Here is a 72,089-nt window from a genome sequence, read left to right on the forward strand (position 1 = left end):
TTGAAGTTTCAGTTGTCAAAATATCTATGAAAGAACAGGCGCTCTCTATTCTCCATTGACATAAATGGAGTGGCGGCACGTCCATAGGACCACTCCTTTATTTACTTGGTGGGCTCAGGGACCCAGTGAGGGTTGTGATTAATGGGAATCCAGGAGTTTGAACCCCTAGATCCCTAGATAATTTACTTCTCGGTGGAAATGTTGGGATCTTATTTCCAAATAATGGTCATCTAAGGTTCTAAAAAAACATATTCACCTCACAGTTGTTGTATCAAAATTTTACTTTTTGGAACTAAAGGGGCTCTCTGGCCAATATGTAAAAAAAAATAAAAAAATGGCAGAGCAATATAAATGGAATGCCTAGGGTACTTTCACGCTAGCGGTTTTCTTTTCCGGCACTGAGTTCCGTCCTAGGGGCTCTATACTGATCAGTTTTATCCCCATGCATTCTGAATAGAGAGCAATCCGTTCAGGGTGCATCAGGATGTCTTCAGTTCAGTCTTTTTGCCTTTTCAGGACGGATATAATACCGCAGCATGCTGAGGTTTTATCTCCGTCCAAAATTCCGGAACAGGCATTTTTTCCCATTGAAATGAATTAATGCCGGATGCGGCCCCGAGTGTTCCGTCAAAACTCATCCGTTCAGGAGGCATCAGTTCAGTGTTTTTGACTGTTCAGAACGGAGATAATACTGCAGCATATTACGGTTTTATCTCCGGCCAGAAAAAACTGAACACTTGCCTGAATGCCGGATCCGGCATTTTTTTTTCCATAGGAATGTATTAGTGCCGGTTCCGTCCTTCCAGTCTGCGCATGCGCAAACCGAAAGAAAGGTGAAAAAAATAAATGCCGGATCCGTTTTGCCAGATGACACTGGAAAGACAGATCTGGCATTTCAATGCATTTTTGAGACTGATCAGGATCCTGATTAGTCTTACAAATGCCATCAGTTAACATATGTTTTGCCGGATCACTCTGCCGCAAGTGTGAAAGTAGCCTTACAAGGTTATCTCCATTTTCTAATCCCATTCCCCCTCCCTCCCCCATCTCATATCCCAACATGATGCATATTTAACAATAGCTCGATGACTGCTCCTCTGTGGCCCCCCTTTCACTGAAGGAACCCATCTGCCCAACGTCCCCCTTAACTGAGCCTCCAGGTACCAAGCACTGTGTTTGAAGGGTTTCATCATTTCCCCTATTTCCGTATTGGTCAAGGAGCGACCCGCAAACTTCCTCTGTCTGGAGAAAAATCGGCCAGTGGCTTTTTCCGTATCTAACTTGTCCATATAAAGTAAACGCTTCCTAGTGCCCAATGCCATTTCTATGGTCGGGACGGAGGGCTGCAACACGTCTCAAAATGCACTTCTCAAGGGCTCCTGCCATGCAAATTGCGGACCCATTCACGGAGATGCTTCCGTGGTGTTTCTGTCAGTGCCTCCGCACCGCAAAAAAAATAGATCATGTTCTATTTTTTTTTTACGATGCGGATGGTTCACAGACCCATTCAAGTTGAATGGGTCTCGATCCGTCCCGACCACCGTGCATTGGGGACCGCAAATTGAACGGAACGGCCGTGTGCATGAGCCCTGGGTCTGTGAAAAACACGCACGCCATCCGTATTTCACGGATCATTAGGAGGAGATGCTTTGAAAACTATTTTTCAGCTGCACAATGTCCGCTAAATACGGACCCTTCTCGTTGGCGTCACCGATTTGCGTACAGACATGGACGTGTGAGGGTCGTATTGTTTTTTTTTTATGTTGTCTTATTCGCCACAGTGTGAATGTACCCAATGGCAGTGGAGGAGTCCCGGACTCTTCTCCTCACCACTTGGTCATATTACTTTACAGACGGATTTGCTATGGGTGGGTTTGGGACCCACGGCCCCAGCTGCAGAACAGGCTCCTTCTTCCCAGACACGTTCTCCTACAGGACAGCCCTGTCTGTGCTGCCGTCTTCCGTCACTAGTTTTACACGGTCCGGTGTTTACTTCCGCTCAGCGTCACCCTTTATTCCGTCCCCCATGCCTTACGGCACGTCCACTTCCGGCGTAGCGTCAGCCGCGCGCCCAGCCCGCAGGAGGGGGAAGCTATTAAAGCTCGGACACTTCCGGGACTGCCAGTGGCTGCTGACGGATATGGCGGAGAACGGTTGTGAGGTGGTGAACGGGTCCGTCGGGTCGGTGTGTCGGAGGTGTACGGCGGCGGTGGTGACGGCGCCCGGGGAGAGGGGGAGCGCGCCGGGCGGAGTGTCCAAGTGGGTCCGGCTAAACGTCGGCGGAACGTGTTTTCTGACCACACGGCAAACTCTGTGCAGAGACCCGAAGTCCTTCCTGTACCGGCTATGTCAGGCGGACCCCGACCTGGACTCGGATAAGGTACACGGGCTGGGGGGTACTACAAGCCTCAGACCTGCTGGGTGTGATGAGAGATCCGCTGAGGGGGTGCGGGGTATAGGGCTGTACACCATGGAGTGGACCCCCAGCCTTCATCCCTGATGTCAGACTGCAGACCACCTTGTGCTGTAGTGACTGCTGGCTCCCATGCTGTGGGGTGCTGCCCTTACCTAGCAGTCACTTTCCTAGAAATGCTGATTTATTTTTGAGAACTTCTTGGGGTGTCAGTCCTTGCCTTGTTTTCCTAGTAGCCTTGTGCAGAATCATGGGCGGCAGCTGCTTTAGGGCTCAACAACTAAGGGGCACCATCTCCTTTAGGACAGGAGGCACAGAGCGTGGGTGACTATGGTTGATGGGAGATTAAGTGTGGCTCCGTTGTAAGGGTTACCCCTATGTTGTGCCTTGTCTGTGAAGCGTACAGAGTTATTCTTGTGGGTGACGTCATTATGTATATTTATTCCTGTGCTACTTTTTATCGTTTGGTGTGTGCTATCCCTGTGACGTGACTGTGTGCGGTGTCTTATCATGACCACTGTGTACATTATCCCTTTGTGGTAATTTCAATGTCTGTGCCGTCCATGCCGGGTGCGCATTTGGTAGCTTTAAATTAAAGCTGTCGTGTTTTGAACCTGCTCCCTGAAGGCATGACATGATGGCCTGGGGCCCTATTGCAATGTGTTTTTGAGATATAGATATCTGTCTACATGTTTATTTTTTACTTGTTACATCCCTACACAAAATTTTGATTTGGAAAGGTCCTCTAGTCAACTGAAGACTTGAAAGTCTATCTAGAAAGTAGGTCCTTGTCTCACCCATAGAGATCCACGTTCTGAGCCGAGCAGCTTTTTGGTGGGGTCTTCACGGGTGGCACAGGAGGAGGCTAAAAAATGCGTTTCCTTCATTCGCCTGAGCTCATCAGGTGAGAGCGGAGCTGGCCGGGTGCCAGGCATGTGTAGGACATCAGCGCAGCCTCCGTGCATCGCTTAGGCGCTTCAGGGTTATGGTTCAGGACAGTAAAGCCTCCAGTGTTTTGGTCAGTGATTGTGAGCCAAAACCAGGAGCGGAGCCTCCAGACCTCAGGGAGAGATCTGCACCTGTTCTGTGTTTAGAGCCGCACTGGGTTTTGGCTCACAATCAATGATGGTAAACACAGACTGTGTGAATGAGGCTTAGCTTGTATTCTGTAGCCTGACCCGCACCAGCTAAAAGCTATGACTGCTTTGGCGTTCTGCTGACTGGCCCTGTAGGTGTCTACCTGTGTATAGGCATGGTAGAGAGAGGCACCTAGGGCTGCATTTTGACTTGCATCACGCATATAGATGTCGCTCATGGTTGGTGGTGAATGTGGCTGCCATGAAGCATCCTAGACTCCTCATTGAAACGCTTTATCACAGGGCTGTAGTTACCGGATCTGGGAGCTGTAGTTCTGGTGCCCGAACTACTCTGAAACAGCTGATGGGAGAGGGGGGGTTCTGGGTATGGGATCCCCCCCTCCCCATATCCTGGACAACCTCTTTGGTTCTCACATATGTCTGTTTTGCGGTCAGCCCGTGTGCGTTCTGCAGTTCTTACTCCCATCAGTAGACACGGCTATTCTCAGCAAAATGGGCAAGTATAGGAAGTGTCATCCGTGAGGCCAAATTCTATAACATCGGTCTGCCGTCCATGTTTGTTTTATGTGGCTGTGTGCATGAGGCCTTAAAGGATATGCCACCAGTGTTGGATAGGTTTGTGGGTCCCACCTATCTCCAGAATGAGACCCCCAAAGTGTAGAGCAGCTTCAGATCTGTGGCTGCCCTCCATTCATTTCTGTGGGACATCTGGAAAAGACCAAGCACATGGTTCGCTCTCCAATTTTAGGGCCCATTGTGGAGGTAGGTGCGGGTCCTTCCTGTGAGACCTACCCCTATCTTTGTTTGTATATCCTAGTAAAAAAGCAATCAGTCCAAGATGACCCAAACCTTTTAAAGGGGTTGTGCACCTTTTAGGTCAGTTGGGTGGGATTTTGGCAGACCTGCAAAGGGTCTGACAACTTCCCGGCACTGTCTGTTCATTTTCTCTGCTGTTCCGCTGCGCTCCCAGGATGTAAATTTCCATTTCGACGCAGATGCAGCCAATTGCTAGCCGCAACAATGACCTGTCCGCCTTGTCAAGTGACCATTTGACATTGCGCAAGGGGCAGGTCACCAGTGCAGCAGAGTCGAAACTGACGTTCACATCCTGGGAACACAGAGGAGCAGCCGAGACGGGGGAGAGAAGGAGCTGAGAAGCAGGTAAGTATTCTTCCCGTCACATGGGGATTGCCACCCGCTCCCTCAAAGCTCAACTGAGAAGGGGAAGGAGTGTTAAGTTTAAAGGGTTTGAGTCTGACACCCAGAACCCTTGCCGATCAACAGTTTGAGAAGGTGCCAGCGCTCCTGTGAGCATGTCCTCCATGCTTAGCAAGCACAGCGCTGTAAATTGCATAGCTGCTATGCTTGGTATGGCATTGAAGTGAATGGGGCTGAGCTGTGCCTAGGCCACATGACTGATGCCTAAGGAAAGCAGCGAGAAGGCCTCGTCACTACTGCAATAGCCGCTGCCTTCTCGAACAGCTGATCGGTGGGGGTCCGACACTAATCAGATACTGATGACCAATCCAGAGGATAGGTCGTTTGTATTAAAATCTCAGAAAACCCCTTCTTTAAAGGGAACCTGTCGCCTGGATTTTGTGTATGGAGCTGAGGACATGGGTTGCTAGATGGCCGCCTGACACATCCGCAATACCCAGTCCCTATAGCTCTGTGTGCTTTTATTGTGTAAAAAAACTATTTGATACATATGCAAATTAACCTGAGATGAGTCCTGTATGTGAGAGGAGTCAGGGACAGGACTCATCTCAGGTTAATTTGCATATGTATTAAATCGTTTTTTACACAATAAAAGCACACAGAGCTATGGGGACTGAGTATTGCGGATGTGCTAGCGGCCATCTAGCAACCCATGTCCTCAGCTCTATACCCAAAATCCCGGTGACAGGTTCCCTTTAAGGCCCCTTTCACACTTGCAGCAGGACGGATCCGGCAGACTGGTCTCCCTGTCGGATCCGTCCTTCCGCTGTTTCGCTGGACCGCCGCTCCGTCCCCATTGACTAATATATTCTATGGGGACGGAGCGGCGGCTCGGCGAAACAGCGGATGGACGGATCCGACAGGGAGACCAGAATGCCGGATCCGTCCTGCCGCAAGTGTGAAAGAGCCCTAAGCGCAGTGATTCTTCCGCTATACAAAGTATCTGATCTTTGTTGTAAATGTTTCAGATTGTGCCCTTCTGCTCAGTGTCGGGTTGTGTTGGATTTTCTGTGTATTTAGCACCGTTCTGGTGGATACAAGTCCTGTCTCCTAAGCTTGTGTAGGAAGAAGCCTTTTTTCCAAAACCCTCTGCTTCCCCCACTCGGCGGCCTTGACGCGGTAACACTCCCGATAACCTCCTTGGTACTGAAGGGAACAAACAAAACTAGTGAAGTAATACGGTGTGTTCAGTAATGTACATGACGTAAATAAGTATAAGGCCTCATACACACAAATCGTGCTCTGTGTTCTCCCCGGTTAGCTCTCAGATCAGCTGCATTCAGTGGCTATGTTCACACCTGCAGAGGTCGCACTACATTTTTTTCCAGAAGAGTAAAAATAACACTCTGACCATTTTTGAGGAGTATTTTTTTACCCGAGGAGTATGAAAGTTGCAGTAATTCAAATACATAATAGGCCTACACTCGCTCACATCTGTGTCTGGAGCCTCTGTTGCAGATTCTGTCAAAAAGACCAGAAAAGTGACAGGAACGGACTCCTTCATAGTCGGCGGAGTCTGTTCAGCTCTGCTCCTGTCAGGCTGGCCTCAGAGCATTTGTCATACATTTAATGTATACAAAAAATGTACATATATTACCAGACTCCTCAGATGCTGTACTGTGGCATCTGTCACCATAGTTTTACTGTGTGGAAAAAAGTATACTTTACCCTAATGTTTTTTTTGCTGGACTTTGCAGGATGAAAAAAAAAACGTAGTACACTGCACATTTTTTTTTTTTTTAACAATGGAACTCTATAGTGATGGATGCCACAGTATGGTATCTGTCTAAGGCGTCCGTTAATGTATACGTTTTTTGTGTACATTGAATGTATGACAAACTCACAGATCCAGTGCCTCCGTTATTTTTGTTCTGCTCCGTCAGAAGAGCAGAGCAACAGAAATAGCAGTGATGTGAACGGGGCCCAAGAGGTGGGTATTTATGCAGGGGAACTGTAACCACCATCATTCCTTCAGAGCTGCAGACATGGATCCTGGCTACATGTGATAATGCGGTGGCCGTGGCGTGTGCCCTGGGTGTGTTTCTTGCTCGGTGACTGGTGTATGTGAGTAATGCACAGGGCAAGATCTGCCGCTAGGACAGTGCCGGCCCGCAGATTTAATAGTAAAAACTACAGGATCTGTCCCATCAAGAAGACCCTTGTCCTGTGCTCGGGACCCTTCTGTATGGTGGGAGAGTTGGTGTAACTAGTTGGGGCAGCGAGAATTTACCATTGACTCAGTGGGATGATGGATAGAATAAAGCATTTACATAGCGTCTGTGTCTGGACCCTCTGGCCGAGCAGAGAAGCCCTGGACTTGGGAAGTGACTGCTCCAGGCTATGATATTTGGCCATTATTTAGAGAGGGCTGCGGAATCGGGGGGGGGGGGGAGGGGAATGAGGAAGACAATCTGCTCTGTGGGGGTTGTAGTCCTGTCGTCCTGCGCAGCCACAGATCTGCCAGAGCCTCTCCTCGTGTCTCCCTGCCTCAAGAAAACTGCCCACGTCTCTACCGCTAGGTGTGACTACTACTATCGGGTCCAGGCATAGCGCACAGTGTCAACTCCCTGCCTCAAGAAAACTGCCCACGTCTCTACCGCTAGGTGTGACTACTACTATCGGGTCCAGGCATAGCGCACAGTGTCAACTCCCTGCCTCAAGAAAACTGCCCACGTCTCTACCGCCAGGTGTGACTACTACTATCGGGTCCAGGCATAGCGCACAGTGTCAACTCCACTGAACCCTGCGTTAAATCCGGCACTGATGGGATTTAGTATCCAGAGGGTTATTAATAGAAATCCCGCGCTCTGCGTCTTGTCACAAAGCTTACTGGCTCAAGTTGTAGGGGAAGGAGAGTGAAAGTGGCTTTACATGGTGAAAACGTGACAGCGCTGTCATACTTGTCATCGCTCCGTAGCTGTAGTCTTCAGCTCCACCGCCACAATGTTTTCGGGTTCCTTGGGCAGCGCGCACCCGACTCTCCTTGCTATAGCAACTCCTGGGAGCCGGCACCTCCTCCTCTCAGCTCCCGCTGGCTTCCCCTGCTGTAGGGGTGATGTATCGCTCCGGCATTTGCCCAAACCAACCAATAGCAAAGCTCCTTGCTGTAAGTAGCTTTGCTATTGGTTATTGCAGGCAGCACCGTTCACAGCGCGCTCTGCTCTGATGAAAGGTGGGGAAAAGTCTAAAGCGTGGACTTTTTCATGGGAGTAAAATGGCCTGAACAGGCGTCTGACGCTTGTACAGGCGTTATTGGGACCTCTGCACACATGGCTAACTTTCAGTGGCCTGTCGAAGACGTGCACTGCCTTGGTCCATTTTCTAGACCAAAGGCTATCATTCATGTCTGTGGGGCCATGAAACCCATGGACAGCACACAGATGCTTTCTAGGCTTAGTCAGTTTTTTTTGCAGACCTTTCTGGAAATCCCTATTTTGTCTGCGCAGCGGGGAACAGTTCAGTGCAAATAGGCCAACCTCCATGACAAACAAACGATGCAGTGTGGACATGGTCACGGATGAAAGACTGGCACCAGCATGTGAACGAGGGTACGGCCACACTGCAACACTTGTAGAGCGACAAGAGGTACAACTACATTGTGGTGATGTCACTGCGTTGTCGCTCAACACTTGGTGTAATGATAGGCAATGGTGTTGCACTGTGACATGGACAGGGATAAAGGGCATCTCCAGTCCATATGTAAAATGTTGGGGTGCAAATGGTTAAATTGATTACCACAGATATCTGCTGTACTGGAAGCAATGTGCAGGTAGGTAGGTATGCATTCACACGACCGCATTTTTGTGTGCCTATTAATTTTAATGGTGCTGCAAAAGATGCAGACAGCACTCCGTGTCCGATACACATCCGTTGCTCCGTAAAATATATAGAGCATGTCCTATTGTCCAGGACAAGAATAGGCAAAATGCGGAACGCACACGGGCGTCTGGTCTGGTCCCACTCTTGTGTTCTTCGTGTTCTCATTTCATTATAGTCTTTTACTCTGGCAAAAAAATAACCCCCCTTATTCCAGCAAAGTGGCTACAAAACTGGTGACGTTCACAGAAGTAATGCATCTGCCAAAACTAGTTAGACCAGGGCCCATCCAGGGAGTGTAACTGCTCTGTGTAGACCTGACTGTGACTCCTGTGGTAGTGCATGCAGGTACAGTACCAGCCAAAAATTCCTACCCTCCGCCTGACCCCACTGTGTGTATCTTACCCGCTCGTAAGTGCTTGGTACCTTAAAGGGGTATTCTGGTTAGATTAAGGAAGCTCCTATTCACAGTATAGGGCAGGCATGGCCAAGCTGCGGCTCTCCAGCTGTTGTAAAACTACAACTCCCACCATGCCCTGCTGCAGGCTGATAGCTGTAGGCAGTCTAAGCATGCTGGGAGTTGTAGTTTTGCAACAGCTGGAGAGCCTCAGGTTGGCCATGCCTGGTATAGGGGATAACTCTTAGATAGGTGGGGGTCCTAGTTTACAAGAACAGGCGCCCCATACCCCCTGCAGCCCCACTGAAATGAACGGAGCAGCTGGTCACACGTGTGGCAGCTCCGTTCATTTCTATGGGTATAGGGTACAGGGTCCCTGTTGTGATTGGCAGGGGTCCCAGCTTTAGACCCCCTCCGATCTATCCTGTGGATAGGGGATTGATCTAACCAGAATAGCCCTTTAAGGCTTCACGCACACAGCCGTATGTGTTTTGTGGTCTTCAAACCACAGATCCGAAAAACGCGGGTGCTGCCGTGTGCATGCCTCCATTTTATTGTTCCGTCCTATCGTGAAAAATGAGCAGGACATACAAATGCAGGGTTGTGTACCGTCTGCGTTTTTCATGGAAATGAATGGGTTTGCGTCTGATCCACCAAAATGAGGATCTGATGCAGACCAAAAATATGGTCGAGGCCAAAGACTTTAGCTTACGTAGGAAGGTTCTATTGTAGTCTAGTGCCAGCAAGGTGGGGGTACTCGCTGCACCCTTACCGAACGATCGATCCTTCACTTACAGGGAATTTAAATGATTGAAGGCATGAATATACTCTCTCCTCTGGCTAGGTCATCAGTATCTGGTGGGGGTCCGACAACCGAGACCACCGCCTATCAACTGAAAAGTGAGCCGGGCAGTAGTCTGTTCCATCAACAGGAGGGATTCGTGTTTCTCGGATACATGACGTTACTTGCAGTTTGTTTAACCAGAAGGTTTAGCAGAATACCATGTAAGCAGAGGGGGCAGGTTGTGGGATCCACGGAGAGCAGTGTAGGGATGATGAGACGCCGCCATGATGGCTTGTCCGGGAATAGGACCCACTTAGAAGATGCATCTAGCAGTGGAAGAGGCTAATGGCTTGTGGGACCAAGTGCACATAAATAATTTATCCCCCTCAATACTTCTCCTGCGCACAACTGCTGCTGGCCGTTACTGCATTAGTGTGTAGGACAGGACCATGACTGTTTCTTTGGTAGTATATGGCGGCACAGACCTGGTCACTGAGCATCTGCTACCATAGAACAGCCCAGTGGGGTGCTGCAGAGTGAAACTTGGTTATGGGTCAGCACATGGTAAAAACAAAAATAAACCTTCTCCCGGCCCTCTGTTCCAGTGCGGAGGGTCCTGCTCCTTCTGCTCCCTAGAGTGGAAACGTTCAGACGGGGTCACATGCATCGCTGTGGCCAACCACTGGCGTGTCCAAAAGTTTACATCGGCAGGGACTGGAACAGTGATGGGCAGCCAGCGTAGGATGCCTGGTTGGCAATGCTCTGGTCCTGAATTTTAGAAGTTTCTTTCATAGACAGTACTGTAGGCCTGCATGCGGGTTCCTCAGGTTGCGGGGGGCCTTGGCGTGAGCTCGGAGACACCTGGATCTTCACAATGAATCAGTGAGGTCTTTTACATGCAGGATGGAAACGTCTGCCCGCATCGGGGAAGTACTCGTTTAGATATGCAAAGCAGACTCTCGTCTTTGCATATTTCCGACATGGGGATCTATTTGGGGACTGTGCGGCTTTGATTGAACATTGAGTAGATTTGGGACTCGTCCTTTTGTGCGAAGGCAAATTGATTCGCAGTGATTTGCCTTTGAAAGGGTTCTGGCTCAAAGCCTAAGAAGTATCTTATGTGACGATCGGGCGCGGTTGCTATATCCAGCGCTGCGTGACCGTGTGCGATGTTATCTCACTAATGTGACCGCTGATATTGTTCACATAATTTTGGTATCTGAGAACCCATATATTACACTCATTCAGTAGTTTGGCCCCTGTACTGCTGCACATACTGTTCTGTATAGTATATACCAACCTGTAGGCATTGTCATATCCTAGGAGCTGATCTTCTGTGGGGTCTGCAGTACTGTAACCTGTGGGTGCAGTGGTCTTCTATTCGGGGCTGAAATAGTGTTTGCTGTATGCCATGTGGTGTGGACCTCTTGGCTCACCGTACAGGCGTATATACGGATCTAAATAGATCCATTCACCCAACTGAGGCCTAAGTCGCGTATTCCGGCCAGGAGGCTGAAATGACCCCAGCAGAGTATAGAAAACAGCTGCAGGGACCTATACACCATATGCCTTGGTATGGCTGTACCGTGCTATAGGTCGGAGCTTGATCCGTGGCTTTATAGGACCGATATCGGGAAATCACAATGTATACCTCCAACCAAAGGGCCGACCACAGTGCCTGACTTTTAGTTATAGAGATTCCCGTCTGGACTTGTCAGCGGCCTCTGCCATAAATGTCTAGTAGGTGATGTTCCCATCTCTGGGACAGCTCCTATGTCAAGAACGTGGCCTTGATTGAAAGGAGAGCATGCTGCACATTCGTGGCCACTTGCCACTATGGGATTTCTGAAAATAGTCAAGTGAGCGCACAATGCCATAGGGGTGGATGGAGGGGTGGCTGTGCATGTGTGGGGCTTGCTCTCCATTCGTTTCAGGGCCCCTTTTCTGGAGGCGAGACCTGCACCTATGGGACATTTATGGCATATCCTATTGTTATGCCACAAAGGTCCTGAATAGGAATACCCCTTTAAAGAGCTTGTCCTGCTGGTAAAAAATAACATTTTAAGTTAAAGCGGTCTACCGCCTACCGCTCCCATACTGACACTTTCTGCTCTCCTGGTCCCTGTGAACAAACAGCCAGTGAATGGCTCAGTAGTCCTTTCCACCCTGCACCGCCACAAGTCAGCTGTTTTTGGGCAACCGCTGCACACCATACGCTGGACTGCATATGTCCGCTGTGTCGATTCTGGCGCCAGCGTAGTGCAGCTTATGTCCCATTTAGGCTCCATTCTCAAATCCGTATGTGTTTTGTGGATCCGCAGAACATGGACCCTGGCAATGTGCGTTCTGCATTTTGCGGACCACATATCGCCGGCACTATAATAGAAAATGCCTAAGAATAGGGCTTTTTTCTTTTTTTTTTTTTTTTTTTCGGGAACGGAATTGCGGACCGGGCAGCACATTGTGTGGCCCCATAGAAATGAATCGGTCCGCAATACGATTCCACAAAATTGCGGACATGTGAATGGCCCCTTAATCAAATGATAGCGGAGCTGCAGTACCTGGACACAGCCACTACACAGTGGATGGTGCTGTCCGCCTCCTGCTTCATCCAGTGTATAGCTTCTGACACCGGTGGGTGCCCAAAAAAGCTGATCGGCGAGGGTGTCAGGCGACCTGAAATTGACGACCTATCCAGAAGACCCCTTTAATTAAACATTAATTATGGGCACAGCTGGTGCATGATACCGGTGTTTGTCAGGCTGCTAGCATTATGATTACTCTCTGTAAGTGTCTGCAGGGTACTCGGGGGAGACGCCACGTCTGGGGAATACTCCATTTATTTAGATGCCCTCAGCAAGATGTTAGCAGCCGCTGAATTAAAATAATGACATGAAAGCATCTGTTCTCCTGGACTAATTTCCTGGCTGGTAATGTGTCGTAAGGTATCTACTGTGCATATGAAGAACACATGACGGCTGCGCGGTGAGATGGGACGAGATATCCAGCCGTCCGTTACATGTGGTTTCCGATCACAGACCAGTCTCAGATCCTCCATTGATAATGTGGCACAAGGCTCGATCAGGGCTGTCTCCTGGATGGCAGTCTCTTTCCGGTCTGTCTCCTGGATGGCCGTCTTTCTGGTCTTGACATGGAGCGTTAAAAAAAAAAAAGTGAAAATAGGTCTTCTCATTGCCTGTCTAGGTCTCTTCAGACCTCATCTGCTTCTGCAAAAGCTGGATGACAGCCAGTATGACCTCTGTTACCCTAAGTTGACACCTGAGCGTTTTACAGCGCGTTCCTACGCGCTGTAAAACGCTCAACAAGGAGAAACCAATGCTTCCCTATGGGAATGGTTCTCACCTGGGCGTTTTACAGCGCGTACGATCGCGTTGTAAAACGCCCGACGCTCAAACAAGTTCTTGAGCTTTTTTTGGGCGTTTGTCGCGCGTTCCCGTACATAGATATTCGGGAACACGCGACAATGTGTGCACGCCTGTCTCTGTGTGCGCGATTGTAAACGCCCGTACAATCGCGCATACAGAGCGCTCGTTTCAGAACGCTCAGGTCTGAACCCAGGGTTAGTGTCAGGTGTCAGCCTGCTGTCCTAAATTACTCCACTGCTGCCATTCTAATGAATGAGATCACCTGACTGCAGGATCAGCCTGGTAGGGTTGACCCTTCTGGTTAAAATATGTTATAAGATTACTTTTTCCCTTATGCAAATTAGGGATTCGGTGTGCCGAGGGGCACAAGGGAGTCCTGTTATGACACTGTTGTGCTTTTCCTCTATTACTCATACTAGAAGTTTTAGTACAGGTAGAACGGGACGGGAGTGTCCCTTCACAGTCTAACATTATCCTGTCAGAGCTGCCAGTGTCAGACTGTGCAGGGACACGCCCCAGACTGGTATCACCCTTCTGGACCTTCATTGCAAACTGTTAGCAATTCATTCATAACTTTTAGTGTACAGATATTACTCTGGCCTCATTCAGACTGGTGATCAGTGGGCTCTATACCATCAGTCTCTGGACAGGGCCACACGTAGACATTGGCTGTACGGGAAGGGCCAGCATTGCCTGCAGGGTCTGTGAGCAGTCTGATGCCGCTTCACCATCTTGCAAATTAAGTTTCCATAAAATTTTACAGAACTTCCTTGTATTCAATATTCAAAGGACTGGGTAACTTGCAGATTTGCATGTTTCTCTATACTTTTCTATTATGTAAATTTTTGCTTTCATACTTTGGTAACTACCGCCTATAGGCGCTGTGACTCGCCAGGTCCCTCACTTTGTATAAGGCTGCGTCTTGACGTTTTCCTCAGACTAATGTCTTATATCTGATCTCTTTCCAGGATGAAACGGGCGCCTATTTAATAGACAGAGACCCCACGTACTTTGGCCCAGTATTGAATTACCTGAGGCACGGGAAGCTAGTCATAAATAAAGACCTAGCAGAAGAAGGTGAGTGCCCGCTCTTGGCTATGACGTTATACAAATGCTGCTCAGTGGGCCCACAGACTGGCATTACATTCAAGCGGTGTTCCCATCTTAGAGCATTATGGTATATCCACCAGATATTTCATGAATGTCTGATAGGTGCAGGTCCCAGAAGTGGGACTCCGCATCCATCTCCAGAGCAAATTCTCACATGACTTAAGTGATTGGCTGCGGCAGTGTCAAACTGGATGTTGACATGGTGGGAGCCCAGCCGAGCATTGCTGGCCTGGAGAAGGATCGGGGAGCCACACAGAGGCAGGATATGCCACAAATGTGTTATAGATGCCGGTTCCACCTCTGGGACCTGTACCTATCTCTAGAATGGTGGAGGGGCCAATGTCCCTATACTGCCACATCCAGACTGTGGGAGGTGTCGGGGTATCCTGTGGATAGGTCCTAAGCGTCCCCTTTAATCACAGTTATATATCCTTATATCCTTCAGTGCATTTTTAGAGTGTAGAACGCCTTGGTAGGGTCAATACTTCCAATGCTTGTTCCTGAAGCAGCGGAACCTGTTTGTGCTGAAGCCTTTCCAAGGCGTGACAGTTTCATGTGACATGACAGCGGAGCTGCATTGCCGACCTGTCACTTCCTCCTATTATCTCCTAACATGAGATCACACGGTGTGACTACACGGTGACGACTGTCAGGATGGCGCACCCACCATTACCAAACACCATTTTGCTTTCGGCTGCTTTAAGCTGGTTTCACACCTGCAGCTGCCTCTACGACAGTGTGTTCCAGCGTAGGACAGCCTGCCGGAGTTGTCAGATCAGGCACTGCCAGATACTGCCACCTGCCTAACCCCATTTACTATAATGGGGTGCGTCAGGTGTTAAATTAGTCTGTTTTTTTTTCAGTGTTTCTGCCTTGGTGCTATTTTTTGAATAGGGCTCATGCGCACGTCCATGATCGGCCTGGGAACACAGTAAGCGGCCCCCCTGAATTTGCTGTCTGATAGTGTTTTTAAGATGCAGTCAGTTTGTATCTTAGTTCAGTACAAGAGATCTGCGATCAGATATGGACTGCATAGACACCCGATACAATCAGTTCAGGGGCACCGCGGTTGGCCCAGGAAATCCGGCAGACACATGGCCCCTGTTTCCCGGCCCGATCCCAATCGTGTGCATGAGCCCTTACCTGTGTATTTTTACTGTTGCACCCACCAGGAGTCTGTCCTTCAGCACAAGGGTGCAGCATCTCTTGATATTTAAGTTTGCATGATCAGTCAAGATTTTCCTCGCTAGACCTTTTTTTTTTTTTTTTTGCTTTTCTTTCTCTCGCAGGTGTCCTGGAAGAAGCGGAGTTCTACAATATCACATCATTAATTAAACTGGTAAAGGACAGAATAAGGGAGCGGGACAGTAAAACCTCACAGGTAAGGCGTGCTGGTGCAAGAATGTCTGCCCATATAGGAATAACCGGAGAGGCCTTCTCCAGTCATCCCTTACAGGGGTTGTCCAGTCTTTACATTTATGGAATGTCACTAGGAAATGCCATCAATGTCAGGCAGGTGCAGGTCTCCCTTTGGGACCTGCTTTTGTTTCCAGAACGAGTCCCCTGTCCCCCTAAGACTTCAGGGGTAGGCAACCTCCCAGCTTTTGTGAAACTACAACTCCCAGTATGCATACTTGCTCTGCTCTTCTAAGAACTCTCATAGCAATGAATGGAGCATGCTGGGAATTGTAGTTTCACAACAGCTGGGAGCCGGAGGTTGCCTACCCCTGCCCTAAGTGAACGGAGAGCACAACATGCATGCTCGGATGCCACTCCATTCACTACTATGGGACTTCGGAAAATAGCGGAGTAAGCGCACTTTGCTGTTTCAGGAAATCCTGTTGCAGTGAGTGGAGAGCAGACTACCATTTATTTCTGAAAATAGCCGAGTCAGTGCACTTTGGCGTCCAGGGACCTATCAGACATTTTCCAGCATTTCTTAGCGATTTCATAAATGTTCATATAAAATCTCAAATAAAAAGATATAAGCTTTTGCTATAGATTTGGGACCTTTACAGCCCTGGTAGCTTGGACTTGGGACAGGCAGGTCCTCTTGTAGGCCACAGCTGGAGGGGTATTCCAGCCAGGAGCAATGCTCTCCGGTTCACATGGTAGCTGATAAATGCTAATTCTGGGACCCTCCGCTGATCACTAGATTGTGGTGGATTCCAAATTCTCTGCCGCCTCCATCGACAAGACCGCTGTTGGGAGCAGTTTGACTGTAGAGGTGGTCGAGCATGTGTCCTGCTGCTCCACGCAAAGTCTATTACACTGATGAAAATAGCAGGAGCGGGTGACTTTGAATGGAGCGGTAAGGTGCGTGCTCAAACAGTGCTTCATTCTAGGGGATGAAGGGTGGGGTTCCAGCAGTCTCCCCTCTCTCCTATCTAGTGAATAGCTGACAACTTGACTGTAATACCCCTTATAAAGAGGTTATAATGTAATAGAAATGGCGCCCCTGTTTGTCCACTGGCAGGTTCTGTTATTGCAACTGTTCGAGTGGTGCTGTTCGAAAGCAGCCAGGTTTTTCTAATCTTAGACCCCCTTTAAGAACTACTACTATGATTTGAGGTGTGTATGATTTCCTCTGTAGCTGCCTGCAGTGTCTTCCCCCATGTGAACGGTGACTGACATTGTCTGTACAGGACTGCAGAGTATTTCAGCATCTGTGGCGCCTGTGAATCAGTTGTAGTCCCTGCGTTACACATTTTAAATCGACAGCAGATTCTTTACCCTTGACTAATTGTTACTCCAGGACTTAGGATCAGCCGGCGATAAGCAGGCTCCATCCAGGAGTTATTCTTAGCTGCCACAGTGACTTTTGTATTTAAGTGTAAGGTCGAGTGGGGATATGGGTCAGTCTCGAGCGAGAGCGTTAGGATAGTGTCAGCGACACCTGCAAGGCCAGCGTGTCAACAGATAGGCTTACACGTGATATCTGCAGACAGTGACGGGAATGGTTTGGAAAAGGCCTCCATTACTCGTTCCTCAATCCTTAGGACACGATGCAGCCTTATTAGACGGGGGGGGGTCATTCCGTGCAGGATTTCCTCAAGCAGTTCTTCATTCTTACTTGGGGACCCCACCCCCATGTATTTCCAAAGTGGTTGTCCTGCATACAATGCATCAGAGTACTCATTCCACCAGGGTTCTGTTCATTTAGTTTGAGTCTTACATTTGCTGTATTTTCTGGGAAAGTTCTTGGCATGTATGCCAAATGGATCCAGGCGAGAGGACTATGTGAGCGCCGGTGCCTTCTGAAACAGCTGATTGTCAGGGGAACTGGGTGTCAGACACCCACTGATCACATACTAATGACCTTTCCTCTGTAAAATATCTCGGAAAACCCGTTTAAAGGGGTTTTACCATCTGACAATGGGGGCATATTGTCAGAACGAAGCAGGGAGCGATGTGACTGGAGGACCCCACGGTCTGTCCACCACCAAGCGCTGCTCCCATAGAAGTGAATGGGTGCAGCCCACGCTCCTATTCACTTCTATGAGGCAGATGGAAATGGCTGAGCCAGCGCTCGGCTATTTTCCGCGGCCCCAAAGAAATGAATGGAGGGCGGCTGCGCATGTGCAGTGCGCCCCTCCGTTCATTTCCCTGCTCCGTTCTCACTTACCACCGCGGGACCTGCACCTATCAGACAATGGGGGCATAACCTAGCGATATGCCCCCATTGTCTGAGATGGGAAAACCCCTTTAAGGTAGCCATACACCTTTAAATGGCCATTGCCAAGTGCTCATTTGGCCAGCAGCTGTTCCGTCCCATCTCCGTAGATGCTCTGTTCAGTAGAAGTGGCTGATTCCCTTCTCTGGTGAGTTCTCACCCTTAAAGTGGCACTGTACTTTCAGTAAACTTTTGATATATCTTAGGGCCTTAAAACTTTGATCGGTTCGGGTCTGAGCACTGAGACCCCTACCGATCTGTAGGATGAGGGGAGAGTAGTGCTCCTCCTTGCTGCACAAGACGGACCCATAGACTTTTGTCTTCCTGTCCTGCAGCGAGGAGAGAACATGCTAAGCAAGTGCTTCTCTCCTGGTTCTGGAGATGGGTGTGGGTCTCAGGCACCAGGCCCCCACTGATCTAAACTTTTGACGTCCCTATGACCTATCAGTACAGCACCCCTTTGAAGAACGCAGCATCTGCATGTTGAAATTCAATATGCCCGATCCCTCACCCCCTGTCATTTTCTGAATGAACTGTGAACCAAACATCTGCATATTAGATTTTTTTATATATATTATTTTTCCCTTCGGTTACAGGCACTGTCTCCAGTGTCTCGTTCCTCTTTCCAGCCCCTTCGCTCTACAGCTTGCGCCTCTGAGAAGCAAACTATTCCAGCGCCTTGACTCGTAGCATCAACAATTTGTTCTACGACTGCTGGCATTTCAATAAACCCAGGGAACGAAAATGCACAAAATGTTCCATAAAAGGCAGTCCTCCGCAGGCCGCAGATACTGGACAACGTTAACAAAGTGCCCTCAGTATATGCTTTATCTCCGCAAGAACAGACAAAACACTCATTGAGCTCAGATCATTGACGTCACCCAGATAATGAACCTCAGATTGAGCCCTGGCCGTTAATTCTGACACCCACATCTGAAGATCCCCACCACTTGGAGGAGGGTCCTTGTGCTGTGGGATGGTTAGGAGGGCAGTCAGATTTACAGGGGGATATTGGCAGCACACAGGGCGAGTGTTACTTGTAGCGTAAGCTCAGGATTCCTTGCCGGGAAAGCTCATAAGTGAATTAGTGCTAAATGAGGCTGAGATCTGCCTGCGAGAGAAGCTCTGGGAATAGTACAAGATGTGGATGTGCCTTTATCCCTTTTAAGAGTAGCCCCTTTAATTATCAATATGCAATACGGGGCCTCATTTATTATAACGGGCCTTGTTGCCTGCACCAGCCAATCACCGTGCCTCTCCTAGTGGGGCCCGTAGCATGTCAACCTGTAATTATGTACAAAAGAGAAATTTCTCAATGTCTAAATGTACATAGTCATCTATTTGTTAATGTAGTCATAGATTTCGTGGAGGAATAATGGAGGAGATTCTAAGAAAAGATGCCCCAGCATGGTGGTTGTAGAGAGGAATATGCATTTACAGTGATGCATCAGGGGAGCCAACCACTTGTACAAGAGGAGAGAAAAATGCTGCCCTCCTTCTAAAAAATGGCGCCACACCTGTCTGCGGTTTGGACCTGGTATTGCAGCTGTGCGTCACTGAAGTGAATAGGCGTGAACTGCAATACCCCACGCCGCCTGTATACATGGGTGGCGCTCTTTGGGAGAAAACTGTTCTAATCCTGTACAGCCCCTCAGGGTGCTGCCACATGTGCGTCTTTTGTTCCCAAAAATGTAGCTCAACGCCACTGCAAAAAAACACATGTCCTGCATTGTAATGTGATCCATAGACTTTCAGGCAACATCTGTGGCTGCATTTTGCAAAAATTTTTTTTTAATGCACCAAGAATTGAAAACCTCTCAAATACCCATAAAAAAACAGAAGTTTAAGACTACCTGCACATGTTGAGGATCAAGCAGTTTATCAGCGTGGATTTTCATGCAGAAAAACCGTAGCGTTATACAGTACCAGAAAAGTAAACGAGATTGGACAAATTTTTTATTTTCCTCCTATAGAAATCCACAGTATGTGTGCTTGTGCGGATTTCACCCTTTGCAATGTCGGGTGTGAGATCGGGGCAAAATCGTAGGTAACGCATTCAGATTTTGATTTGAAAGAAACCGCCTCTGTGCGTTTGTTCCCTTTAGGCCTGACACCCAAGTAAGTTTTAATGCGATGCACTCTTGCGTGTCGTTGTGAGGTCCCGTTCTGACCTCTGCTTCTACATGTTGCCCAGCATTGTACTGATTTTATAATGTGTGACCGACATAATGCTGACTCTCCGGGTAACACAGCATTACAAATCGGTAAAATGCTGTGCTGAGGTCAGAATGCGACCGCGCACCGACACATGTTGCAAGTTTCTTATCGCATTGAACTCGCTCCTGTCTCGCCTTAATGGGCCTTATGAAGAAGCTTCTCATCAATTAAAATTCGAAGTTGGTCGGCACGTCCTAACAAAGTGAAATAAACGTGCAGACGCCCATATGCTGTGACTGCAGCGCAGAGACTAATACCGAGCTGGGGGATCTGTGCTGACGTGTAGGCTTTTGACACCTTTTGATCAAATGGTGTGACCTGCGTCTAAAAATAAGCAGGTTAGGCAGTAGTCTGGCTTTGTGTAGTCTTGAGTCTTGTAGTCTTTAAGGTGGCCATACAATTTTGATTGCTGTCCTCCTGACCGCCCCGTACACATGCATGCTCACACGTTCTCAATGGAGAGAGGTGACTAAGCTGCTGCTCGATATATCTCTGGCAGTGGCTTATCGGACCTATCAAATTTGGCATGCCCAATCATTCTTTGTCCTGAATAATCTATTAGGCCGCCAACATAAATATGAAAGTTGGCCAGCCCCCGCCGAGATACGTTCAGCTGACGCCAATCTAGAGTGTTTGGGCCCCCTTACTGCCATCTCTCCGTTAAAAGGGGGCGGTCCAGACTACAAAGCTGCGCCTGCAAGTTCTAGAGAAGTGGAATTTTTGCTTTGTCTTGAAACAAGTGGGTTTCCTTTTAATAACTGTCCCAATATTACTTTCCCTTTCCAGGTGCCAGTCAAACATGTTTACAGAGTACTTCAATGTCAGGAGGAAGAGCTAACACAAATGGTGTCCACAATGTCAGACGGCTGGAAATTCGAGCAGGTAAACTGGTAGAGATCCTGGGGCCTTGCACGTGGCCTCCAAATGGACCACGTTGGTGAAGTGACCACACAGCCTCGCCATCATGCATGTTCTTGGTAAACTGACTTTGGTGGGGATTGTTCTGAAAGTTGAGGTTTTAAGCGGGGGTCTAACAGGCGACGCCAAATCTTGATTGGTGTCGGTAGCACTGTACGTGAATCTGACAAGTGAGCATTGAGAGCGGGCGTAACCTTGTATGACACATAGATAGCGCTATGCTTTCTGCACACGTTGTCCCACCTAGTTACTGTGCGTTTACTCTGGTTGCAGTTTGTCAGCGTAGGTTCCCTGTATGGATGCGGGCGGGATCATCAGTCAGAGTTTCTGCTCATTGTTTCAAGGGAAGTCAAAGTGGAGGAGTCCAGCCTCCAGACGTGCAGCGGCAAGGTGTGTCCCTTTCTGCACACTGCTCTTTTCCCAAATTTTTTCCTTTTCCGCTCCCCTATGTACACGTGCATGGCCTTGCATAGAGCCCTATGGGAATACTGCCACCAGGGGTGCAATGTCTGTGCCGCTGAACCCACCGACTACCTTTTTTTTTTTTTTTTTATTTATCTTTCTTTTTTTTAGCTTGGATATGGCACCTTCTCACTCAGTCTTATTTCCTTGAGTTCATTCATGTACATTGCCTTTTACTTGGTTATCTTGTTTAAAGTCTAAGGGTAAGGTGTCCTGGCAGGTGTTACCCTTCAGTGCAGGTTTCACCCCTATGCATTGAAGGGGTGAAATCGGTGCTGAAAATCCACATCCTTTCTGCTGCGGATTTTAAAGTCTACATATATTGTACCTTAATTTGCATGTGCATTTGCTGTTCTGAATCTGCACCGCAAGTCTGCAAAAAAGCAATCGTGCCTGAACTTGCCCTCGAAGGGGTGGATTTATCACTTACCACACGGTGGAGAGGAGTTTGAACGGCTCTGCAGTCGAGCATGCATCCTGTTGCTCCATTGAGTGTCTATAGTGCTGGTGGAAACAGCAGAGTACGCTGCTTGGCTGTCTCCAGGAGCTGCTTAGATGTTGGATGGAGAAGCACAGCGCTTGCTTGACGGTCTTTCCCTTGCTGTGGCTGCTGCAGGAGAAATCTCCTCTGCCTGTCAATATCCCATAAACCAGGAAAAAAATCCACTTGGAACGCAGTGCTGTGGAAAATCAATAGACAGAAATGAGATGAAGATCCCTTTGTCTCGGGAGCCGTCGGCCATACAAGCATCGAGCCATACATTTGAATCCAGCCTTTCCTTGTCCAAGTGTCTTTTTAGTAGATGTAGATGAATGACTGTTTATAGTCACCATTGGAGGCCACCAGTAAGTGAAATACTGGCCATGCAATGGAGAAACATCAGCTGAACCCATCCATCTGGTGTATGTGGGATCTCCCGATCGCTCTTCCACAGTGGAAAGAGGGATTGGACATGTTGGATTTTAACGTTCCCGATGCTTTGCTCCTGTGAGAAGCAGCTGCCAGTGTGGGTCTGTCGGGCGGCCTAGGTCAGCCACAACTATACATGTCAATGTGTCAATCCCTTATACATTTAAGCAATCTAATCAAGTGAAATGCGTAATGTTACATTCTTTCTCTAGCGCGCTTCCAGTAACTTCTTAATTGCGGGCGTTCACTTTGTCCATGACTCATTTTATTTCTTTTGCTTCATTTGTTTTCTCTTTAAGCTCGTCAGCATCGGTTCTTCCTACAACTATGGAAATGAAGATCAAGCAGAGTTCTTGTGTGTGGTCTCTAAAGAGTTGCACAATACTCCATATGGCACTACTAGTGAACCTAGTGAAAAGGCAAAGGTAAGATTTATGCCCTGGAAAGGGTGGGGGGTTGCTTCAGAAACAATGACACTTTATCCACGAGCCTGTGTCTGATATTGCAGCTTGGCCTCAATCAAGTGAATACTGCAATACCAGCCATAGACCAGACCCATGCTGTTTCTGGAGAGAAAGCGTCATTTAAAATGTGATATAACTTCTTTAGAAAATATATTTCCTACTCACTAAATTGGCTTAAAGCAATTAGAATAGGTGTCAAAATTACACACTCCAATTGCGAATTAGGGCCTACCATCAAAGGAGTCGATGGCCTATCCTCACAATGGGTCATCAATATCTGATTGGTAGGGGTCTGATGCCGAGCAGCTCAGTCCCATAGAAGTGAGTGAGGTGAACTGTAATATCAGGCACAGCTGCTATCCAGTGGACAGGACTGTGCTTAGTATACTGCGAGGGGGCTGCGGAGATCACCAGAGCTCCAGTGAGTGCCACACTCTTCAAACCGCTGATCGCCAGGTGTGCCTGGAGTTGGACCGCTGCTGATCTCTTATTGATAGCCTATCCTCAGGATAGGTTATCATTTATGAAAATCTTGGAGAACCCCCTTCAAAGCTATTTTCCTTAGGTTGGGCCATCAATATCAGATTGAGGGTCCTTCCAGTGCCCCTAGCTTATTGAAGGCCTGCAGACAAGTGTTGCGGCCTGTTCACCATTTACCAGGCATAGCACAGAGTTGTGTAGTGGCTGTGCCTGGTATTGCAGCTCTCCACTGATCAGTCCTGTTCAAGTAAATTGGACTGGGCTGTCGTGCCAGGCACAGCTACTGCATGGTGTGCAAAGCTGTGCCTGGTAAACGGTCAAAATGTCGCAGCACTTGCCCAGGTACTGCAGCACATTCAATCAGCTGATCGGTGGAGGTGTCGGGAGTCAGATCCCCACTGATGGATATTGATGTCCTAACCCAGGGGTAGGCAACCTCCGGCTCCCAGCTGTTGTGAAACTACAATTCCCAGCATGCTCTATTCATTTCTATGAGAGTTCTTAGAAGAGCAGAGCAAGTATGCATACTGGGAGTTGTAGTTTCACAACAGCTGGGAGCTGGAGGTTGCCTACCCCTGTCCTAACCTAAAGGTAAGCCATCAATATTGGTTCTGAAAATCCCACTAAGACATGGCATTCTCCATTGACTGCATCCACGTGGCAGTTTCCATTTGGGTGCTGATGATACTTGCGTTCAATGTTCCGAGGTGAAGAATAGGCCTTAGAATGAAACTGCCTAAGACATGCATCCAGAATAACCTACATGGCCTCCAGTGTCTTACATGATGCCAGTCGTCATACAGCTTATTGGAAACCCTTCGTACAGAAAGTTGTAGTAGTTGAAGGAGTCGTCCACCCAGAAGATCACCTATGCACTGGATAGGCGATAAATGCTAGACTGCTTGGGTCCAACAACTATAGTGATGTGCTCTGTTATGCCAGCTCCATAGACCTTAAATAAGAGGGGTGGTCGAGCGTGCAGCTCCTGCTGTGCCATTCAAGCTCCTCGTAGCCACGGTCTTGCTGCAGGGGGACAGGAGACCTGGGTTTTGCTCTGGTGATCACTGGGGCTCCCACAGATCGAATGTTCACCACCAATAGTGTATGTGCCTTGGAGAGGTTATCAAACCGGGCCAGATCTGTTGCTTTAATTAATAAACACAACGTCCACCGATCCTGTATGGCTGCCATCTTAATGGTTTGCTTGTATACAAAAAATATACTTTCTTTCCGCAGTCTCCAACACTTATCGTAGAGCTCTTGGCATTGCCTTCTTTCTCTCCTGCTTTCTTCTTTTAGATTACATCAGACACGGGTAGGGCACAGATGCTCACAGAAAACGTCTCTTGCAGACAGCCATATAACAATGGCTTCCATTTTCTTAAAATGGGTGTTCCCATCTGGAACATTTCTGTAGGATACTCCATAAATGGTGGATAGGTGTCAGTCTCACCTCTGGGTTCCTCACCTATTGGAAGAAATGCAATCTAGCCGACCCCCAATTGACCAGTGGTTGATTTCCCATAGTTCATTGGAGAGGCCTGCATGCGATGGGTGAGGGTCACAGAGTGGAGACTCCCGACTTATGACATCATGTTCTGTCAAAAATATCTTAGATGGGAAAAACCACGAAAGGAATTATCCCCACTTCTCAGATGCATCAGGGGAATCTAGCATTACACGCCAGTTATTGAAATGAACTGGTGAAGTGCCAGAGCTGCTCTTGAGTAGGTTCATAGATGGGTGGTCCTGACCTCTATACAACCAAACTGGTTTGTATTTGATACCACTTGAAAGGGTGTTTGCCCCTTCACACATTGTGCATATAACTTAGTGCCATGGTCCAATAGTTGTAATTGATGGAAATAATTTTTAGTTGTGGGACCCAACTGGCGACCTCTCGTGTCATATCTCCTATCAATGCACACACCTTTACATACACATCTGGTTTGGAGACACCCAGGACAGTTCAATAGGAAATCAATTAATCTACAATTCCATTACACTCCTTACTAGCAGAATAGTTCAAGCAGCTGCAATAGCCTTATAGAAGGACGACTGTAGGGTCGCACAGTGGTCCCTGCAGCCAGCCGGAAATCTATATGCTGCTATTTACTAAGCTTAGCCTGCAGCATACTGACTAATGCTGCTGGTTTTTGCTTGCATTCTTTTATGTAAAGGAATTGTAGGGAAACCAGATCTTAAATATACATTACCCTGTGTATGTCTATGCTGAAGGCCATATAGCATGCTTTACATACAGACTGTGCTCAGTGCGTCCCCTGCTTAGTGCATTTGTGCTTGTCTCATTTCTCTTCTTTCGTTTGCACTTACAAGCTGTTTTTGCTCCTTTTCTTTGCACATGCATGCTGCATGCTGGTACAGAGTGAGGACGAAGAGACGGATTACGATATGAATGACTCAGATTAAGTGTTAAGTCACTGGTGAGCGCTAGCTTTCCTGACTCCCCCACTGCTCCTCATCCCTCACCACTCTCCCAGTTTACGTGCCCTTTCTCCTTAGTGAGTTGTTTAGAACCTGAACACATGCTGCACCATGGGAATAAACCGAGGCTCTAGTTCTGCGTTGAATTCACAGGGGACTATATGAAGTTGAATCACTGCTTCATATAATCGCTATGGACTCCTGTCCCACCTAGTCGCCCCCATCGACAATTCAACAGCTGCATCAGATCCTGAGCACTAAGCATATTAAAGGATTGTTTGGCGCCGTCAGTAGCTCACATGTTGGTGAATGTAGTGGGCTTATGGCTGCTGGTCATGCGGGCACTGTGCCCATTCAGTCTAGTACCTGTGATCAGGCAACCCGCATTGTATCAGGCTGACAGACACAATGTAAGCTGCTGGCTGACCCCAAATCTTTTCCATGCGACTAAAGTAAATATCCACCTTTTTTAGGCTCCAAAATTCGGTGCGGTTTATAATTTCTTAAATAAATTTATCTATCATTGTTTCGAGCTTTGTTTTTTTTTTTTTCTGAGCCAGATCTCCTGCATAGACGGGTAATACAATTTCAGTTTCTTTGCTGCCACCACTAGAAGGTGCCTTTGGGTCTTACTGCATACTGTTTTAGCTCCATGTGTAAAACTCCTCTAGTGCCAACTCCAAACTCCAGGCATCCAAAAGATAACATTCTGGCTTCCTGAAGCTGCCACTAGAGGGAGCTGAAGTGCTAATAGCGTACTGGTGTTTGCTAAAATCAATACTAAAGGGGTTTACGGGTTCTCGATATTGAAGACTTATCCTTGGGATAAATCATCAATATTAGGCCTCATGCACACGACCGTTGTGTGCATCCGTGGCCGTTGTGCCGTTTTCCGTTTTTTTTCGCGGACCCATTGACTTTCAATGGGTCAGTGGAAAAATCGGAAAATGCACCGTTTTGCAGCCGAGGCCGTGATCCGTGTATCCTGTCCGTCAAAAAAATATGACCTGTCCTATTTTTTTGACGGACAACGGTTCACGGACCCATTCAAGTCAATGGGTCCGTGAAAGAACACGGATGCACACAAGATTGGCATCCGTGATCCGTGGCCGTAGGTTGCTTTCATACAGACTGATCCGAAGATCCGTCTGCATAAAAGCTTTTTCTGATCTAAGTTTTCACTCCGTGAAAACTCATTTCCGACAGTATATTCTAACACAGAAGCGTTCCCATGGTGATGGGGACGCTTCTAGTTAGAATACACTGCAAACTTGGCACCCGATCTCTTACAGGGGGATATGATAGCACAATTAACCCCTTCAGGTGCGGCATCATATCCCCCTGTAAGAGATCAGGGCTGCCAGGCAGCAGGGGGCAGACCCCCCCCCCCCTCCCCAGTTTGAATATCGTTGGTGGCATAGTGTGCCCCCACCATCGCCCCCCCTCCCTCCCTCTATTGTATTAAATCGTTGGTGGCACAGTGTGCCCCCCCTCCCTCCCTCTATTGTATTAAATCGTTGGTGGCACAGTGTGCCAACCACCATCCCCCCCCCCCCCCCTCTATAGCAGTAACATTGGTGGCAGTGTGCGGTCTCAACAGTAGAAGATTCATACTTACCTGCTTCTTGCTGCTGCGATGTCTGTGTCCGGCCGGGAGCTCCTCCTACTGGTAAGTGACAGTTCTTTAGCCGCACAGACCTTTCACTTACCAGTAGGAGGAGCTCCCGGCCGGACACAGACGTCGCAGCAGCAAGAAGCAGGTAAGTATGAATCTTCTACTGTTGAGACCGCACACTGCCACCAATGTTACTGCTATAGAGGGGGGGGGGGGGGGGGGCGATGGTGGTTGGCACACTGTGCCACCAACGATTTAATACAATAGAGGGAGGGAGGGGGGCCGATGGTGGTTGGCACACTGTGCCACCAACGATTTAATACAATAGAGGGAGGGGGGGGCACACTGTGCCACCAACGATATTCAAACTGGGGAGGGGGGGGGCTGCCCCCTGCTGCCTGGCAGCCCTTATCTCTTACAGGGGAATATGATAGTACAATTAACCCCTTTAGGTGCCGCACTTAAAGGGGTTAATTGTGCTATCATATCCCCCAGTAAGAGATCGGGTGCTGCCAGGCAGCAGGGGGCAGTCTTGTACAAAGTTTGTAGTGTATTCTAACCTGAAGCGTCCCCATCACCATGGGAACGCCTGTGTTAGAATATACTGTCGGATTTGAGGTTCACGAAGTAGCTCATATCCGACAGTATATTCTAACATAGAGGCGTTCCCATGGTGATGGGGACGCTTCAAGTTAAAATATACCATCGGATTGGAGAAAACTCCAATCCGATGGTATAAAAGAACTCCAGACTTTACATTGAAAGTCAATGGGGACGGATCCGTTTGAAATGGCACCATATTGTGTCAACATCAAACGGATCCGTCCCCATTGACTTGCATTGTAATTCAGGACGGATCCGTTTGGCTCCGCACGGCCAGGCGGACACCAAAACGACTTTTTTTTCATGTCCGTGGATCCTCCAAAAATCAAGGAAGACCCACGGACGAAAAAACGATCACGGACCCACGGACCCCGTTTTTGCGGGCCGTGAAAAAAAACTGTCGTGTGCATGAGGCCTTACTTTGATTTAAGGGGGTCTGATTCCTGGCACCCCTGCTCATCAGGCGTTCACTGTAGGCGCCAGAGACAAGACCGCTCCCTCCACTGTGTAGTTGCCGTGCCAAGTTACTGCAGCTCATCCCCTGTTCAAGTAAATGTGAGCTGAGCTGCTACTACAGTGGACGAAGCTTTCAGTTTCCGGCGGCTGCTGCGGACAGCTGATCAGGGGGGGGATCGAGGGTGTCAGAACCCCACCAATCTGATATCGGACTTATCGCGAGGATCAGTCATAAATATCTAGAACCCGGACAGGCCCCTTTTAACATTCTGGCTGCCTTCGGCCACCCATTAAGGGGGCTTATTTCATATTGCTTTTTCCTTAGTCTATGTGCTGCTATATGGAGCATATATCCTAAAAACAAAGCTATAAACATATAAGGAAATTGACAAATTGAGAGCAAAATTTCGGACAGGTTTTGGGAAAGTCTTGTGCTCGAGGAGGGGGGGGGGGGGTCACTAACTTTAAAATAAAAAGAGCAGAGTCCATTTGGCCAGCAGCCTTTTCACTAATGGCTGACAACTCTTATTAAATATAGATGAAGTTTATATGTATTTTTAATTGGCTAATGGGTTTTAATGTGCTTATGTAGGATATTGCTGCCGAATGACAGGAAAAATAACTTTTCAGAAATGTCAATTATATTTATATATCGCATCTCTTGCTGCTGACAAACTCAAACCCTTCTTGCTTAAAGCGAATGTCTTGTTTGTTTGTTTTCTTCAATTGGATCCAAAATTTTGTGACTTGTGTATTACAAGGCTCCCCCACCCACATAGACGATCAAATAGTCATTAAATACTGGCTTTCTGCAGTCACCACTAGAGGGGGCTCACTTCATACTGATTGGATATTAAAGGGATAGTTCAGCCTGCTTATTGGGGGGGGGGGGTGGTTGTTTTGCAGAATAGTATAGCAGATGTCTAATTAAATTTGCTAGAGTGTGTCTTTCCTCTGAACTCTCCCCAGTTCTAGGTTCTTACACTAGCAAAGTGTTCTCCTGTAATCTGTTATACTGTCTGGGGAGTAATTGCTGTTTATACCCTGTACACCTGAGCCATGGAGGAAATCCTGAGCTGGCTAGGATGATGCAGTACAAGGCTTCAAGGATTTTTAATTAGGAATGTGTCAATCTAGTGGCCAATGACTGATCCAGATCATTAGTGCACAAGTCCTTTTACACAGGGCAGCTAGAGCCCCATGTGCCAATCACAATATAAGTCAAGCACTCTCAGAAGTCCCATAGCAGTGAATAGCACAGCCACATCTCCATTCACCTCTATGGAACTAGCTGAGATGGTGTGCTATTTTTTAAACTCCCATAATGATTAGAGGGCCGCCACGCTTGCGCAGTGCACTCTACTTACTTCAGGGGGCCACCTCTGGGCCCAGCACCAATCTGACTTTGATAGCATATTCTAGCTATGTGTCTTCGATGAGACAACCCCTTTAATTTTTTTTATTTTTTTGTACCGTAAATATAAAAAAAAGCAACTTTTGGGGGATTTATTTTTATGGCTTTCACGGTGTGGTATAACTCCATGTCTTGGGCTGGGTAGCAGCTAGAGGTATGGTCTTGTTCGGAAGTTGCTTTAAAACACCAGAATCGCAGCATTAGCTCCACAACTTTAGGAGACATAGCTGTTAGAAATGGGGTTGGGAGTGAAAGCAGCTGCTTTTAATTTCAGTTGCTGTCCCTTCTAACCCTTGTTCTAAAACTTAGACTGTTATCTTTCAAACAGGACCAGGCTCATAGCTGCAATGATGCTGAGATATGAGGGGTTGAATCCTCTTCACCCCGCCATGTCTGTTTTAGTAAATAATTGTATTGTCAGTTCCACTATTCATACTATAAATTTATGGTTTCACTGCCAACTGGCTGGTATTTATTCCCCTTGTCAAAGGGACATGTCCCTGCAGAGTCTGCCATTACCAGCACTGGTTAGATGGTGTCAACTGTGGAGGGACATGCACCCAACTGGTAAAACCCAGTTGTCACTGTATTTATAAACTTCTAGTAGGAAAAATTGAGGAATGACACGGCGCAGATGCTCCAGAATCATTTCATATGATGGCAGACATGTCAGGAGGTGACCAGTTCTTTTTAATCAGAGGAATAATAAATTAATTTCAGAGAACACAAGGGCGCTCATCTTTTTTTTTTTTTTTCTGGTTCTAACTTTGTGGTACCATCTACAGCCCATTGACAAGACTGGATTGAACAGAAAAAAACTTAAAATCTATGGTGGCAATTTTGATTGCATTTTACTCATTTTGGGTTAATCATATTTTTATTAGTCTTTATGAAAAATATTGAGCGGTTCTGTCACAAGGGTTAACTGTTTTTCCAACTGTGTGAGCGGTGCTTTCACTTTCAGCCAGTCATTTAATAACCCTATCTCTAAATTACTAAAAGGTCATAAACACTTTATAGGATTGAGCTCTACTGAGTGTTTATAAGGTCTGAGAGCAGAGATAAGGAGCAATCAGCACCCTGTCTGACAGAAGAGAGGAGATTCAGATCCTGCTACTAGAGCATCTCGGCTCTGTACAGAGAAAATTACTCCATATTTTTAGTAAAGACCATTTGAAAAATAATTTTTTACCTCATAATGGGTACAATGCAATAATTTAAAGAATTGCCAAAGGTGTACATGGCCTTTAAAAAGATCTCAGGCAGCCCCTTAATTGTCTGTAGCTTTGTTAGACCTGTTGTAGTTGTGTATTTTTGTTACCTCATATTGACCCTCTTCTGCCATTCACTTCTATCTGTAATATTGTCTTCCAGATCTTGCAAGAGAGAGGCTCCCGAATGTGAAGTGTCCTGTAAGAAGATATATATATTATATATTTTTTTTATATAATTTTATTCCAAGCAAGCAATGATCTGGCGGAGAATCTCCACTGTAACAAGCCACCATAAAATGTCTGCTTTCCGAGTAGCGTTTCTTGGGCTGTCATGAATAACGTGTACTGTACTTGTGGTGGAAGCTTCAGTGTTTCATTCATGGGGACTTGGTGTTGAAGAACTTTGAAGTGGGTCTGTTCTAATGTATCTCTTCCCTACCCCTGTTTTTATTTTAGTTTACATTATTCTAGGACCTTTTTGTACGTCAGTGGTATTACAGCCGGGGTGACCCTGACCGGAGTCCATCCAACATGTTGCCCTCTAACATCCCTACACTTTGTACTTCAACACTACATATGACCCACTGGTTTTTCCGCCACCTTTAAGTCCTGTCCAAATTTTAGGGAGGCCTTTTTCTCTGGCTGAGACTCTTAGCCAATCACTTCCTCTACCTGGGGTTTGTCAACACACCTATAGGGATCAGCGAATGTCGCATGTTCTCTGCGCTGGTGTATTGTTGCAGAAGGTTTCTTCCGTAGAATCTCTACTTCTTCCTTGGGAAAAATTTGGAAAACAGGTTTTATATAAAAAAAAAATTCTGTGACTGTATTATATTATCTTTCTATCAGACTGCGTCTTGGCATATTGCATGTTCAGCAAGGAATGGATTATAAAACTTATTACAGGAAAATTTTTGAAAGTGTTTCTTTTCTCAAACGGTTTTGAGTACTTAAGTCCGCATCCGAGCGCAGTTTTTGTGGCTCGGTTGCAGACCCATTCACTTCAATGGGGCCGCAAAAGATGCATCCGTTACGTAGCCCTGCAAAAAAAATATAACCTGTCCGATTGTCTTTTTTGCGGACATAAATAGGCATTTCTACAATGGGCCTTTCGTCCTGCAAATTGCGGAAGGCACACGGGTGGCTTCTGTGTTTTGCGCATCCGCAAAAAAAGGAACGGTCCGTGTGCATGAGGCCTCAAGTATATGTTTCAGCCTTATATTTGCCGTATTAAACAGGAAAGCTCATGGTGTAAATGTGAAATGTAATACTAAATGGAGGTCTCAGATTTTGATATTGATGAGCTACCCTCAGGATGGATTATCAGTATCCGATCATTGGCGGTTTGACTCCCAGGACCCCTGTCTCTCAGCTGTTTGAAGAGACTGTGGTGCCCAGGTCTCTTCCCAGGCCAGTGGCATCACGTTAATTGGTCCCATAGACTTAGTGAATGGCTGCAATTTCAAGCATAGTCACTATACAATGGATGGTGTTGTGAGGAGTGTGTGTGTTTTAACCAACCTATGAGCCCCAGGTCTGCATTTAATAAGCCCGCTACATAACCATAAAATCACCTTCATATCTGTAATGGATTTTTGGATTGTACTTTGGGCCTAATGACCATTAGTGGTCTTGGGAAAAGCTTTCTTCTAACCAGTTCCGCCTCATGCCCGTGGAAGCCCTTTCTGTGTGCATTAGAGGGTTTTTATGGTTGTGTTATTGAGACTGTTCACCTGCATCTTTACTTTCTAAATAAGAGTGAAATCCTCAGGGGCTCCTGCTCCCTAGAAACCCTTCACGTGAGTTTCCAGTCTGATCTTAGGATGTCCCATATTATAGGAAGGAGATGGCAATTGTCTACATACACCTGCATGGCACATGTCCTCTGCCACCTCCCAAGGTATAAAAACTTATCCCAAAATTTAATTTAAAGGTGCTGTCCAGCCATGAAAACAATGTTTTAAAAAGGTTTAGAATTTTCTAAAATTGAAGTTGTACTCTGTTCATGTCTTGCAGCAATCGGGGTAAGGGGAGTATGGACTTCATTTGTTTTATAACACGATTTATTTATTTTTTAACAATTTTCTCATGCCTGGACAGCCCCTTTAAAGCCACTGACTTAAAGGAGGTATTCCTATCTAAGACATATTGCTAGGATATGCTTTCAATGTCTGATATGGGTCCCACCTCTGGTACCCGCTCCTATCTTCAGAACAGGACCCTCAACGTGAAGGAGAGCTTACCACGCCTGCGCAGTCATCACTCTGCACCCCAGCTGATCAACTATTTAAAGGGAACCTGTCACCAGTTTTATGGTGTCCTAACGAAGGGCAACATAAATAAGCGACTGATTCTCTTAGCAAAATGCTGGGTCACTTTCTTTAATTGACCCAGTCAATCTGCCAACATCTTGTATTGAAAAGCTCCAGCTGATAATGATGAGTCATGAATATTAATGAGCTCCTGACTCTCCCCGCCCACCTGCTGCTGAGTGACAGTTATTTTCCATATGAATCAGCAGCAGGTGGGCAGGGGAGTGGCTATAGCTCTGAATTAAATATACGCTGGACTCAAATCAGCTCATTAGCATGTGGCATCTTTGTGTGTATATTATGAGGTAACCATCTGTCACAGCAGTAAGTGAATACATCTAAGGCACTTTTAAGGTAGTTAATGTTTGTATATAATTAGTTAGATTATAATCAAATATCCACATGACAGGTTCCCTTTAAAGGGCCTTAAGTTTACTTTGGTCTTCCAACCTGTGTGCCATGTGCCTTGTAGCGGCAGTGTGGGGTATTGCACCTTTGGGACTTGCACTGCCATTACTATATGTACAACGTGCAGGTATACTCAGTTATAAGCATTGAAGACCCTGTGGCCCCTGCAAACAGCTGACTGGTGGGAGTGCAGAGTGTCTCATCCCCACCAATCTGATATTGACGGCCTGTCCTTGAATCAAATGCCTACCCTGTCCGACCTATATTGCGTATGCCAAGATATATTGCCTGCTGGCGTAAGATAATATAAGCCTAGGTATCTCTTCACTAGCCGGTTTTGTAACTCTGCAGCTGTCCGGTTTGTCACTTGTACTTCACATGTTGTAAAGGGCTAATATAATCTTTGAAATTATACTGTATAATAAAAACTAATGAAGTGAAGGGCTAACCTGTAACTACTTTCTTTTAACTGGCATCCAAATACCTGATCTTTTTGCTACATCGCTAAGCACTAGTATCCAGTTGCTGTCACTTGTAGTCCTTTCTGTCTTGTGCTACGTTGGCTGCCCATTTGTGCTAGTGGGGGGGTCAGTTATGGAAACTGGCGCATGGGATAGCGCTGTAACCCCAATCCCAGGGTATGGGGGGCCTATTTCACCTTTGGTGGACTGTAACTTAGCTATTTTATAAATTATACCAGTTTACAGCAATGGCCACCGCTAGGACGCTTGCATGCATTACGTGTCGCATTAATATCCGCACTGAACCCCGACTATATTCTGTGCACATTGTGGGGGGTTTCCGCTCCTTTCGGACCACACCGACAATCTATTAAGTGCAGTTTTCCTTCCAGTTCTTGTCAACTAATTGATTTTGTGAAGTTTTTTTTTTAACTCATTTTATCTAGTGATCTATAGTTCTGTCAGCGAAACTGTTCTGCGGGTGTAATTTGCAGGCATGTCCTGAAAGCCTCTCGCTGTGAACTAATCCTGTTATAAAGTCCAGTGCACTTTATACTCGTCAATAATTCAATGGCTTCTTCAGTGTTGTCACGTTAAATTGTCTGGTTGTAAGCGGCTGTAATCTTCACATAACCTGGGAAATGCTTCAGGACTATTTGAACTAAGCCTCTGCTTTATGGCAGCTTATGTGTTGTAAAATCACTAGGGTTAAAGGGGTGTTCCAGTGAAACGAAAATGGTTGGCAGTGGGTTCAGAGGGGGGCATAGAAACAAACATGTTCTACTTGCCACTGCCGTTCTAAGGCTGTCCAGGTCCTCTCTGGATGAGAGCCATTTCTTTAAAAGGGGATATTTTTTAACCAGAATACCCCATCAGATCGGTGGGGGTCCTACTGCTGGGATCACCACCGATCACGAGAACGGGAGCTCCATACCCGCTGTAGCTTCCCTGAAAAGAATGGAGCGGTCAGCCACTTTAATTTCTATGGGAGTTCAGCAGATGGCACGGCACTCCACTATCTTAATACTGTCCCCTCTGGTCATTTCAGTGGAGCTGCAGAGAGTACGGAGCCCCTGTTGGCTTGATCGGTGGGGGTCCCAGCAGTAGGACACCCATTGAGGTGATAGTTATCTCTTATCCTGTGGATGTTGGATAACTAAAGGGTAACTGTCATATATATATTTTTTTATTTGCTAGTTTATTAGAGCTAAGCATGTATACCTGAGTTAGTCTGACAGTTGCTATGGCTTGTCTGTTTCCAGCTAGGAAGACAGAGGGGTGGTCCTTCACACTGCATGCGGCTTCAGAGTGAGGAGGCGTGTCTCTCAGTAATCCAATCTGATTGGCTGTAGTGTATGGGAAGTGAGGGGAAAGCAGTTTTGGCCTCAGAACTGGCAGAGGAGCCATCTTGAGAAGGTCCTCATATTGTACATGTTTAAACAGCTGTAACTAAGGGAAAAACTGTGGAGAAACTAAAGATTGCTTTATGCATAATGCTGCTGCAGTAATATATGCTAAAATTGATTATTTGATGAAAACATGAGTTGCCCTTTAACTGACTGGAATACCCCTTTAAAGGATATGGACACCTTTGAGCTGATAGGACTGAGAGATGATACTCTGCAAACAGATTTTTAACCTTTTGTATCTCAAAAACAGCTGAGCATTTTTAATAAACCAATTGAAAAAGTAATTTACTCATTGCCCTGAAGGAGGCCATAGCTTTTAAGTGTCGAGACATGTACCAGAGGTAGAGGCAGCATTGGAACGGCAGTGGCAGGGGGATCAATGGAGGAGGTATATTGCTGCCGATTTTTAATTATCTGGAACAGCCATTTAGATGCCTGGCAAGGGCGAGTTCCCTCGTAGCAGCCTAAAAAACAGTTGTGTGGTTTTCTAGGTTGCTGGCTGTGCTGTTTTGCAAGTTAGCCTAGTTTTAGGCTATATCATAGCCGCTTACGTGAGAACTCTCCCTGACTCCCGAAACCTAATAGATGGCTCCTTTTACTTTGTAAGGCCTGATGCATTGGCATCTTGTGCTTTAGTCCTTTTGGCTTCTCATATCTTTTCCCTGGAATTCTGACCACTAACATGGTTTGTTTTTCCTGTATAAAGAAGCATTCCAGGTCCAGTTATGGCTGTGAGGGGGCAGCACAAAACGAGGAATTGTCTTTAATGCATTTTCAATCCCTTTGTCCTGCAGCCATGTTTTCCAATCCTGTACAACCCCTTTAAAGTACTCTTGGCACTGTTGCTCCATTTGACCATCCAGCTGGCACAGCAGGAGTAATTTAGTCGGGGGCGGCAGGGTGTGTGACCATCACTGATCAGATACTGATGCCTTATTCTGGGTGAGAATAGGTCATCGATATGCAAGTCTCAAAATTCTTTAAGTGCTATCTCACCATGAAGAGGGAAGGAAGGTTTCCTGTCCAGGGACCATAACTTAAAAAAAAAACAAGTTTGCTCAACACTATCTTTAATAGGCGGAGGTCCTGCAGCTGAGACAAGAGGATCTTGATACTACTTTTCAGCTTTGCTTACATGGACATGTCTCCTGTAATAATTAATTCCTTCAGGCGTTTACAATGTTTGAAATACCCCAGTGGTAAAGTACTTTGTCTAAAAAAAAAAAATTCTGTCCATTAGGAACGTAGTAAGTGGAGCTATTGATTTGGTCTTGGCATCACAGAGCGCCAACCTCTGTTCTCGAAAGCAGATCAGAGCTCTTGATGGGTCGGAGTGAAAAATTTACAAACTCTTTCAAAGGGGTTAGCTAGGATTAGAAAAGGGCTTGCTCCCGTCAATGTTCTAGCAGTAGGCTGTGCCTGTAATGCATATCAGCACACAATCATATTTTTGGTCTGCTTCCACTTTATAAGGGTACTTTCACACTTGCGTTAAAGTTCCCGGTATTGAGTTCTGTCCTCGGGGCTCAATACTGGGCAAAAAAAAAAAAAACTGATACGTTTTATCCTAATGCATTATAAATGGAGAGCAATCCATTCGGTTCCTCTTACATTTTTTTGGGATGGAGAAAATACCGCAGCATGCTGCAGTTCTCTCTCCGGCCAAAAATCCTTAACACTTGCCGGAACCAGCATTAATTTACATTGAAGTGTATTAGTGCTGGATCTGGCATTAAAGGGGTTCTGTACTTTGTTTTAACTGATTTATCCTCTGGATAGATCATCAGCTACTTATTGGCGGGGGTCTGACATCCAGGACTCCTGCCGATGAACTGTTTGAGAAGGCAGCGGTGCCGCGGCCTTCTTGCTGTTTAGTACTGGCCCACTGATGTCATGACTAGTATCAACTAGTGTGGGCGGGGATAAGCTCTGTTCACTTGTGTGGACCTTAGCCCCGCCCATGCTAGTTGTGATGTCAGTGGGCCGGCGGTAAATGGTGAGAAGGCTGCGGTGCTACTGGAGCCAATCAGAAGCTGATTATCTATCCTCTGGATAGATCATCAGTTAAGGGGGTTCCGCAGTTTGTTTTAAGTGTTCTGGCAAAATGGAGCTGGCTTTTTGGTCTGTGCATGAGCAGACCTTTACAAATGCAAAAAAAAATACCGGATCTGGTTTTCCAGATGACACCAGAGAGACGTGTCCAGTATTGCAATGCATTTGTGTCTGGATTGACGGATCTGACAGGTAGTTCCGGAGATGGCCCTGGCTGCCGAAATCCTCTGCAGCAAGTGTGAAAGTGGCCTCAAAGGATTAATATTTTGACAATGTGTGATCAGTAGGTGTCAATCATTGGCTCCATTCAAGTCTACTGGCTTGTCTGTCTATCCCTGCTACTGCAGTTCCTACATATCCAGTTCGGCCTTGGGATAGAGGATAGACAACCACACATCGATAGCCTATCCTAAAAAAAAAAAATTATATATATCCATGAAGTTACCTGGGAGATGCATGTAAATGATTGTGCAGAATCTGCATGGATACATCTTATGACTCCCCCTGTCATTTTGAGGGTCTTGCACACGATTCATTCAGTCCTATAGTGGCACAGGGGAGATGATACATTTTGGTTGAAATACATGAGGTGATTTCAAATGGTCCTAATCCTTGGCCTATTGACCTTTACAAGGAGCCCGCCTTCCCTTCCATGTATTTAACTTTTGTATATTGTACAGAGTTTCTCAACATTTTATTAGAATGCTGCAAACTCTATATGGGAAATAAAACCTGCTGTCTGAAAGTCTGGTGTCTTATTTCTGCTGGGGGAAAAAAGTGTCATCCACTGTGAAACTTTTGGATCTTTCCCCATCGATGCTGATATGTTAACCGTTCTGCACCCAGGGTGTGTTAGATGTATATTATTGCTTTCATCATCCCAACCCCAGACAATAAATACTTCCTTTCAGTCTCTTCTGTCTTGTGTAAATGGGTTCAGAATACAACACCCTCTGGCCAATGTGGCTTTTTTTTTTTTTTCCTCCTTCTGACCAGATTTTTTTTTTTTTTTATTATTTTTTTTTTATTATTTTTTTTTATTATTATTTTTTTTATTTTTATTTATTTATTTTTTTTAACCTCCTCCCGTCACACTAACGCCGAAAGGCGTCATCTCTGCGGCGCTCCCAGGTCACACTAACGCCAATAGGCGTCATCTCGCGAGACGCGAGATTTCCTGTGAACGCGCGCACACAGGCGCGCGCGCTCACAGGAACGGAAGGTAAGCGAGTGGATCTCCAGCATGCCAGCGGCGATCGTTCGCTGGCAGGCTGGAGATCCGAATTTTTTAACCCCTAACAGGTATATTAGACGCTGTTTTCATAACAGCGTCTAATATACCTCCTACCTGGTCCTCTGGTGGTCCCTTTTGTTAGGATCGACCACCAGAGGACACAGGTAGGTCAGTAAAGTCGCACCAAACACTACACTACACACACACCCCCGTCACTTATTAACCCCTTATAAACCCCTGATCACCCATGATCACCCCATATAAACTCCCTGATCACCCCCCTGTCATTGATCACCCCCCTGTCAGGCTCCGTTCAGACGTCCGTATGATTTTTACGGATCCACGGATACATGGATCGGATCCGCAAAAAGCATACGGACGTCTGAATGGAGCCTTACAGGGGGGTGATCAATGACAGGCGGGTGATCACCTATATACACTCCCTGATCACCCCCTGTCATTGATCACCCCCCTGTCATTGATCACTCCCCTGTAAGGCTCCATTCAGACGTCCGCATGATTTTTACGGATCCATGGATACATGGATCGGATCCGCAAAACACATGCGGACGTCTGAATGGAGCCTTACAGGGGGTGATCAATGACAGGCGGGTGATCACCCATATACACTCCCTGATCACCCCCCTGTCATTGATAACCCCCCTGTAAGGCTCCATTCAGACGTCCGCATGCGTTTTGTGGATCCGATCCATGTATCCATGGATCCGTAAAAAATCATGCGGATGTCTGAATGGAGCCTTACAGGGGGGGTGATCAGTGACAGGGGGGTGATCACCCTGATTACCCTGATCACCCCCTGTCATTGATAACCCCCCTGTAAGGCTCCATTCAGACGTCCGCATGCGTTCTGTAGATCCGATACATGTATCCATGGATCCGTAAAAAATCATGCGGATGTCTGAATGGAGCCTTACAGGGGGGGTGATCAATGACAGGGGGGTGATCAGGGAGTCTATATGGGTGATCCCCCCCCTGTCATTGATCACCCCCCCTGTCATTGATCACCCCCCCCCTGGTAAGGCTCCATTCAGACATTTTTTTTTGGCACAAGTTAGCGGAAATTTTTTGTTTGTTTTTGTTTTTGTTTTTTCTTACTAAGTCTCATATTCCACTAACTTGTGTCAAAAAATAAAATCTCACATGGACGCACCATACCCCTCACGGAATCCAAATGCGTAAACATTTTTAGACATTTATATTCCAGACTTCTTCTCACGCTTTAGGGCCCCTAAAAAGCCAGGGCAGTATAAATACCCCACATGTGACCCCATTTCGGAAAGAAGACACCCCAAGGTATTCCGTGAGGGGCATATTGAGCCCATGAAAGATTGAAATTTTTGTCCTGAGTTAGCGGAAAGTGAGACTTTGTGAGAAAAAAACAAAAAAAAATCAATATCCGCTAACTTATGCAAAAAAAAAAAAAAATTCTAGGAACTCGCCATGCCCCTCATTGAATACCTTGGGGTGTCTTCTTTCCAAAGTGGGGTCACATGTGGGGTATTTATACTGCCCTGGCTTTTTAGGGGCCCGAAAGTGTGAGAAGAAGTCTGGGATCCTAATGTCTAAAAATGCCCTCCTAAAAGGAATTTGGGCCCCTTTGCGCATCTAGGCTGCAAAAAAGTGTCACACATGTGGTATCGCCGTACTCAGGAGAAGTTGGGGAATGTGTTTTGGGGTGTCATTTTACATATACCCATGCTGGGTGAGAAAAATATCTTGGTCAAATGCCAACTTTGTATAAAAAAATTGGAAAAGTTGTCTTTTGCCAAGATATTTCTCTCACCCAGCATGGGTATATGTAAAATGACACCCCAAAACACATTGCCCAACTTCTCCTGAGTACGGCGATACCAGATGTGTGACACTTTTTTGCAGCCAAGGTGGGCAAAGGGGCACATATTCCAAAGAGCACCTTTCGGATTTCGCAGGCCATTTTTTACACATTTTGATTGCAAGGTACTTCTTACACATTTGGGCCCCTAAATTGCCAGGGCAGTATAACTACGCCACAAGTGACCCCATTTTGGAAAGAAGACACCCCAAGGTATTCCGTGAGGGGCACGGCGAGTTCCTAGAATTTTTTATTTTTTGTCACAAGTTAGCGGAAAATGATGATTTTTCCTTTTTTTTCTTTTTTCCTTACAAAGTCTCATATTCCACTAACTTGCGACAAAAAATAAAAAATTCTAGGAACTCGCCATGCCCCTCACGGAATACCTTGGGGTGTCTTCTTTCCAAAATGGGGTCACTTGTGGCGTAGTTATACTGCCCTGGCAATTTAGGGGCCCAAATGTGTGAGAAGTACCTTGCAATCAAAATGTGTAAAAAATGGCCTGCAAAATCTGAAAGGTGCCCTTTGGAATATGTGCCCCTTTGCCCACCTTGGCAGCAAAAAAGTGTGACACATCTGGTATCGCCGTACTCAGGAGAAGTTGGGGAATGTGTTTTGGGGTGTCATTTTACATATACCCATGCTGGGTGAGAGAAATATCTTGGCAAAAGACAACTTTTCCCATTTTTTTATACAAAGTTGGCATTTGACCAAGATATTTTTCTCACCCAGCATGGGTATATGTAAAATGACACCCCAAAACACATTCCCCAACTTCTCCTGAGTACGGCGATACCAGATGTGTCACACTTTTTTGCTGCCAAGGTGGGCAAAGGGGCACATATTCCAAAGTGCACCTTTTGGATTTCACCGGTCATTTTTTACACATTTTGATTGCAAAGTTCTTCTCACACATTTGGGCCCCTAAATTGCCAGGGCAGTATAACTACCCCACAAGTGACCCCATTTTGGAAAGAAGACACCCCAAGGTATTCCGTGAGGGGCATGGCAAGTTTTTAGAATTTTTTATTTTTTGTCGCAAGTTAGTGGAATATGAGACTTTGTAAGAAAAAATTAAAAAAATAAAATCATCATCATTTTCCGCTAACTTGTGACAAAAAATAAAAAGTTCTATGAACTCACTATGCCCATCAGTGAATACCTTAGGGTGTCTACTTTCCGAAATGGGGTCATTTGTGGGGTTTTTCTACTGTTTGGGCATTGTAGAACCTCAGAAAACATGACAAGTGCTCAGAAAGTCAGAGCTGCTTCAAAAAGCGGAAATTCACATTTTTGTACCATAGTTTGTAAATGCTATAACTTTTACCCAAACCATTTTTTTTTTGCCCAAACATTTTTTTTTTTATCAAAGACATGTAGAACAATAAATTTGGCGAAAAATGTATATATGGATGTCGTTTTTTTGCAAAATTTTACAGCTGAAAGTGAAAAATGTCATTTTTTTGCAAAAAAATCGTTAAATTTCGATTAATAACAAAAAAAGTAAAAATGTCAGCGGCAATGAAATACCACCAAATGAAAGCTCTATTAGTGAGAAGAAAAGGAGGTAAAATTCATTTGGGTGGTAAGTTGCATGACCGAGCAATAAACCGCTAAAGTTGTGGAGTGCCGATTTGTAAAAAAGGGCCTGGTCACTAGGGGGGTATAAACCTGTGGTCCTTAAGTGGTTAAATATAAATTAAAAGGTCTTTCTGCTCCATATGAACAGTTGCATGGCCGACAGGCTTACTTTTATGTCCCACTAAACCCGTGCCTGGGTGGGATTTGTGTAAAGCCTTCCCCCTCTGCAGTCCATTGTGTCCTAGCAGGAGTGAGACTGTTTGTCTGCCTGTCCTCATACAGAGCTCTAATGGCCATAAAGGGGTTGTCCAGGAATTTGATGTTGATACCCGTCCTAAGGCTAGGGTCTGGCTGCTGCCCTCACCAGAGCTAGAGTTCTGGGTCAGAAATACGTAGCTCTATAGAAAGCTGTAAAAGTAAATCAGAATTTAGGACTTGTAAAGTGAATGTCCACAAACTAGCCAACAAGTTAAACCGAAACACAGTAAGTTACACCGAAATGCAGACTCTGGCGGTTGTGGATATGAAGGGAACGCAGCTCTTCGTACAAAATGGCTGATATCTCCATGAACAGAGAACATTCCACAGCAAGGAGTTGGACCACAAGCAACATTGATCACCTTGCGACAGCTAATGGATAATACATTTATGATTGACGAGGGTCTGATCCCCACCACTGGTGGTCATGTTCTTGTCTTGGGCTTGACACAAAGAAATGGCTTGGAATGGGAGGGATTCACAGAGTGGGCGTTACCAGTCGTTTTCTGTGTGTTGAGTCAGGACCAGAATGTGAAGAGCAGCAGTGAACTGGTTAATAGCTTAAAGGGGGCTTTCTGAGATTTTTATTTTTAACTGATGACCTATCCTCTGGATAAGTCATCAGTATCTGATTGACAGGTCCCCTGCTGATCGGCTGTTTGAGAAGGCACCGACGCTCACAGCAGCTTTCTGAGTGGGCATACCGATAGCTGGATGATCACGTCTTTTATACAGCACTAAAACCATTGCCCGTGGTGCTCTGTGACATCACAAATTTTTATTGAGGGCACATCCTAAGGCCCCCTTCACACGGGTGAGAATTCCGCGCGGGTGCAATGCGTGAGGTGAACGCATTGCGCCCGCACTGAATCCGGACCCATTCACTTCCATGGGGCTGTTCAGATGAGCTGTGATTTTCACGCATCACTTGTGCGTTGCGTGAAAATCACAGCATGTTCTATATTGTGTGTGGTTTTTCACGCAACGCAGGCCCCCCATAGAAGTGTATGGGTCTGCGTGAAAATCGCAAGCGGATGCGGTGCGATTTTCACGCATGGTTGCTAGGAGATGATGTAAGTAAATTGTTAAAAGTCAATCCACTGTATTATTTTCCTTTATAACATGGTTATAAGGGAAAATAATAGCATTCTTAATACAGAATGCTTCAGGGGTTAAAAAATAAAATTAACTCCTGTTCGCGCAGCTGGCATCGTCTTCGTTCATCTTTCCGGGCCTGCTAAAGGACCTTTGATGACAAAATGATTTTCAGTGATTGCAGACGCAACGCATCCGGACACAGTCTGCAAGGGGCCTAAGTGTTGTCCAATTTTCTTCCTGACCCCAGTCAGTCGATGACCAATTTCAGGATCGGTAATAAATATCAGCTTGGAAGGGATTTGACGACTCCGTGGCCCTCCTACAATGCCACATTCACCAGTCACATGGTCTTTCTGCAGTTCATTCAAATTGCAAAAAAAGTTGGGGGTTAGGGTACTTTCACACTAGAGGCAGGACGGATCTGACAGGCTGTTCACCCTGTCGAATCCGACCTGCCGCTATTTTGCCATGCCGCAGCTCTGTCCCCATTGACTATAATGGGGGCGGAGCTCTGGTGCAGCACAGCGAAAGGCCGCCGGACTAAAACTACAACATGTCTGACTTTTTAGTCTGACGGCCTCTCGCCGTGCTGCGCCGGGGCTCCGCCGGCAGGACGGATCCGACAGGGTGAACAGCCTGTCGGATCCGTCCTGCCGCTAGTGTTAAAGTACCCCTAGTCAGCACTCCGCAAACACAAATAATAAAGTAAGTACAATCATGCCATACTCACTATAGAAAATGTACTAATGCTATGTTATAAATGTGAGATTCTTGGCAAATACATTTTGTACAGAATGATTTGTGCCTGTCCGCCAACAGCAAGGCAATCTCCTTAGGAGAGGAACCTACACTTAATACTACCTCCACTAGTGCCATAGTGGCACCCATTACATTTAGGGAATGCAGGTTACACATGCATGCCGAGCCCACTCTAATATACCTCTTACGGTACCATTTGATTGAGCGCTGCAATACCGAGTACAACCACTATACAAGATATGGCACTGTGTTTGGTTACAATAAGATGGCTGCAGATGCCGTCCGAGTGACACGGTCCCTTCAAACAGTTGATAACTCGTTGTCAGGAGTCAGAGGCTACTCCTCTCATATCGACCTATCCTGAAGCTAGGTCATCAATATACAAGTCTAGGACCCCTTTAAGGCCTCATGCACACGACTATAGTTTTTGTCCGCGTCTGATCTGTATTTTTTGCGGATTGCACATGGACCCATTCATTTCAGTGGGTGCATAAAAAATGTAAACAGCACACAGAGGTCCATGGCTGTTCCGCAAATTATAGAACATGTCCTATTCTTGTCCATTTTGTGGACAAGAATAGGCATTTCTACTGATAAGAGTGGGAAAATTGCGGAATTTACAAAGAAGGTATCTGTATTTGCTGGTTCCGTGGTTTGTGGACGGCTAAATGGATATGGTTGTGTTCATGAAGCCTAATAAAGGAAATGGAGGGACATTTGAAAGATCCTTCTAGTGCCTCCTTTAGGCCCCTTTCAGACGAGCTAGTCCAACGCATCAGATTTGCAGCGTGAGTATGTGGCAGTGCCCGTCCTGACCTCCCAGCACTAACCAGGTCGCATAGCATTATACTGATTTATGATGGCTATGTAACCCTTACAGTTCTGGAATGTATTGGATAACACTGACAGCATTATGTCAGTGTTATCCAATACATTCCAGAACGGTAAGGGTTACATAGCATCATAAATCAATAGAATGATATGCGACCTGGGAGGTCAGGGCGGGAGCTGCAGTATAACCACGCTGTCAGTCGATGCATGGGACTCGCTCATCTGAAAGGGGCCTTAGTCCAAACAATTTTTGGTGAATGCAAGATATCAATCTCTTTCTTGAGACTGGATTAAATGTCCTTTATTTTTCACCACTGGGTTCTTAGAGATATCGTATTCCGGTGTTACATAATAAAACAAGGACAGGAAGAGAAAGCGTCAAACGCGAAGAAGTAAGGTTTCGTACGAGAAGAGATTGCAGGATATGTATGATCCCTTCTATATATAACACGGCCTCTTCCTGTGGGTTCAGATTTCAGGCTGGAAACCAGACTACAGGCACCTGGCTGGTAATGGTATACGATGGATCCGCTTTGGGGTGGAAAGTTGAAATCCGATAGTGGACCGGGACTTGTATTCGGGGAACATGCTGCTTACAGCTGATTGAGACATGCCGAGAATGAAGTATTTATGGCCTGCGTTCTTTAGTGGAATTTGCTTTCAGCAACCTTTATCTCAGGAGTCAAAATATGGCAAATTAAAGAAAATCTATCACAATGAGACACCACCATGACGCAGCAGCCCCCAGTTATAGGGAAAGCTTTTAGACCCTCCTAGTGACTCGCTCACAGTGTAGAAGGCAACAAGAAAATGATGACACATCAGGGCTCATGATCACGAATGTCCACAATATATGGGCACCGGTATATCACGGATGCGGACCCATAGACCATGTTCTTTTTGCAGTGCGGACTGAATCTTGTGGATTGTGGACCAATGCAAAGGAATGGATCCGCATCCGCAAACGGCGGGCACAAGGCCGGTGCCCATGCATTGCGGACCACTATTTGTGGTCCGTAGCACGGGCCATACACGTTTGTGTGCATGAGCCCTTAGTAAAAGACAGAACAATGTGCCTCTGTGATTTATAATGCCGAGCAGCTGAGTGTGGCTGGGGCTTCCACGTGACTGACAGTCCCGCAGTTACGTCACAGTCCTGGGTTGGGAGATTTCCGCACAACCATCGGCCTAATAAAATCTTTTACAATACCACCAACTTGCAATTATCCCTACTGGCTGCTTTGGGGCATATGAAGATGAATGGAACTAATTTTCATTTGCAGAAACTTTGGCCACAAATATTCAGTGTGTGAACATACCCTTAGAATACACAATGCAGCAAGAAATATATATATACAGTACAGGGTGGGCCATTTATATGGATACACCTTAATAAAATGGGAATGGTTGGTGATATTAACTTCCTGTTTGTGGCACATTAGTATATGTGAGGGGGGAAACTTTTCAAGATGGGTGGTGACCATGGCGGCCATTTTGAATCCAACTTTTGTTTTTTCAATAGGAAGAGGGTCATGTGACACATCAGACTTATTGGGAATTTCACAAGAAAAACAATGGTGTATCCATATAAATGGCCCACCCTGTATATACACAGTACTGTGGAAATAAAAATGCTAGAAGTAGGACCGCTTTCAAAAATAGAAGTGATAATAGTTTATAAATTAACAAATTGCAGTGAACAAAAGAGAAATCTAAATCCAGTCAATATTTGGTGTGACTAGCCTCTGCCTTCAGCATCAGTTTTTCTAGGAACACTTGCAGAAAGTTTTTGAAGGAACTTGACAGGGAGGTTGTTCCAAACATCTCGGAGGACCACAGATCTTCTGTGGATGTAGGCTTGCTCAGATCCTTCTGTCTCTTCACGTAATCCCAGACAGACTGGATGAGATCAGGGCTCTGCTGGGGCCATATCGTCACTTCCAGGACTCCTTCTTCTGTAGGATGCAGATAGTTCTCAATGACATTGGCTGTATGTTTGGGGTTGTTGTCCTGCTGCAGAATATATTTGGAGCCAATCAGAGCCTGATGATATTACATGATGGATAAGCATCTGCCTGTATTTCTCAGGATTAATCCTGACCAAATCCCTAACGCCATTTGCTGAAATGCTTCCCCAAAGGTACCTCCACCATGCTTCACTGCTGCCTGTAGACACTAATTATTGTACCACTTCAGCCCTTCCCTTCACACTTTGACTCGTCAGTACAGAGTATGGTGGTGGAGGTCTAGAACAATACAACTGACCGCACAGCGAAGACCCCATCACCTCTACATATATGTAAATTCCTGTAAGATCCTCTATCTGTAGAAGGACCCTCCATCAGTTGCTCTCCTGAATCAGGCAGTGTTCCCTTACTGGTGTGCCCCTATGACAGTGATGGTGAACCTTTTAAAGGCCGAGTGCCCAAACTGCAACCCAAAACCCACTTATTTATTGCAAATTGCCAACAAAGCAATTTAACCTAAATACTATAGTCCTATATAGTATATCCTCTATGTACTTTATTATTTAGCTATAATAGCCTGCCTGCATTCAGTGCGCTGCCTGTGCTGTTCATAGTGCACCCTGCGCTGATGAATGGCAGGAAAAGTCTAAGGTATATTGTACACTATAGACTTTTTCCAGAGTGCGGGTGCCCACAGAGAGGGCTCTGAGTGCCGCCTCTGGCACCCGTGCCATAGGTTCGCCATCACTGCCCTATGACATAGCCCAAGGAGAGCTGACATTGCTATACTGTGTAGGTAGACATCCGTCTCACAAGGGGAATGGTAACGCCCAGTTGTCAATTTATTCTCAAATTTAAAGGAGTAACAGAGGAACGTCACAACAGGGGGTGCATTTGGCATATCTGGGGCCTCTATCGCACCACTAAGCCCCAATCTCCGTTCAGCCTGGGCACTACTGCTCTACAGATGGGCATGGCTCCCCTCCACCAATGTGGTATTTCCACCCCTGGTTTATTCATTTTATTTTATTTTTCCAGTCAACTGCTTGTAACCAGCAGGGGGCCCCCTGATCTCTGATGAACCAAGCACTTGCTTGGTTTACATGGTGGTAAAGTCTTCAGGAGAGGCGACAGGTTCCCTTAAAGGGGTTATCCCACTTCGCATTTTCATACTTACCTGCTGCCAGCGCGCCGTTCACTTCCTGGATTCTGGCTGGGGGCAGCTTCATCTTGATTGAAGTCTTCTCCCGGCCGCGCCGCGCGCTGGACTGAATGCGCACGCTGCCGTGCATGCGCCATGGTGACTTATTCCTGGCCAGTATAGTACAAAGTCTGCGTGTGTGTTCGCGGCTCTGTACTATTCTGGCCAGGAAGAAGTCCCCATCGCGCATGCGCGGCGGCGTGTGCGTTCAGGACAGCGAGCGGCCCGGCCTGGAGAAAAGAAGGAGTCTTCTGCGCAAACGCAGCACCAGGGATTCCGGAGAAGAGCGGTGGCCGTAACCAGGGGAGACCGAAAGACAACAATGAGGTAAGTGGGGATGAATTTTCTCCTAAAAGGTGGGAATTGGTTAATCAAATATATTTACAAAAATTATCACTGTCAAATCATTAACAGATTTAACAGTGATCATTATGATGGGACTACCCCTTTAAGGGTCCATTCACACGTCTGTAGAATGGGTGCAGAAGGAATCCAGACCCATTCATTCGCTGTTCGCATCCGCATTTTCGGAGCGCGGCCCCGATCTTCCGGTCCGCAGCTTCGGAAAAAAAATAGAACATGTCCTATTCATGTCCACAATTGCGGACAAGAATAGGCAGTTCTATGGGGGTGCCGGCCGGGTGTATTGCGGATCCGCAATACACTACGGACGTGTGAATGGACCCTTAAAGGGGCTGTCTACAAGATTAGAAAAAAATGTGGGGCACGGGCCGGAGATGGCAGAAAATAAGCATTGAAATGCCCTAGTGCTGTCTTTCTGGTCCTCTTTGGCAGTGTTTTACAGGGCTTCGGCACTGACATTACATTGACATGACATCAGAGCTGCCGTGGAGCAGAAAGGCAGCAATGTATCAGCAGGTGATTACACATGATTATTCTGCCTGTGCCGCACTTTTTCCTAATCTCGAACAACCCCTTTAAAGCACATCTGTCAGCAGTTTTGTGCCTATGACACCGGCTGACCTGTTACATGTGCACTTGGCAGCTGAAGACATCTGTGTTGGTCCCATGTTCCTATGTGCCCGCATTGCTGAGAAAAATTATGGTTTAATATATGCAAATGAGCCTCTAGGAGTGTCTCTTTATACAAATTGCAATCGAATGATTAAAATAAAAGGTAAAAAAATTATAACATATATATATATATATATATATATATATATATTTAAATCACCCCTTTCCCTAAAATAAAAATTATCAAAAATAAATAAATATCATTCGCATCGCCCATTCTATTAAAATATAAAATATCAGAATATGGAAATGAAAAGAAAGAATTAATTTTTTCCAAAGTTTAGCTTTTTTTTTTGCCTATAGAACTATAGAACTATAAACTATACAAATGTGGTATTGCTGTAATCATATTGACCCGGAGAATGAAAAGCACAAGTCAGTTTTACCGCCGTAAAAACAAAACCCATAAAACTGTGGGGGAATTGCATTTTTATTATTTTTTCCAATTCCACCACTTTCATTTCCGTTTGTTTCCAGCTTCCCACTCCATCCTATGAATAGTAAATGGTGCCATTAGAAAGTACAACTTGTCATCTTCATACAGCTATGTGAACGAAAAAAAGGCAGGGAGTAAAAAAATAATAATAAAAAAAAAAATGATTAAATAAAAAATCACCTGGTCAGGAAGGGGTTAAATATGACATGGAAACCCTGCAAATATACAACTTTTATGCATCGAATAGCAATGAATCATGATGATACTATACAGTAAATCGGGATATCGTAATTAGGAGCCACAGTGACACAAATTTACTAACAGATTGATTGATATGCTCCAAAAAGAGACATTTCCAGGTTATAGGGGGTAAAAGGAAGTTCGCACGCTCAAAATCCGAGACAAAAGGGACAATTGGGAGGTGTGCGTCTACTACCTACATGACGCCAGCATTAAACTGCTGAATTTCATGTATAACCTGCACTTGTTAATGGCACAGTAGATCATTCCAGTTATCACAAGCGCACAGTGCACCCTCTAGTGTTAAAAGATCATACTGCATAGAGGAGGATAGCTCAAAGGACAATGGTGAATGTCTTCTTATTACCTGGGTTCTAACAGATAAAAACATGACGACTTTTTAGCATTATTCCCAGACTTATAATTTATTCTACAGCAACTTTTACTTCCCCGCACAGCCATCAATCTACTACCCCAGCCAAGACTTAAACCAACTTAACAGGGTTACCCCATGACTGATGTAAAAACTGAAAATCAGACATCAACCAGCCCTGTACCTCACATGGATCCAGAGATCTCCCCGTTCATTGCTCTGCTAGATTTATATCAAGCTGGCAGCTCAAGGGGAGTGTCTTTTCTGCGGCAGATCAGGGGGCGTGTCTCAACTCTGTCCTATCACAGCTCAGGAGGCAGTTGAAGGATGAAACTGAGCATGTGCGACCATCTCAGTGAGCAGGACAAAGAAATAAGAAAAAGAACAAAAACAGCAGGTGGCGCTGTACAGATACATTTTATTGAATAACTCAGTGGCTGTGCTAAATTTTCAATTACTTGCAGTTACAAAAGTATTCAGATCCAGGTGCTGGTTTGAAAACTGTAGAATATTTTTCACAGGACCATCACTTTAAGGTGCTACTTTTTTATGTATACCAACCTACTGGTTGTTGGGTTAAAGGAACTCTGTCACAGGCATTTTATAAAAAGGGGCTGTGCAGGGGGTAAATATTGATGACCTATCCTAAGGATGGGTCATCAATATCAGATCAGTGGAGGTCTGACTTATGGCACCCCCGCCAATCAGCTGTTGGAAGGGATAGTGGCGCTCATGCTCAAATGAATGGGATGGTGCAGTTGCAATAACACTGCGCTGCCTCTACAAAAGAGACGCCACGCAGGTAATTTTGAAGGAGTAGTGCTCCCACGAGCGTTGCTACCCCTTTAAACAGCTGATCGTGGGGGTGCCAGGAGTCGCGCCCCCCTCCCCCACCAATCTGATCTGATATTGATGACCTGTCCTGAAGATAGCCCAGCAATATTTACCCACTGCACAATTTATTTATTTATTTTCCTCACTGCAAAACCCATTTACCCTGCTTTCACACCTGAGCGTTTCCCAAACGCGCGTCAGATGCGCGTTTTTGACGCGCGTTTCTGACGTGCGTTTTTTGTAATAGTAAACGCGCGTTTGACGGGCGTTTGTGTCATTGACTGCAGTGTCCTATGGCCACAAACGCGCGTCAAAACGCCCCAAAGAAGCTCAAGTACTTGTTTGAGCGTCGGGCGTTTTACAGCGCGATCGTACGCGCTGTAAAACGCCCAGGTGAGAACCATTCCCATAGGGAATCATTGGTTTCTCCGTGTTGAGCGTTTTACAGCGCGTAGGAACGCGCTGTAAAACGCTCAGGTCTGAACTTAGGGTTAAGGCTGCAACATAATACCCACAAATGATCAAAGAGGATTTCCAATTCTCCCCAAATTTTTAGAAATCTGCCCACCAAGTCTGTTATACTATTTAGGCTGGGTTCACACTTGGCGATATGGTGCTGATTTTCTGGCACAGATGTGCCAAATCTGCAGCGTTGTGCACTGCCAGCAAAATAGATAAGTGTTGAAGAACTCTCCTCCTAAGGGCTCATTCAGACGGCCGTAGCGTTTTGTGGTCCGCAAATTGCAGATCCACAAACCACAGATACCGGCCCGTGTGCGTTCTGCAATTTGCGGACCGCACATGGCCGGCACTATGATCGAAATGCCTATTCTTATCCGCAATTGCGGAAGGCCGCGGAATGGAACTACGGATGCGGCCAGCATCCGTTACGCATGAATGAGCCCAAACACTGTGTAAAAAAAAAATCAGCAGCGTAACTTGACCAGCGATGTGGATCTGAAATCTGCAGACTGCCGATTTATGCTGCAGATTTTACCGTTGGCTATGAAGTGAAGTGCGTTTTTTTATCACAGATCTACATCATAACCCACTTTTCCTCTGTTTGTTAGGGTGCATTCACACAACCGTAAGTATTTTGCGGTCCACAAAAAACGGATACCGCATTTTGCAGACCGAACGTGGCCGGCGTTATATAGATAATGCCTTTTCATGTCCACGGTTGCGGACAAGAATAGGACATGCTCTATATTTTTTGCGGGACAACGGATCTTTTGCAGCCCCAATGAAATGAATGGGTCCGCATCCGTTCTGCAAAATTGCGGTGCGGATCCATTTATACGGTCGTGTGAATGCACCCTAAGTCTCATATGGACATACCCTAAATACACATCGCGCTCTGTAACTCCTCCCTTTTCACACTCGCTCCCCTCCTTCCTGCCGTTCCTTTCCTAAAGTAGTGAGACTTGAACCGTCCGCCCTTCCGAATGTGATGTCATTGATAACGTTCCATCCACTGGGGTACTGGCATCCCAAGCATCACTTCCATTAAAAATCTGGCGGCCCCAGCACCACTTGGTTGGCTCCGCAAGAAGAATAAATATGGCCAAACTGCATTTGGGAAGTTATAAAAAAGTGTTTTAAATGATATATATATATATATTAAATTAAGGCTAAAATTAATTATGTCACTAAGGGGTTAAAAATGCTATTGTGTCCCGAGATCCCGTGAATGTGCAGTTCACCGCTGGGCCCGGACATACGCACTGTGATGACCACTGTGGGCAGCACCATCGCTCCATGCAGTGTGCATGCGCTGGCGGGATCTCGTCCAGTACACTAGATGACACAAGGGGCTTACAGGGCGGGCCAAGCAAGAGGCTGGGGTTATCTGAGAAGAAGGCAGAGCGGCCTGGGCACTTACAGCCCGAACACCGCTCCTGGGCACTTACAGCCTGAACACCGCTCCTGGGCACTTACAGCCCGAACACCGCTCCTGGGCACTTACAGCCCGAACACCGCTCCTGGGCACTTACAGCCCGAACACTGCTCCTGGGCACTTACAGCCCGAACACCGCTCCTGGGCACTTACAGCCCGAACGCCGCACCTGGGCACTTACAGCCCGAACGCCGCTCCTGGGCACTTTCAGCCCGAACGCCGCTCCTGGGCACTTACAGCCCGAACGCCGCTCCTGGGCACTTACAGCCCGAACGCCGCTCCTGGGCACTTACAGCCCGAACGCCGCTCCTGGGCACTTACACCCCGAACGCCGCTCCTGGGCACTTACACCCCGAACGCCGCTCCTGGGCACTTACAGCCCGAACGCCGCTCCTGGGCACTTACAGCCCGAATGCCGCTCCTGAGCACTTACAGCCCGAACACCGCTCCTGGACACTTACAGCCCGAAAGTTTTCTTGGCAAAACTGACTGAAATACTGCAGAAGTACGACCACTCATGGCCACCAGCCCTCGCTAATGTTATAAATACATGGCAAGCTTTCCACTTTTCATTCCTTCAGCTCCTAACATAAAGTGTCACAGGTGGGCCTGTTGGCCGTGCCCATAGCTGTGCCACATAGATAACATCTATCCAATTAATGTGTGTCTCGTAGTCAGCAACCTTGGAATGGAGAACTGGAACGTTTTATCCCATTGAAAACAATGGGAAGCTGTTTGAAAGCATTTTGTGGTAGCATACCCTAGCTCTGTGAACATATGGGTTACTATTTTAGAAAGAGGCAAAGAAAATGAATGAGTTTGACATCTCCATTAAACTAGTGGCCGCTCACTGTACACCACATTTGCGGCACAGGATTGGAGGGAAGTACGACCACTAATGGCCACCAGCCCTTGCTAAGGTTATAAATACATGGCACGCGTTCCACCTCTAGTTCCTTCAGCTCTGAACATGAAGTGACACAAGTGGGCCTACTGGCCGTGCCCATGGCTGTGCCATGTGGTTAATAACATCTATCCAGCTGATATGTGTGTGTCTCGTCAGCAACCTTAGGATGACCAGCTAGTGTTTTATCATGCACTGATCATGGATACATGCCCCCCCTGCTGTAAATAACAGGAATATTAGTCCCCGACAGTATATGCTTGTAAACATGATTTGACTTCTGATATTATTAAAGGGGTATTCCAACACAATCGAGTTGGTCAGATAATCATCAGAAAAAGAAAATAAACGTGCTGATACTCACCTCTCTGAGTCTCCGCAGCGCTCCACTTCCTGCTCCTGTCTCCACCCGGCAGGAAATGCCTGGGAATGACACTCACCCAATCACTGGCTGAGTTGGTCATCTCTGCAGCTGTGATTGGCTGAGCAGCATTCACAGCCAGTTTTTTTATGTGTTCTGACACAAAGTGGGGCGCAGCAGGGACCCCAGCACCGTCAGAGAGGCATCGGCAGGGGATCGTGAGATTAGTAGAATTGTTTTTATTTTATTTTTTAATCGCATTTGCTGCCCAGGGGGACTGATTTTGATTGTGTTAGAATAACCCTTTAATAATTTATATTAAGGGGTACACAGTTCCTTATAATTCTTTACAAGAAGGGTCTGCACTAGTTGAGGAGTCTATTACAGTGACCACCAGAACCTTTTTATAAAGCAAAAAATGAATCTAGGGCAATATAGTGTACACTGCAGCTGCTGAAGAACCTCTTCCTAATAAGATGGAGAAACTATACGTCAATCAGATAGTAGCACAGAAGGCAGAACTTCATCTAAAAGTGTATTTGCTGTGGATTTGCACTTTTCTGACCAAAAATTAGCCCCGCCAAAACCGAGGCAGGAATGAAGACGTTTAACCTTTTTTTTTCCTTCCAATTCCACCATATATTATACAGTGTATTCAGTGCTGAAATCTATAGCAAAAAAAAAAAATGATTACATTATCAAATCCGCACCATAGTTCATCTAATGCAAATTTCTCCGTGAGCAGATTTACAGTAGGGGTTTTTCAAGTTTTTAAAGGGAACCTGTTACCATGAAAATGCTGTTTAATCTGCAAGCAGCATGTTATAGAGCAGGAGGAGCTGAGCAGATTCATTTATAGTTTTATCAGAAATGATTCAGTACAACTTTTATTCACTTAAATTCCTGCTCATTCTGGGATTTGAAGTCCAGGAGGCGGTCCTGTCAGTGATTGACAGCCTACCCTCTATGAGGAGGAGGTCCTATCAGTGATTGACAGCCTTCCCTCTATGAGGAGGAGGTCCTATCAGTGATTGACAACCTTCCCTCTATGAGGAGGTGGAAGCTAAATAGCCAGTAGCCACACCCACACAGACACACACTGGGAAGGGAGTTAACCCTTGCAACACCAGAGAGGGTAAGGTAGCCACTTAAAGGGGAAGTGCACCCATACATAAACCTTGTGCACAACAAACAGGGAAAGTGCACACATACATAAACCCTGTGCACACCAAACAGACAAAAGGCACACCTACAAAGACAGGTTGCCAGGTGCAACCGCATGCCCTTGACAGCAAGCTGCCTAGCAACAGCTCAGGCTGCTATACTGACAATAACAACATGTTGCCAGCAGCAACCACACGTGAGGCAACAAACTAGCGGCCCTCACCTGTGGTTGAACAACAAAACCAGACCGCAGGCAACTGCATGCGGTTCCAGGAGTCACGGCCATAACAATGGTCGTGACAGGAGGAGGTCCTATCAGTGACTGACAGCCTTCCCTCTATGAGGAGGTGGTCCTATCAGTGACTGACAGCCTACCCTCTATGAGGAGGAGGTCCTATCAGTGATTGACAGCCTTCCGTCTATGAGGAGACGGTCCTATCAGTGATTGACAGCCTTCCATCTATGAGGGGGCGATCCTATCAGTGACTGACAGCCTTTCCTCTATGAGGAGGAGGTCCTATCAGTGATTGACAGCCTTCCCTCTATGAGGAGGCGGCCCTATCAGTGACTGACAGCCTTCCCTCTATGAGGAGGAGGTCCTATCAGTGATTGACAGCCTTCCATCTATGAGGAGACGGTCCTATTGGTGACTGACAGCCTTCTCCCTCTATGAGGAGGAGGTCCTATCAGTGACTGACAGCCTTCCCTCTATAAGGAGGAGGTCCTATCAGTGATTGACAGCCTTCCCTCTATGAGGAGACGGTCCTATTAGTGACTGACAGCCTTCCATCTATGAGGAGGCGTCCTATCAGTGACTGACAGCCTTCCCTCTATGAGGAGGCGGTCCTATCAGTGATTGACAGCCTTCCCTCTATAAGGAGGAGGTCCTTTCAGTGATTGACAGCCTTCCCTCTATGAGGAGACAGTCCTATCAGTGACTGACAGCCTTCCCTCTATGAGGACACGGTCCTATCAGTGACTGACAGCCTCCCCTCTATGAGTAGGAGGTCCTATCAGTGATTGACAGCCTTCCATCTATGAGGAGGTGGTCCTATTAGTGACTGACAGCCTTCCATCTATGAGGGGGCGGTCCTATCAGTGACTGACAGCCTTCCCCCTATGAGGAGGAGGTCCTATCAGTGATTGACAGCCTTCCATCTATGAGGAGGTGGTCCTATTAGTGACTGACAGCCTTCCATCTATGAGGGGGCTGTCCTATCAGTGACTGACAGCCTTTCCTCTATGAGGGGGAGGTCCTATCAGTGATTGACAGCCTTCCATCTATGAGGAGGTGGTCCTATTAGTGACTGACAGCCTTCCATCTATGAGGGGGCTGTCCTATCAGTGACTGACAGCCTTTCCTCTATGAGGAGGCGGTCCTATCAGTGATTGACAGCCTTCCCTCTATGAGGAGACGGTCCTATTAGTGACTGACAGCCTTCCATCTACGAGGAGGCGGTCCTATCAGTGACTGACAGCCAGGGGCGTAGCTAAAAGCTCATGGGCCCTGGTGCAAGAGTTCAGCTTGGGCCCCCGTCCCTCAGTGCTTGTTGCCAAGGGGCAGGGGAGCACATATCCTTCCTGCTGCTTGAGGCAAACATTGAAAGGGCGCCCCCTCATGCCAAATTCTTAACCTAACCCCTTCCCTCCAGCCAGAGGTGTAAATTGACCAGTATGCACTTTCTATAATGCCAGTGTCTTATGTGGCACAAGGATCTTTGGGCCCCCTCAGGCTCCTGGGCCCGGTAGCGACTGCTACCTCTGCACCCCCTATAGCTACGCCCCTGCTGACAGCCTTCCCTCTATGAGGAGGAGGTCCTATCAGTGACTGACAGCCTTCCCTCTATAAGGAGGAGGTCCTATCAGTGATTGACAGCCTTCCCTCTATGAGGAGACGGTCCTATTAGTGACTGACAGCCTTCCCTCTATAAGGAGGAGGTCCTATCAGTGATTGACAGCATTCCCTCTATGAGGAGGCGTCCTATCAGTGACTGACAGCCTTCCCTCTATAAGGAGGAGGTCCTTTCAGTGACTGACAGCCTTCCCTCTATGAGGAGACAGTCCTATCAGTGACTGACAGCCTTCCCTCTATGAGGACACGGTCCTATCAGTGACTGACAGCCTCCCCTCTATGAGTAGGAGGTCCTATCAGTGATTGACAGCCTTCCATCTATGAGGAGGTGGTCCTATTAGTGACTGACAGCCTTCCATCTGGGAGGGGGCGGTCCTATCAGTGACTGACAGCCTTCCCTCTATGAGGAGGAGGTCCTATCAGTGATTGACAGCCTTCCGTCTATGAGGAGGTGGTCCTATTAGTGACTGACAGCCTTCCATCTATGAGGGGGCTGTCCTATCAGTGACTGACAGCCTTTCCTCTATGAGGGGGAGGTCCTATCAGTGATTGACAGCCTTCCATCTATGAGGAGACAGTCCTATCAGTGACTGACAGCCTTCCCTCTATGAGGAGACAGTCCTATCAGTGACTGACAGCCTTCCCTCTATGAGGACACGGTCCTATCAGTGACTGACAGCCTCCCCTCTATGAGTAGGAGGTCCTATCAGTGATTGACAGCCTTCCATCTATGAGGAGGTGGTCCTATTAGTGACTGACAGCCTTCCCTCTATGAGGAGGAGGTCCTATCAGTGATTGACAGCCTTCCGTCTATGAGGAGGTGGTCCTATTAGTGACTGACAGCCTTCCCTCTATGAGGGGGCTGTCCTATCAGTGACTGACAGCCTTTCCTCTATGAGGGGGAGGTCCTATCAGTGATTGACAGCCTTCCATCTATGAGGAGGTGGTCCTATTAGTGACTGACAGCCTTACCTCTATGGGGAGGCGGTCCTATCAGTTACTGACAGCCTTCCATCTATGACGGTGTATACAGATAGCTATCAATCACTGATAGGACCGCCTCCTCATAGAGGGAAAGCTGTCAATCACTGATAGGACTGCCTCCTCATAGAGGGAAGGCTGTCAATCACTGATAGGACGACCTCCTTATAGAGGGAAGGCTGTCAATCACTGATAGGACTGCCTCCTCATAGAGGGAAAGCTGCCAATCACTGATAGGACCGCCTCCTCATAGCGGGAAAGCTGTCAATCACTGATAGGACCGCCTCCTTGACTTCAAAGCCCAGAATGAGCAGGAATTTAAATGAATGAAATACAAGTTATACTGAATCTTTTCCAATATCAATATGCTCAGCTCCTCCTGCTCTATAACATACTGTCTGCAGGTTACTTTGCATTTTCATAGTAACAGGCTCCCTTTAATACTGATCCTCAGGACTGGTCACTAGTACCTCATTGGTGGAGGTCTAACACTTGGCACCCTCGCAGATCTGTTTGAAGTGAGTGCCTTGGCCTCCTTGGAGCTTACCATGTACTGCCATGATTATTGGATAGCAGCTGTGCTTAGTATCACTGCTAAGGCCCATTCACTTGAATAGTGCCGAGATGCGCCTAGACCATGTGACCGATGAACACGACATCATTGGCCTAGGTCTAGGAAGTAGAGCGCTGTGGCCTCTTCAATCAGCTGATCGGCAGGGGTGCTGGGAGTCAAACCCTAACCGATAAGATACTGATGACCTATCCCGAGGATAGGTCATCAGTATTAAACATTTGGGGGGAAAAAAACGTTAACATCGGTTTTCAGTAAAAAAAAAAAAAAGACGAATACGTTCATTCTTGACATGGTTTTAAAGCAGAAACTGCAGAGGGAGTCTGTCTGCGGAGTAGCGACATTGTCACAGGTTATAATAATAATTAGAGATGAGCGAATTTCAGGTTATGAAATTTGTTCACTGGTAAAAGGTGAATTGCGTTATGGATTCCGTTACCGCGGACCATAACGCAATTCTATAACGGAACGCCTTTACAGTCATTCCGTTATTCTTTCCGTCATAATAGAAGTCTATGGGCTGCAAAACGGATCCGTCCCGTTTCTGTTATGCAGGGGAGTCCTCTCTGGGACGGATCCGTTATGCAGCCCATAGACTTCTATTATGATGGAAAGAATAACGGAATGCCTCTAAAGGCATTCCGTTATAGAATTGCGTTATGGTCCGCGGTAATGGAATCCATAACGCAATTCACTTTTTACCAGTGAACGAAGACTGAACGAATTTCAAAATATGAAATTCGCTCATCTCTAATAATAATCTTTATTTATATAGCGCCAACATATTCCACAGCGCACAAACAGTCATAAATAACATAGCAACAGACAAGTCAATAATTAGAACAAAAGGGATGAGGGCCCTGCTCGCAAGAGCTTACAATCTAGGAGGGTTAATCTGCAGTTCTCCATTCAAACCACAAATCCGTGGCACAAATCTGCATTTCATAGCAAATACACAGCAGATTTTTCTGACGTGTATTTTCCAACATTTGGATTTGGGGGGGGATATCTCTCCTTGGGTAGAGAGCGCCTTAATCGGCGTGAGGAGACGTATAGGCCATACATGCTCCTCTGGAATTCTGGGAAGAAAGGGATACAAATGAGCTCTTACCAAGCCCCGCTTCTGATGCCACCAGATGCAAGGCAGCTATCCTATAAGTCAGTGTTCGACCCGTTAAACAGGCCTTGAGACATGACTTGGATATTAACTAAGCCAGCATCTCATCTGCAGACAGCTGTTTCGGGGATGATTGCCCCTCATCAGTGCAGTCTGGATATCCCGGATGCTTCTGCAGGAAAAGTGAAGCGGTGCCTAAGGACCGATGTGCCCTTACTTACCTTACCACTTAGCTCGAGCCATTAGTGATGAGCGGCATAGTCAATATTCAAATTCGCAATATTTTGCAAACATTTGGCCGAATATTCGCCATAAATTAGCAAATTCGAGATCACCAGTCATTGTTTACTTGATTTGCGAAAATCGGCATAAATTCGCGATTAGAATATTCAACACTATTCGCAAATACGAATAGATAGCACTATATTCTAAATATTCGCGAATTCTCGAAGTGGTGATATTCGCGATTAAAATTTGCGATTTGAATATTCACGCCATCCCAACTTGTGCATTACTCACAAAACCCGACAGAGAATGCTACCTTTTTTTCCCCCAGTCGTCGGCACCACGCGTCTAATCAGACAGCGACGTTTCTACCCATCTATCTAACCAAACCCTGAAAAGTCTCACAAACAGAGGAGCAGACCGGATCCTGGCAGCTGCTGCGCCTGTCACATTTTTGAAAGAAATCCCTATAATTGGGGCTGATGTACAGCATCAGAGGAGCAGATGGCTTCCCCATATTTGTGTGGCGTGTTACTTGGAGCGATCCCGCGCAGAGGTATTATCACAGTGCGACAGTCATTCTCCATAATGGAGCCCGGTAATTGCATCTGACAGCCCGCGCCGTGTCCTCTTGTCATTCTCAGACTCCAGCGGTGATCAGCGCCTTCCTTTTGTGAACGATATCAAAGCTAATTGAAAGTAAGCAGGAGCGACCACTCCGCCGACACAGATCCCCCGTTGTAGGTCATTTCTACACAAGTGGTAGTCGGTGGGTGGGGGGCAGGATCTGTACGCCTTCTCTCCTCTGCAATACTTCTCATTTAAATCAGTCAATGTTGTAGTTCTGTTACATTTTAGCAAACGTGAAATGATAAAATAAGACGTTTTTCATTTTATTATCATTATTTTTGACACGATTATAGAGGCCTCAGAGGGCAAGAGATCTGACGTCTATAGGACAGTGTTGTGGGCATGCTCTGTGCAGAGGTCATTGTGCAGGGAGGGGGAGGAGTGTGACACCAGCTATCGTCCATTGTAGTTCCTGTGTTATCTGCCTTCAGCCTCATAACAGAGGTGTTACCTTTCATTCTAATCCCTCCCCTGTGATGATCATGAAATGGCTGCTGCCTCCTGTGTACGTAGACAGTACAAGCTGAAAAAAAATCATCTCTGTAAAATTGGGGTGGAGGGGGGGGCTCAGTGGCTGGTGTTAAAACATTGGAAAAATTCTGGATTATTTTTAATATAATGACAAATATTTTAAAATATGTTTAAACATACCATAGAGACAAAAAATGTACCGTATATTCTGATTCTGAGGGGTTTTCAGTGATAAAATCCATGCATTTGGGTTCAAAACCTTTTCCCTTACCGATCCAGCTCTGGTCGCCCACCACATCATCTTTCCGTATGCACTGATGTGCAATGGCGCTGCCTCTATTGGAGCCAGCGATCACGTGATCACCAGGTGCCATCGGCATGGCAGAGCTGCTGGGTGTTAGCAGACCCAGATCAGCTCTGCCACGACAGGGTCACATTTTTCCTGTAACTGGGATGGATGCCCCTATTACTGTGGGAAAACTTTTATAAGACCTCATGGGAAATATATTACGTTAAAAAAAATCCACAAAATGATACACGTTATGTACTGCAACAACCGAAACAAAATTGGGAACCCATTTTAATACTAACACTGGAGACGAAACCCAGTGGCAGGGATCAGGTTCATATGGTCACCACCGTGGGTCCAAACACTCTGTGAGGTCTGTAAAAAAAAAAAAAAAAAAAAATGTATTAAATTTTTTTTTAATTGCCTTGAAAATTATTTTTGGTAGCCCAAGGGGGAAAAAAAAATTTTTTAAAACCAAAATCGCAAAAAAAAATTGTCTGGTCATAAGACTGAAAAAAATCTGGTCATTAGGGTGTGAAATGTGTAAAAACCTGGTAATACTTCTTACATCAGATCCAGCAAAATTGTGTATAATTAAAAAAAAAATATTTTTTTTGGGGGGGGGGGGGGGGCTTAGTCATCGGAGCCTTTACATGATCTCTCAGATACCATGGTCGGAGTTGCTGTGTAACACAACCGGCAGCAGTCTTTTGCCATAAATGTTAGTATCGCTGCCAAGGTCGGGGATTGGGCTGCAGCGATCACATGGATGTGCAGCATGTCACCACTGCAGCACAGAGGATCACCAGCATCTGAGAACCGTATGGCTTAGGATTTAACTGCTAATTTTATCACATTGCCTACTGTTAAACTCGGTGTATAAAACCCGGGACAACCCCTGTAGTTATTCTATTATAACCCATTTAATTATTCTAATTATAACCTTATTAAAAGTTACTAATAACACATTATATTTAAAGATATATGTGTCATTATTTGCATTAAATTATCTGAATTATTCATTTATATCATTATTTCAAATATTTTTTCCACTTAGTATTATTTGTATTTTCTTTTTACTCTCTAGATTCATAATTTATTATAACCATTATTACCGCTATGGGTTCTATTCACCCTGTATAACTATTAGCATTGTTTTCACCATTACTATTTTTAATTCTTTTAAGGATTTTTATTTTAAGCAATTATTTTTTTCACTTTAGAATTATTTTTTAAGATGATTAAGAAGTATTTTTATTATTTTAATTTTATACAAATTATTATTATTCAGTATAGAATTATTTTTATTATTTTTAAGTCTTTTAGGATTTTTTATTTATTTTAAACTAATTATTATTCACTATTATTAACGAGTATTATGAATTAATTATTTTTATTTTATGCTTATTTTTATCTTGATTAACTTATGAATTCTTTTCTGGATTATTTTTTCATTATTTTAATTATATAATTTCATGTTTATTATTCACTTTTTAGAATTATTTTTGCCATTATTTTATCATTTTTTTAAAATATTTTTATTTTAAGCTAATTACTATTCACTTTAGAATTATTTTTGTCATTTTAAAATTTTAATATTTTTTTATTTTAAGCTACTATTCACTTTAGAATTATTTTTGATATTAGTTATATTATATATATATATATATATTTTTTATATTTTTTGTTTAAGCTAATTACTATTCACTTTAGAACTATTTTTATTAGCAAGTATTATTATTTATTTTTTGGATTATTATTTTAGGCCAATTCTTAGTGTTCCTTTTCGGCCTCCTCCTCCTGCCATTGTTCTGCCTCAGCAGTCAGGGTGCCTCCATGGATTTCGGCTCACATTACATTACTTCCATCAGGCAGAACTTAGGGACCATCTCCACTCCTCCGCTCTCCTCTCTCCAGCACGGACAAGGGCTTTGTTACGAGCCCTGTCATTGGTCAGCAAGCCCCCCTCTCCGCCCACTCTCTTCCAGTCCCACCAATCAGGGCCGAGCTCTCTCCCGCCTGCATTCTACTTTCTATTCCGTGTGGAGGAAAAAACCCTGAGCCATTTTAGGCCTCACGTCACAGTTCGGCGTCAATAGACGAACCCCGGGCCTTTTATTCGATATATATCGATGATTAAACTCCTCTTCTACTGACATATCGCGATTTCACGCGGTTATCTGCTTCACGCTCTCTGCTGCGACTTGTTACACACTCCTTGAGGCCTAGTCCTTCGTCCCGACCGGCGCTTTGTAGACGGTCCCTTATTTTTAGAACGCGGCTCCTTTAAGTGCATAGCTGTCCACGGATTTGCCTGCAGAGTTTTTTTCCCTCTATTTCTTCTTTGACTATTAGCCGGCGCTGTACCGGTGCGATATCATCCGGTTTATGCCTGTTTTATAACCGGCCCGTTTTTAATGTCCAACTATAAACCGTTCACCGGCTGGGTGACAGGGGGTCCGCCCACACCATAGAGCAGCGGACCCTTGTCATGCACACGGTGGCTAGACGGTATTTATTGAGTGAAGCGCCTCCTGCTGGGCGGGGTAGGAGTCGTCTGGGGGCTTTGGCGGGGTTTCCCCTTTTTGTGCAGGCAGCTGTGAGGGCAGCCGCGGGGCCGGGGTCCTTGTGACATGAGGTCTTATTTAGTCTGGGTCAGGTTCAGTGCTGCTTCAGGAGGGAAACTTCAGGGGCTTTGTCCCGACACAAAGAGCAGTCGCCGCCGCGGAGCCCGGATTGTCAGGGGGTGAAGCTACAGCAGGTGAGCGGCTCCCGGGGCCGGCGAGGAAAGGGTTTCTCCCGGCTGAGCTCCCTCCTCAGCACGGGCGGGGGCGGCGGTGGGAGGCCGCATCGTGACCCGGGACTCCCCCCCGCTGTAGGACCCAGCCTGTAGCCGTTACCGGCTGCCTCATCCTGACCGGAGGGGGGCTCCTGCCGTTCTCTTGTGTTTTGTGTATTTTTAAAATTTTTATTTTATTTTTTCCCTAGTCCCCGCAGCAGCGCACCTCCCATTCATTCCTATGAGTGTCACAGGGTGCAGGTGGTCACAGTCCTGGATGTGGGGACCAAGTCTTCCCTCTCACATCCACATGGCTAGGGGGGGGCAACTTCCTCCTAGCTGTCAGTGCCCACATGGACGGACTTTATTTAAAGGGATGTTCCATTTTGGGTATTTGCTTAAATAGTAATCCTGCAGGGGGGCCAGTTTAGTGGATGTATACCCCACGTCTTCATCAGTGACCCGTGGGGGCCCCCCTTCACCTGGATGGCGGCAGATGATGAGCTCAGATCCGATTAATATTCCTTTGTGGAATTGCTAGTTATGTGATTCCCCCTTACAAGGAGCTTTAAAATTCTCCCCCCAAAAAAATGGGAAAATGAAGCTGAAAAGTTCAGTCTGACGGTCTAGAGGTCTCGGATGGGAGGCAGGGGCGAGCGGTTTTATTAGGGAGTTGCCTGGCGAGCAGTTGCCTCGTGACTAGGTTCCCACCTTGTACTCGTGGGAGCAGTTCTGATAATAGACTGTAGGTGGCGCCTGCTTGTAGAAACGTAGTGAGATCTGTGGTGGCGTCCTGACAACCAGGATAGGAGGCCGCTCGTCTGGTCCGGCGCAGATGATCGCTACCCGATTATTTTTTTTTCCCTTCCTGGCTTGCTGCGCGGCTAGTCGGCGACTATTCCTAGGCCCCGCCCTGACGTTACGAGAGGAGGCCCTCGGTCGAGCGTTACTAGAGTCGGAGCAAGTTTACTGTATGACGAAGAAGCCAGCGACTCCTCTTCACGGTGTACACCACTTTCAAGATCTCTGCTTGCTGTCGGTGAATGGAGATTGTCTTGATGGATTCAAGTGCAGGGCTCGTCAGAGGAACGCCTAAGGGCCTGAGTGGGCGGGGGCATGATGAGAGGTGTCGTCCTCCGCCCCCCTCCAGCTTCTGAACTAGGCCTGAACGTAAATTCTCCTAAAGTTTTTTTAGTGTTGTGTGAATGCGATTGGGGCCGGGTTTCTATTCAGTGACTGCAAACAGAACCTGAAAACTGTGATGTAACCTGGGGCGTTTCAGAAGTTCTGCAACAGAAAATCTGTGCGTCTGAATAGTACGTGGGTTTCTGCAAACGTGATTTATAAAAGGTCCTGACATCTCGAAAGTTCACTTCTCTACTCTGGTCCCAGTGACATCACCCCCCCCCCCCCCCCCCCCCCCAGTTTCTATAAGTATTCGCTGTATCGGCTGACGCTGCATAGACATAGGTGACTGACTGTAGCAGGGCATGCTCACAACTGTCCCTATCAGATAAGCAGCTGTCCCTGCACCTCCGGCAGCCACTGATATGACAATGTGCGGCTATGGGGAGGTCATGGAGCGGGCGGTGGGCCCACAGCTCTGCTTGCTTCGTTGATGGATCCTGCAGCTTCATGCTCCTGCGGTTGTCTCATCATGTCCATGGAAGAGACTTCAGCACGTGGGCTGCTTTCTCCTGTCTTGGGAGAGAAGTCCTGTAGCATGCCCTTCTAGAAGGAAGACTGTAGGGAGCTGGCCACGTGTCCTGGGCAAGCACCCATAGATATGAGTGGCTGGCTCCTGGCAGGAGGGTTAGAAGGTAAGCTCCTCTGCTGTGGATGCCCTGCGCTTAGTCTCCATAACGAGTGGTGCAAGTGCAGCATACTTCCATGCAGGCTAGTCGTCGGGATGACCATGACCTGGGCGGGATGGCCGATGGGTAAGAAGATATTATGTAAAGACCCAGAGCCTTGGAGAGAAGCTCTGCTCTGCTTTGTCGGCCTCTAGAAGTCACTTTATCATTGCAAGTGCTCGTCTATGCCCTAAACATGGCTGCCTATCAGGGGTCTGGTATTGAGACCCGACAGCATTTAATGGACGGTAAGGAGAGCGCAGAAGGTTCATGGATTGGTACTTCCGTAGTATTCTGCAGCTGAAGGTTGGTGGAACGGAGTCAGAAGGATGGAAGCGAAGCCTCTGGACTCCTGATTGGAGATCTTGAGGAACGTCGCTAGTACATGAGAGAAGTGAAGGACAGACTGACAGAGAAAGAAGAAATGAAAGGCTTTACCTGACGGAGATGACTTTTCCTACACAAGTTTGACTTCTTTGGGGATTTTTCAAGCCTGGATCTTGCATGTGCTCCACATGTCAGTAGGACAGTGCGTTCCCTCAGGTGTGGGCCCACATTAGGACATCTATGAGGTCAGTTCTTCTGACCCCTGAATCATGTTTTGAGTCAATGACCTCCATCACTTGACTTGGTGGAAGCTTACATTTTTCTTTATGGTCTAGTATAGTGAGAGGAGCCTCCTGACAAGGACTCGGAGCAGAAATTCAGGTCACCTGAAACCTACTGGTGAAAACGCTCTCTCCATATGACTTCAGCTCTGTTGCATTTTTCTCCCTGGGCACCACATGCAGTGTAGATTCGGGCTGCCCTCTGCACCCTTAGACTCCCCTTTATTTTATTTTTTTACAGAGCTGTCGGCCAGGAAGGGCCCTATCGGGATTTCATGCAGCTCGCGGTTGAGGTGACCAGTTCCCTTTTTAAATTTTACTGGTATTCGACAAGTGAAGTCCTGGTTATTTGTGTGTAGACTTTTGATTCTGGTTACCCCTGGACTAGCACCTGTTGGTCTTGCATCAGGCCACGCAGTTTGATGGCAATCTCCTAAAACGCACCTGAGCACGTTCCTCTGCTGCTCCTACTGCCTGTGACAGCCGTAGGGGTCGTTGCAGCTCTGTAGGCCCAGGTTCAAATCTGACCAAAGGTAACATCTGCGCAGACTTGGTTTGCATGGGTTTCCTCTGAGTACCTTGGTTTCTACCTACAGTGCAAAAAGTCAGTCTAAAAAAAAAAAGTGGATCCCTAAGTGGTAGTGCTGCCCAAAAAGAGCCAGTAAGAAATATTTCTAATGAGGTTTGTTTAGATGGAGATTACGCGTTTTGTGCACTTCGTCAGGTCTTGCTTAATGATCTTGGACGGACTGACGCCGGTTTTCCCTCCCGGGTCTCCAGCCCGGGGTCCAATGTTTGCAGCGTTGTCCAATAAGAGTTTGAGGAGTTCTTAGAAGATAACTTACTGTCAGAAAACCCATTTCGGGGCAGGTTAGGACCTGATGAAGGGAGCCGTGCTGAAACAGTCCCATGCAGCAGGGCCGCCTTCTGTCACTAGCTCTTATTTGGGCTCAGCCCTTTTTGTGACTGATAATTGATTGTATTACCTCATTGTGGGGGCAGTAAAAAAAAGTGCCGCCACTCCGATCCCTAGAGGACCAGTACTGGTAACTTCACGGTCACTGGCTTCAGTCGTCACGTGTGCATGAATAATACGTCGCTGCTGAGGCCAGTGATTTGATGAACGGCCTGTGACGGCTGCAGGTCCAGTGAGGATCAGGAAGGCGAGACTTATATTTATATTTTTATTTAAAGGTGAGTAGATCCATCCTTTTGGCTGCAAGAATAAAAGTGCGCAAGGAAGCGACGGTAGAGAACGTATTTATTGCGGCTGTGAATGTGGCTTATTGGCGCATGTCATATTTATTTGCCTTGAGTTCTTTTACGTTGTGTGTGGGGGAGGGGGGGGAGTTTATAGAGGAAACTTCCATCAAAGATGTGTATCTGGCCTAAGTCCTGTGCTCCGTTTCCACAGTTGGCATCTTGGCCACTAGATGGCGATATGTAAAAGCTGATACTGTACGTAACCCAGCGCTTTATGTTACAGGAACCCAAACTATGTCTGGCATAGCCCTGAGCAGACTCGCACAGGAGAGGAAAGCTTGGAGAAAAGACCATCCTTTTGTAAGTTTCATTTATTCATTTCTAACCTGATGAGTTTTATATAGCACTACTTTATAATTTATTTTATTTTTCTCCCCTATCTCTTAAGGGGTTTGTTGCAGTACCAACAAAAAATCCAGATGGCACAATGAACTTGATGAACTGGGAATGTGCTATTCCAGGCAAGAAAGGGGTAAGAGAATCCTTTTCGCACAGCTTTCTGCATTACTTATGTAGCGTTAAGAGCAAACCCAAACATGGAGGCTCTACTGATGCCAAAAGATCCAGAGACTGTGGGGGTCATTTATTAAGACTGACGTCTTGGACACCGGTCTTAAAGGGAACCTGTCACCGGGATTTTGTGTATGGAGCTGAGGACATGGGTTGCTAGGTGGCCGCTAGCACATCCGCAATACCCAGTCCCCATAGCTCTGTGTGCTTTTATTCTGTAAAAAACAATTTGATACATATGCAAATTAGACGAGTCCTGTCCCTGAGATGAGTCCAGCGTGAAGGAGCCCAGCACTGCCCCGCATCCTCAGAATCTCCTTCTTGCTCCTCGACGTCACAAAGCTAGAGCGCTGTAATCTCGTGATGCACGAGCTAACGCATGCGCAGTGTCATCATAGTGTTCCTTCCCTGTGCTGGCATCAGCCTCAGGGAACGAACTGTGCATGCGCTAGCTCACACATCGCAGGATTACGGCGCTCTAGCTTTCTGACGTTGGGGAGCAATGGAGGAGATTCTGAGGATGCTGGGCTCCTTTACGCTGGACTCATCTCAGGGACAGGACTCGTCTCAGGTTAATTTGCATATGTATCCAATCGTTGTTTTTTTTCACAATAAAAGCACACAGAGCTATGGGGACTGGGTATTGTGGATGTGCTAGCGGCCATCTAGCAGCCCATGTCCTCAGCTCTATACACAAAATCCCAGTGACAGGTTCCCATTTAAGCCCCTGCGCTGGCAGTGGATCTGCTGAAGTTATGTGGAGGCTCTGGCTCCCTTGCTGGTGTAGATTTAGAGTTTTCTACGCCTAAAACAGGCACAGAAAATGATGAATGAGACAGGCCTGCCCACTTTTGCGCCACAATCTGCGCCAGAAATACTCCTGGTATAGGCTGATTTCTGTTAGTAAATAACCCCCTATATCCCTGGGTTGACATTAGTGCAGCAGGGGCTCCCATCCCATGTCTGAAGAGATTGGTGTCCATTTTATGTACTAGATCTTGCAGGTAATTTAGTCTAAAACAGTCTGCCTTGTCAAAGGCCATCATACATTTGTCAATTCCCCATATTAATTTGCAGAGACTGTCTGGTATTCATACAATAAACATTTTTGGAATAGCAATAGGTTTTGCCATACATGCAAGATCATGAGGGTCTTGTGTACCCCACTTGTAAAGCAGGCTGCCCTTGGGGCCAGCAATAGTTGAAAGGCTTTTCTCAGTACACCTCCAAATCATCCCATGGTTTAAAAAAAAAAAAAGTAACTTGTATACACCTCATTGATCCACGACCATTCGGACTATGCCCAGGTCCTCACTGCACTACATATCCTACTCCTGTCTGAACGTAGCAGGAAATGGGAATGCCACTGGGGCAGGTTATAACCTCTGTGCCATTGCAGCCTTCTCTTCAACCCCCAAAAAAAAACGCATGTAGATGGCATATCTGAACTGTCTTGAAAGACCCAAATAAAAACTGATTCAATTATAGATATTGATGATCTGCATGTTCAATCTTAATGATTGTGTTTGTGTTCTGCAGACCCCATGGGAAGGAGGATTATTTAAACTACGAATGCTTTTTAAGGATGATTATCCCTCTTCGCCTCCGAAATGTAAGTATTCGGCTCCTGCCATGCCTCCAAGTTTGTATAACGGCATACCTTGGCTTGTTCCATTGCATGCTGTGTTATGGCGCTAGCAAAGCTTCTGAGGAAGAGTATAGCGGCACAAACAGAATTTAGTGCTCTGTAAGGGTTGGCGCACATAGCTTTGCATTTTGGTGGCATGGGAATAACTTAAAATTAGTTCTCCCATTGTCACTTGAATGACTGGCACATAATCCTACTCGTATGGCCAGACATGGCTTCCTTAGGCGGTAACAACAAATCAAGAGGCTTATATTTACAGAGGGGCTGTCTTTTTGGCATCTTATAATTTCCAGGTTGAAGTAATCACAGTAGTAAGAACCATGGTATAAGGTTTCTATACACATTAGATACAGGTAGCCTGAAACGGTTGATCCCAACCCCCTGATATGGGCTTGTTGCCACTCCCCAATGATGTGCATCTTGGCGGGACATAGAGGAGGATTAGACATGTTAAATTTCCACATATTAATTCCAGGGGCGGACTTATAACTTAGTGACCCCAGAAAAATAAGTGGCACAATTTTGTAGTCTGATCCAAATTAACAGAAGACAGGACCAACGCCAGTACTACCTTATTGCAGCACATTATACCAGCCCAGCAAAGCCAAATACCACAGGGCATCGCAAAATACTGCCCCAGCAGCACAAAAAAACTACCCGTGTGGTGGCCAGTAGGCTTGAGCAAATGGAGCTTTGGGTCATAGATCCAAAGTCTATTCGTTTAGACACTGTTTTAATGCTGTCTGAGACCTGTCTCCATACAGCATTAAAATGTATTCTCTGTGGAGGCAAAATTTATTTCACCCGAAGTCACATGAGACTTTGGTGAATGAATTCGGTATTCATTTCTACATCTTTAAAAACCATTTAAAATTCGGAATCCGACGTTGGGTTGGTACCAGCTGTTGCCAAACCCGACTTCGGATTCCGAATTTTAAATGTTTTAAAGATGTAGAAATGAATACCAAATTCGTTCACTGAAGTCTTGCGTGAGTTCGGATGAAACGAATTTTGCCTCTATGGAGGCAATGCATTTTAAAGCTGTACGGAGGCAGGACTCCAGACTGCATTGAAACAGTGTTTGAATGAATCGACTTCAGATCTATGATCCGAAGCTCTAGTGGCCATCTGCCATGTTCTGTCCTCATGATGGCAATACAATTAAAGGGGTTGTCTGAGTTATGAAAAGAAATGTATAGCACTGTAAATCTGATGGGCAACAATATATCTAAGCCAAGCAAGTTTTAGGTAAAAAAAAAAAAAAATAATTCCTTATTTCTCTGGTTCTCTTCTGGCCCTTTGTTTACCTGCAATAATCTGCCCTCCCCCTGCACTGCTAAGGGAGTGAATACGTCTGCCCTAAATGACATGTCTGCCTGCTGGGAGACTGGGCAGCATGTTGTATGTGTGGGACTACATGACACTGCTGATACACAGGATCTTCCTGTTGTGCAATGCTCTGCAGAACTCCTCTGTCAGCTCCTGTGCCCAGCATTTGTCTCCTCACTGCCTGCAGCTACTCAGTAAGGGTAC

General features: G+C 46.3%; 2 protein-coding genes across 3 annotated transcripts in view; both read left to right on the forward strand.

The window, feature by feature from the left end:
• Positions 1-2,090: 2,090 nt before the first annotated feature.
• Positions 2,091-32,003, forward strand: LOC122945014 (BTB/POZ domain-containing protein KCTD5). 2 transcript variants are annotated; one of them, XM_044303809.1, is made up of 7 exons: positions 2,091-2,380; positions 14,080-14,188; positions 15,511-15,602; positions 20,898-20,993; positions 21,303-21,419; positions 22,701-22,826; positions 31,253-32,003. In XM_044303809.1, the coding sequence occupies exons 1-7, from the start codon at positions 2,141-2,143 to the stop codon at positions 31,280-31,282; spliced, it is 810 nt and encodes a 269-aa protein (XP_044159744.1). In that variant the 5' UTR covers positions 2,091-2,140; the 3' UTR covers positions 31,283-32,003. The 2 variants fall into 2 exon arrangements, with proteins under 2 accessions (XP_044159744.1, XP_044159745.1); XM_044303810.1 differs by lacking the exon at positions 21,303-21,419 and having other exon boundaries at positions 2,094-2,380.
• A 32,489-nt stretch (positions 32,004-64,492) lies between these two features.
• The window catches only part of UBE2I (ubiquitin conjugating enzyme E2 I), a 12,846-nt gene continuing 5,249 nt past the window's right edge, over positions 64,493-72,089 (forward strand). The window contains exons 1-4 of the mRNA XM_044303737.1: positions 64,493-64,656; positions 68,622-68,698; positions 68,787-68,870; positions 70,448-70,520. Coding sequence (XP_044159672.1) covers positions 68,633-68,698; positions 68,787-68,870; positions 70,448-70,520 — 223 coding nt within the window. The 5' untranslated portion in view covers positions 64,493-64,656; positions 68,622-68,632. The remainder of the gene's footprint in view (positions 64,657-68,621; positions 68,699-68,786; positions 68,871-70,447; positions 70,521-72,089) is intronic.

This window comes from Bufo gargarizans, chromosome 8, assembly GCF_014858855.1.
Source record: "Bufo gargarizans isolate SCDJY-AF-19 chromosome 8, ASM1485885v1, whole genome shotgun sequence".
Classification (NCBI taxonomy): Eukaryota; Metazoa; Chordata; class Amphibia; order Anura; family Bufonidae; genus Bufo; species Bufo gargarizans.

Excerpts from the sequence above, each read along its gene's own strand:
- LOC122945014 (XM_044303809.1), top strand. The coding sequence starts at position 2,141 with ATGGCGGAGAACGGTTGTGAGGTGGTGAACGGGTCCGTCGGGTCGGTG. Across the intron at positions 20,994-21,302 it reads ACGGCTGGAAATTCGAGCAG|TTTGTCAGCGTAGGTTCCCT; the intron begins GTAAACTGGTAG and ends CTCTGGTTGCAG. Across the intron at positions 21,420-22,700 it reads TCCAGACGTGCAGCGGCAAG|CTCGTCAGCATCGGTTCTTC; the intron begins GTGTGTCCCTTT and ends TTTCTCTTTAAG.